Source organism: Heptranchias perlo, unplaced genomic scaffold, assembly GCF_035084215.1.
Source record: "Heptranchias perlo isolate sHepPer1 unplaced genomic scaffold, sHepPer1.hap1 HAP1_SCAFFOLD_73, whole genome shotgun sequence".
In the NCBI taxonomy this organism is placed as follows: Eukaryota; Metazoa; Chordata; class Chondrichthyes; order Hexanchiformes; family Hexanchidae; genus Heptranchias; species Heptranchias perlo.
The window spans coordinates 253000-324324 of record NW_027139761.1 but is presented as its reverse complement, the minus strand read 5'-3'; the positions used below and the strand labels follow the sequence as shown (position 1 = coordinate 324324).

Here is a 71325-nt window from a genome sequence, read left to right as displayed (position 1 = left end):
AGCAATGTTTATTTTGACGTATTCACAGAAAATCGTGGTGCAGTGTCGTCCAGCGGAGAATGCAAAAGAAGCGAAAAGTACAGCAATGAGGATCATGGAGAGTTGCTGCACAAAGGTGGACCATTCGGCCCATCGTGTCCGTGCCGCTTTCAAATTTTTGCAGCGTTGCGATTCTGTATCATGTCACCGGATTCGTTTCAACAAGGGGATAAGACACGTTTTCATAGGTCAGGGCGGCTCCCGTTTGCATCATTTCCAGCAGAGTTGGGCATGTGAATACGCGGTATTTGTATGTCAGTCAAGGTTCGGGGAATGCCGAGATTGTGAGTTCGATTCCCACTTAGAACAAAGAATCGTTTTGCTTGTGAACAATTCGAACGGAGTTGAAGGAACAATTGGTGTTCTTCAAACTGCATCTCCTTATTGGTGTTGCCATGTGGTTTCTCCGGCATATCGTGTTCCAATACCAGATGAGAAGTTGAAAGCAGCGCTTCAGCATTACTTGTTTACTGCAGGGAGGCTGTGGTTTTGGAGCCATCGGCTTTGATTTTGATCCATCTACAAAATGTGGGATTTATCTGGAGCTTTAAACCAGCGCCTCAGACCATTCAGACACGATACTTTCCATCCTGCACTTCAGCATTTACTGTTACAGGAACAGAATTACTACAAGCAAGAATAGGACCTCTGAAGCACCAATGTTCGTACGGCAGAAGAGTGTTTTTTCCAATTGGAAACCTATATGAAAGAACATGCAGTCTGGCAGAGACCGGCGTCCAGCAGATTGAATTTTGCGCGAAGCAGATGATGCGGTTCCTTCTTGAGAGTTCTCTGGACTTTAGTGTAACAGCTCCAGGGGTCAAAATGGCCTAACGGGTGTAAGGTGCTGGGTTCAGGTCGCAATCTTTCCTGGAGGCGTGGGCTCCAATCCGAATAATTTAATGATTCTAATAAAGTTGCTTGAGTCGCTTGTTCAGGGACTTGCTCTGATTGAAATGCGATAAGTCAATGGTCCAAGTCCCGGATAAAGCGGGCATCTTCAGTCAAAAATCTCCAATTCATATAAACGTTGAAGAAAACAGAAATATTTTTAATTAATAACTGCCACAACATCTGATTTACGCTGAAATATTATTCATGATTCCAACTAACAGCAACAAGCGTTGCATCAAAATAAAATTAGAGATTTTTATGAAACGAAGTAAAATGAATTCCAGCCGTTTTTTGTCGACTGTTCTTCACAGGGAGAGGAATCAAATTCACAGGAGTCACTTAGATTGTTGAGAGAATGCGCTGCAAACAAGACGGGAACCTGAGCGGGGAAAACCGCAGTGAGTGTCGCGTCCAACGGTGGAACCTCCCGCCCAAGGTTTCTGCAGTCGGCGGGAAGGAAGTTGAGGCCGAGGCTGATCAGCGTCACGTGGGAGCAGACCACCAAATAATATTCATCGAATTACATCGAAACTACAGCACGGAAACAGGCCATTCGGCCCAACTGGTCTCTGCCGGCGTTTAAGCTCCACCCGAGCATCCAGCCTCCCTACTTTATCTCACCCTGTCAGGATACCCTTCTATTACTTTCTCCCTCATGGGCTTATCTGGCTTCCTCTTCAATGTACCTCGACTATTTGCCTCAACTATTCCTTGTGGTAGCGCGTTCCACATTCTAACCAGTCTATTAGCGACTATTCCTTCTGTTTATATTCATTATCATGCAGAATATTCGATACTGTTCTCAGCATCTTCTATTACCGTTAATATTGGAGGGGTTTATACCATTGTAATGGTCGCTGCGATTATTTCCGATTTCATGCAAATTGAATAATACTAAACTAGTGAAACATTTCCTGCCGAGACACACCTTGAGGTGCAATCGGAAAGTGTCTGGCAACAACTTATAAAACGATGTGTTTGAAACACGTTGTGGTCACAGTTTCTTTTTGAACAGAACTGAACCTAAATCATTCAAGATGGAAGCTTTATAATGCTTAAAAATAAATAATATCTTGCCATTAAGTTTGGCTGCTTGGTTCCCCAGTGTCAAGGGGAGAATTGTCTGATTTCCTCATCTATATCACGTAAGAAACAAACACAAACACAAGGACATGCATTAAATCAGAATCAACTCACAGATGGACAAACAAAGAAAAACACAGCGAGAGACACAGACAGTATCGGGAAACACAGAGAAACAGACAAAAGAAATGGATGAGTACAAAATGGCCCCACACTCCTCAAACTCACCTTCTCTGATCAAAGGAAGCTGACGGATATCAGTGAGATGTGGTATTTTAGTATTGTGATTTGGCGCCGTGGTTTAGCTCTTCAAAGCACACTATCTACACTATCTAGTAAATAGGTAGAACTTGGGGTCGATTTCCAGCAGTGCCTTTTTGCTTCCCTCGTGATATTTGGTACTTTGTGAATTTAACCAACACAATATCACAGGGCGGAGTTGAGGTCCAGATCACCCATGATCAAATTGAACAGCTCAGCAGGTTCGGAGGGGCTGAATGTATTTCTCCTGTGGCGATGTTCCCGTACTGCTCAACGCGGGGCTGTATGACAGGTGAAAAAACACAGACAGTCTCCAGATTGAAAAATCGGGTGTTCAGAAGGAACACTCCTGGAATTGTTGGACAAATTGACCCAATGAAGCAATACCAATTGCTCCCTTCCTGCCAGAAGAGGCAACAAATGTTGCCAGTGGGCCCAGCGATTTCGCGCGTTGGACTCTTAATTTCAGGGTCGTGGGTTCGAGCCCCACGTTGGGTGGTTCACATTTTATTGCTCACAAAGAGTTCCAGGTGCAACCTCTTATCTTCAATTAATGAAATCCAGTTTTTGAAACGGAACAACAAAGAGCTGTGTGAAAGAAAACCATGAGCACTGGCAAATATCCAGTGCCGTCACGATTCTACCTTTTCATTCCCTGCACGTGGGACACGGCAGATTATCTGTTCAATTCGGCTTCATTTTTTGCTGTTATTAAATATTAAGAAATGTAATGTTTAGAAGATGACAACTCTGGATCCATGAGCTTCTCTGATACCTCCTGAACGCCCGTTTCCCTATTTAATTCAATCTGAGCTCATTGTCTTCTCTGATACGCTCTGTCTCTTACCTTCTCCGATCCCCTCAGAGAGTCCATGATCCTTTTTGATACCTTGTCAGCGCCCTTTACGTTCTCTGATACCCTGAATGCCCCCACCACACTGATATGCCCGGAGACCCCTTACATTTTCTGACACCCTCTGACAATCCGTTCCCCTATCTCAGATCCCCTTGCCCTACGGGATCACCACGAAGAAGCCATTAAACTCCCTGATACCTTCTCAGAAGATTTACAGGTTTATAGTCCAATCTCGGGTTTCGGCAGCTTTCTCTGTTGGGAGAATCCAGAATGAGGGGGCTTAATCTGAAAAGCAGAGCAAGACCATTCAGCTGATGAATCACGAAGCACTTTATCACAGAAAGTATCGTAGAAATCTGGAACTCTTTTCAACAAAAGGCTGTAGATGCTGGGTCATTTCACATTTTGAAGACTGAGATCGATGGAATTTTCCCCGAAAGTGTATCAAGGGATATGTGTCACAGTCGGGGAAATAGATTTGATGCACAGATCACCCCTGATCGAATTAAATGGCGCAGCAGGTTCGAGGGGCTGAATAGTCTTCTCCTGTCCCCAATTTTCGACATTTATCAACGTCGGGCTCGATGACAAGTTTTTTGATCAAGTGTTAAATGCAGGAAGGGCTCAGAAAGCCCTTTAAATTCCTTCTTGCACAATTCAAAAGCACTGGACCCAGAAGACAAAGAGCAAGAAAGCCGGATTTCAATCACTAGCCTCATGTTTCATTAATGATCGGCTTATTTCGTGACAGCATGGCCGAGCGGTCTAAGGCGCTGGATTTAGGCTCCAGTCTCTGCGGGGACGTGGGTTCGAATCCCACTTCTGTCAGGGTTAGTAGCAATGTTTATTTTGACGAATTCACAGAAAATCCTGGTGCAGTGTCGTCCAGCGGAGAATGCAAAAGAAGCGAAAAGTACAGCAATGAGGATCATGGAGAGTTCCTGCACAAAGGTGGACCATTCGGCCCATTGTGTCCGTGCCGCTATCAATTTTTTGCAGCGGTGCGATGCCATACCATATACCCAGAGAGACTTTTGGGCTTAATCCAGGATTCGTTTCAACAAAGGGACAAGACACGTTTTCATTGGGAAGTGCGGCTCATGTCCGTATCTTTTCCAGCTGAGTGGGACAGGTAAATAGGCGGTATTCGGATACCAAAAAAGGCTCGGGGAATGCCGAGATTGTGATTTCGATTCCCACTTGGAACAAACAATCGTTTTGCTTGTGAACAATTCGAACGGAGTTGAAGGAACAATTGGTGTTCTTCAAACGGCATCTCCTAATTGGTGTTGCCAAGTGGTTCCTCCGGCCTATCGTGTTCCAATACCAGATGAGAGGTTGAAAGCAGCGCTTCAGCATTACTTGTTCACTGGAGGGAGGCTGCGGTTTTGGAGCCATCGGCTTTGATTTTGATCCATCTACAAAATGTGGGATTTATCGCGAGCTTTAAACCAGCGCCTTGGACCACTCAGACACGATACTTTCCATCCTGCACTTCAGGATCTACTGTTACAGGAATAGAATCACTACAAGCAAGAATAGTACCTCTGAAGCACCAATGTTCGCACGGCAGAAGAGTGTTTTGTCCAATTGGAAAGCTATATGAAAGAACATGCAGTCTGGCAGAGCTAGGCGTCCAGCAGATTGAATTTTGTGCGAGGCAGATGATGAGTCTCCTTCTTGAGAGTTCTCTGGACTTTCTTGTAACAGCTCCAGGGGTCAGAATGGCAGAACCGGTGTAAGGTGCTGAGTTCAGGTCGCAATCTTCCCTGGAGGCGTGGGCTCCAATCCGAATAATTTAATGATTCTAATAAAGTTGCTTGAGTCGCTTGTTCAGGGACTTGCACTGATTGAAATGCGATAAGTCAATGGTCCAAGTCCCGGATAAAGCGGGCATCTTCAGTCAAAAATCTCCAATTCATATAAACGTTGAAGAAAACAGAAATATTTGTAATTAATAACTGCCACAACATCTGATTTACGCTGAAATATTATTCGTGATTCCAACAAACAGCAACAAGCGTTGCATCAAAATATAAATGAGAGATTTTTACAAAACGAAGTAAAATGAATTCTAGCCGTTTTTTGTCTCCTGTTCTTCACAGGGAGAGGATTCAAATTCACAGGAGACACTCAGATTGTTGAGAGAATGCGCTGCAAACAAGACGGGAACCTGAGCGGGGAAAACCGCAGTGAGTGTCGAGTCCAACGGTGGAACCTCCCGCCCAAGGTTTCTGCAGTCGGTGGGAAGGAAGTTGAGGCTGAGGCTGATCAGCGTCACGTGGGAGCAGACCACCAAATAATATTCATCGAATTACATCGAAACTACAGCACGGAAACAGGCCATTCGGCCCAACTAGCCTGTGCCGGCGTTTAAGCTCCACCCGAGCATCCACCCTCCCTACTTTATCTCACCCTGTCAGGATACCCTTCTATTACTTTCTCCCTCATGGGCTTATCTGGCTTCCTCTTCAATGCATCTCGACTATTTGCCTCAACTATTCCTTGTGGTAGCGCGTTCCACATTCTAACCAGTCTATCAGCGACTATTCCTTCTGTTTATATTCATTATCCTGCAGAATATTCGAGACTGTTCTCAGCATCTTCAATTACCGTTAATGTTGGAGGGTTTATACTATTGTAATGGTCGCAGCGATTATTTCCGATTCATTAATTTCATGCAAATTGAATAATACTAAACTAGCGAATCATTTCCTGCCGAGACACACCTTGAGGTGCAATCGGAACGTGTCTGGCAACAACTTATAAAACGATGTGTTTGAAACACGTTGTGGTCACAGTTTCTTTTTGAACAGAACTGAAACTAAATCATTCAAGATGGCAGCTTTATAATGCTTAAAAATAAACAATATCTTGCCAATAAGTTTGGCTGCTTAGTTCCCCAGTGTCAAAGGGAGAATTGTCTGATTTCCTCATTTATTTCACGTAAGAAACAAACACAAACACAAGGACATGCATTAAATCAGAATCAACTCACAGATGGACAAACAAAGAAAAACACAGCGAGAGACAAAGACAGTATCGGGAAACACAGATAAACAGACAAAAGAAATGGATGAGTTCAAAATGGCCCAACACTCCTCAAACTCACCTTCTCTGCTCAAAGGAAGCTGACAGATATCAGTGAGATGTGGTATTTTAGTATTGTGATTTGGCGCCGTGGTTTAGCTCTTCAAAGCACACTATCTACACTATCTAGTAAATAGGTAGATATTGGAGTCGATTTCCAGCGGTGCCTTTTTGTTTCCTTCGTGATATTTGGTACTTTGTGAATGCAACCAACACAATATCACAGGGCGGAGTTGAGGTACAGATCACCCATGATCAAATTGAATAGCGCAGCAGGTTCGAGGGGCTGAATGGTCTTCTCCTGTCCCGATGTTCCCATATTGCTCAACGCGGGGCTGTATGACAAGTAAAAAAATACAGACAGACTCCAGATTGAAAAATCGGGTCTTCAGAAGGAACTCTCCTCGGACTGTGAGACAAATTGACCCAATGAAGCAAAACCAATTGCTCCCTTCCTGCCAGAATGCTGCCAGTGGGCCCGGCTATCTCGAATCGTTAGCGCACGAGACTCTGATTTTCAGGGTCGTGGGTTCGAGCCCCACGTTGGGTGGTTTACATTTTATTTCTCACAAAGGGTTCCAGGTGCAACCTCTTATCTTCAATTAATGAAATCCAGTTATATTAACGGAACAACAATGAGCTGTGTGAAACAAAACCGTGAGCACTGGCAAACATCCAGTCCCGTCCCGATTCTATCTTTTCATTCCCTGTACGTGGGACACAGCAGATTATCTGTTCAATTCGGATTCATTTTTTGCTGTTATTAAATATTAAGAAAGGTAATGTTTAGAAGATGACAACTCTGGATCCATGAGACTCTCTGATACCTCCTGAACGCCCCTTATCCTCTTTAATTCTCCCTGAGCTCATTGCCTTCTCTGATACGCTCTGTCTCTTAACTTCTCCGATACCCTCAGAGAGTCCATGATCCTCTTTGATACCTTGTCAGCGCCCTTTACGTTCTCTGATACCCTGAGTGCCCCTTACACACTGATAAGCCCGGAGACCCCTTACATTCTCTGACACCCTCTGACAATCCGTTCCCCTATCTCAGATCCCCTTGCCAGAACCGGATCACCACGAAGAAGCCATTCGACTCACTGATACCTTCACAGAAGATTTACAGGTTTATAGTTCAATCTCGGGTTTCGGCAGCTTTCTCTGTTGCGAGAATCCAGAATGAGGCGGCTTAATCTGAAACCGAGAGCAAAACCATTCAGCTGATCAATCAGGAAGCACTTTATCACAGAAAGTGTCTTAGAAATCTGGAACTCTTTTCAACAAAAGGCTTTAGATGTTGGGTCAATTCATATTTTGAAGACTGACATCGATGGATTTTTCCCCGAAAGTGTATCAAGGGATATGTGTCACAGTCGGGTAAATAGAGTTGATACACAGATAACCCTGATCGAATTAAATGGCGCAGCAGGTTCGAGGGGCTGAATAGTCTTCTCCTGTCCCCAATTTTCGACATTTATCAACGTGGAGCTCGATGACAAGTTTTTTCATCAAGTGTTAAATGCAGGATGGGCTCAGAAAGCCCTTTAATTTCCTTCCTGCACATTTCAAAAGCACTGGACCCAGATGATAAAGAGCAAGAAAGCCGGATTTCAATCACTAGCCTCATGTTTCAGTAATGCTGCACTTCTTTTGTATTGCATGGCCGAGCGGTCTAAGGCGCTGAGTTTAGGTTCCAGTCTCTTCGGGGACCTGGGTTCAAATCCCACTGTTGTCAGGATTAGGAGTAATGTTTGTTTTGACGTATTCACAGAAAATCTTGGTGGAGTGTGGTCCAGCGAAGAATGCAAAAGAAGCGAAAAGTGCAGCAATGAGAATCATGCACAGTTGCTGCGCAAAGGTGGACCAATCGGCCCATCGTGTCCATGCCGCTTTCAAATTTTTGCAGCGTTGCGATTCTATATCATGTACCCGGAGAGACTGGAGCTCGAATCCAGGATTCGTTTCAACAAGGGGATAAGACACGTTTTCATCGGTAAGGGCGGCTCATGTTTGTATCCTTTCCAGCAGTATTTGGAGATCAGTAAAGGTTCGGGGATTGCCGAGATTGTGAGTTCGATTCCCACTTGGAACAAACAATCGTTTTGCTTGTGAACAATTCGAACGGTGTTGAAGCTACAATTGGTCTTGTTCCAACGACATCTCCTCATTGGTGTTGCCATGTGGTTCCTCCGGCCTATCGTGTTCCAATAGCAGATGAGAGGTTAAAAGCAGCGCTTCAGCATTACTTATTTCCAGGAGCGAGGCTGTGGTTTTGCAGCCACAGGCTATGATTTTGATCCATCTAAAAAATGTGGGATTTAACTGCAGCTTTAAAACAGCGCCTTAGACGACTCAGACACGATACTTTCCACCCTGCACTTCAGGATCTACTGTTACAGGAATAGAATTACTACAAGCAAGAATAGTACCTCTGAAGCACCAATGCTCGCACGGCAGAAGAGTGTTTTGTCCAGTTGGAAACCTGTATGAAAGAACATGCAGTCTGGCAGAACTGGACGTCCAGCAGATTGAATTTTGTGTGAAGCAGATGATGAGGCACCTTCTTGAGAGTTCTCTGGGCTTCAGTGTAACAGCTCCAGGTGTCAGAATGGCCTCCAGGGTGTAAGGTGCTGAGCTCATGTCGCAATCTTCCCTGTAGGCGTGGGTTCCAATCCCAACAATTTAATGCTTCTAATAAAGTTGCATGAGTCGCCAGCATAGGGACTTGCACTGATTGAAATACGAGAAGCCCAGTGTCCAAGTCCCGCATGAAGCGGACAGTTTTAATCAAAAATCTCCAATTCATAAAAAAAACATTGAAGAAGATAGAAATATTTCTAATTAATAACTGCCACGAAATCCGATTTACGCTGAAATATTATTCATGTTTCCAATTAACTGCAACAAGCTTTGCATCAAAATATAAACAGGATTTTTTAACCAAACGCAGCCGAACGAATTCTAGCCGTTTTTTGAATCCTGTTCTTCACAGGGAGAGGATTCAAATTCAAAGCAGAAACTTAGATTGTTGAGAGAATGCTCTGCAATCAAGGCGAGAACCTGAGCGGGGAATAACCGCAGTGAGTGTCGAGTCCAACGGCCTAACCTCCCGCCCAAGGTTTCTGCACTGGGCGGGAAGGAAGTAGAGACTGTGGCTCTCAGCGTCACGTGGGAGCAGAACACCAAAAAATATTCATCGAGTTTCATCGAAACAAGAACACAGAAGCAGGCCATTCGGCCCAACTGGTGTCTGCCGGCGTTTATGCTCCACACGAGCCTCCTCCCTCCCTACTTCATCTAAACATATCAGGATACCCTTCTATTCATGTCTCCCTCATGGGCTTATAAAGCTTCCTCTTCAATGCATCGATATTATTTTCTTCATCTATTCCTTGTGGTAGCGCGTCCCACATTCTAACCACTCCCTATTGGAATTATTGGCGACTATTCCTTCTGTTTATATTCATTATCCTGCAGAATATTCGATACTGTTCTCAACATCTTCTGTTACCGTTAATATTAGAATGGTTTAGACTGTTGTAATGGTCGCTGCGATTATTTCAGATTTCATTAATTTAACGCAAATTATATAATACGAAACTAGCGAAACATTCCCTGTCGAAATTAAACACACCTTGAGGTGCAAACGTAACGTTTCTGACAACAACTTACAAGGCGACGTGTTCGAAATATCTTCGGGTCACAGTTTCAGGTTTTTTGCACATAACTGAACCGAAATCATTCAAGGTGTCATATTTTATTTACTGTATCAAAACAAACAATATCTTGCGATTAAGTTTGGTTCCTTAGTTCCCCAGTGTCAAAGGGAGCACTGTTTCATCTCCTCATTTATTTCACGTAAGAAATAAACACAAACACAAACACAGGCAATAAATCAAAATTAACTCACAGATGGACTCAAAAAGAAAAACACAGCGAGAGACACAGACAGTATCGGAAAACACAGAGAAATCGACAAAAGAAATCGATGACTTCAAAATGGCCCCGCATTCCTCAAATTAACCTTCTCTGCTCTTCGGCAGCTCACAGGTGTCAGTGCGAAGATGTGTTGGCTTCGCAACGTGATTTTGCACCGTGGTTCAGCTGGTCAAAGCGCTTGTTTCATAAACAGGCGATTCTGCGTTCGACTCCCAGCGGTGTATTTTTGTTTCCATAGTGGTATTTAGCACTTTGTGAATTTAAGCAACAAAAGATCACTGGTCGGTATTTGTATCGGTTGAGAAGCCAACAAGGAAAGGATTCCAGAATTACAGTGCGGAAGTCCTCTTTCGTTCTGCAGACAGGCCTCTCACAGAAAGTGTCCTGAATACATTTCGCGGTTACTGCTCTGGACGGCTGATTTTACAAGCATCTTTACTTTCAAACAGCAACCCACCTCCCACTCAAAGATGCGATGCGAAGCTGGTATGAGAGCAAGTTTCGGTGGTCAGCTTTTGTCCGCAATGTGCAATTCGGAGAAACTCATTTATAGCACATCTTAGTAGCAATGAGAATGTCAGGCACATGACAGTTGGGTTGGACCCGTCTCTTACAAGAATTACAAAGGATAATAGATTACAAAGTAAAAAGCCAATGCAATCTCTCAATCTCTCCGTCACATTCTCGGTGAGTGGACGTAAACCAGGAGAAGAAGCGATAACAAAGAACTGAGCAGTTTAGTTTGTTTCATTTTCCTTCAGGCAAGTACAGATGAAGAGAATGATCGCTGTTTCCTGCCAAACAAGTAACTGGAATGAGCAGTGTATCTGGTTCCCACGGTACCATCCACGTGTATATCTGATATTTACACAGATACCTTCCTTCCTTACTAATTGTAGGAAACTTCTGGTACGGTTCGATCACACTTCAGAAGGACAGAAACACGTAAAATATAGCCACCGCCTGGTGACATCTTCTAGATGAGAGAAGTTTTAGGTTTGTGGAACCATAGAATCATAGAATTTTACAGCACGGCAGGAGGCCATTCGGCACGTCGTGCCTGTGCCGGCTCTTCGAAAGTTCAGTCCAATTTAGTCCCACTTTACCCCGATAGCTCTGCAATTTAGTCCTCTTCACATAAATGTTCAATTCCCGTTTGAAAGATCATGTGCAATCTGCTTCCACCACCCTATCAGGTTGTGCGTTCCATCTCTTAAGAACCCTCTGTGTGGAAAGAAATTCTCCTCAATTCCCCTCTGGTTCTTTTGACAACTATTTTCAATCTAAGACCTCTGGTTACCGACCCGCTTGCCAGAGGAAACAGGCTCGTCCTCCTTGCTCTATCAAAACCCCTCATGATATTGAATGCCTCTATTAGGTCTCCACTTAACCTTCTCTGCTCTAAGGAGAACAATCACAGCTTCTCCGATCTCTCCACATAACTGAAGTCCCTCATCCCTGGTATCTTCCTGGTAAACTGCCTTTGTACCGTCTCCAAAGCATTTTCATCCTTCCTCAATGGTGGTGCCCAGAATTGAACAACGTACTCCAGCTGAGGCCTAACGAGTAATTGGTAAAGGTTTAGCCTTGACTTTCTTTGTTGGACTATAACCGGGTGTTGTGCATCTCCTTACATTTGTCCACCCCAGTCCATCACCGGCATCTCCACATCGTGGCCACTATCGACACCACAAACTGCCGGCTAAAAGTGGAGAGAATCTCCAAGAAGATCACGCATATCGACACAGACATCAAGTTTCTACAGAGCTGAAAGAAAGCAGACAAGATCCCGAAAGGACAAGAGATCACGAACCCACTCAAGTCGATATACAACACAGACTACGCTGAGAGACTCTGCCTTCGTACCTCTCGCACACTCCGCAACCATCTCATACACCAGCTCTCCAACAGACGCCGCAACCTCGAAACCAAAATAGAGTCCAAACTGTCAACCTGTACTCAGGACACAGCAGACCAGCTACGAGACACCGCCAAACAGACGAGGCAATAGAACTACGCTTCCTGCATGCAAACCAAGAGCAGGATGCTTGAGAAACTCGGCATCACCACCAGCATCGACCAAGCTTCCCCTGGTACCACGGTTGCAACCATAGGGAAGTCTGTCGTCAATTTGTCCGACCACACCCTTCAACCAGACGAAATCGAAGTTCTCAGCCGAGGGCTCAATTTCTGCCCCACGACAAAAATGGACCCCACTAGTCTCGCGCCGAACACAGAGGAATTAATCAGGAGAATGAGGCTCCGGGAATACTTCCACAAACCCCAAGATTTCAGCAGCGAACCCAATGAGACAATCAACGATCCGGAACAGCAGACAGAGCGATCCGCGGTACAGCAACCGAAGAGGAAAGAGTCTCACTGGACTCCTCCAGAGGGTCGCTGCCCTCAGCTTTACATGTATGCTCAAGCTGTCAGGAAATGCGTCAATGACAGATTCATCAGCCGCACTCAGAAGACAGTCCAGAATGGAACCCGAGCACAACGCAACGCCATCAACGCTCTCAAGACCAACCGCAACATCTTCATCAAACCAGCGGACAAAGGAGAAGCCATTGTCATAGAGAACAGAACGGACTATTGCAAAGAAGCATACCGACAACTGGACAACCAGGAACACTACAGACGGTTACCCGCAGATCCAACCAAAGAACACACACACCAGCTCAACAAACTGATCAAGACCTTCGATCCAGACCTTCAAAGCATCCTACGCGCTCTCATCGCACGTTCTCCCCGCTTGGGAGACTTCCACTGCCTCCCAAAGATACACAAAGCCAACACACCCGGACGTCATATCGTATCAGGCAACGGAACCCTGTGTGAGAACCTCTCTGGATACATCGAGGGCATCCTGAAACCCATCGTACAGGGAACCCCCAGCTTCTGTCGCGACACTACAGACTTCCTACAAAAACTCAGCACCCACGGACCAGTTGAACCAGGAACACTTCTCACCACGATGGACTTCTCGGCACTCGACACCAGTATCCCCCACGATGACGGCATCGCTGCGACAGCATCAATACTCAACACCAACAGCAGCCAATCTCCAGACGCCATCCTACAACTCATCCGCTTCATCCTGGATCACAATGTCTTCACCTTCGATAACCAGTTCTTTACCCCAACACACGGAACAGCCATGGGGACCAAATTCGCACCCCAATACGCCAACATTTTCATGCACAAGTTCAAGCAGGACTTCTTCACTGCACAAGACCTCCAACCAACACTATACACCAGATACATCGACGACATTTTCTTTATATGGACCCACGGCGAAGAATCACGAAAGAGACTACACAATAATATTAACAAGTTCCATCCCACCATCAAGCTCACCATGGACTACTCCTTGGAATCAGTTGCTTTCTTGGACACACGAATGTCCATCAAAGACGGGGACCTCAGCACCCCACTCTACTGCAAGCCCACGGACAACCTCACGATGCTCCACTTTTCCAGCTTCCACCCTAACCACGTCAAAGAGGCCATCCCCTATGGACAGGCCCTGCGAATACACATGGTCTGCTCAGACGAGGAGGAACGCGAAGGACACCTACAGATGCTTAAAGACGCCCGAGTAAGAACGGGATATGACGCTCGACTCATCGATCGACAGTTCCGACGGGCCACAGCGAAAAATCGCATAGACCTCCTCAGAAGACTAACACGGGACGCAACCAACAGAGCACCCTTCGTCTTCCAGTACTTCCCCGGAGCGGAGAAACTACGCCATCTTCTCCGCAGCCTTCAACATGTCATCAATGATGATGAACACCTCGCTATGGCCATTCCCACACCTCCACTACTCGCCATTAAACAGCCACCTAACCTCAAACAGACCATCGTTCGCAGCAAGTTACCCAGCTTTCAGGAGAACAGCGTCCACGACGCCACACAACCCTACCACGGAAACCTCTGCAAGACATGCCAGATCATCGACACAGATACCACCATCACACGAGAGGACACCACCCACCAGGTACATGGTTCATACTCCTGTGACTCGGCCAACGTTTTCTACCTCTTACGTTGCAGGAAAGGATGCCCCAAAGCATGGTACATTGGCGAGACCATGCAGATGCTGCGACAACGGATGAACGGACACCGCGCAACAATCGCCAGACTGGAGGGTTCCCTCCCAGTCGGGGAACACTTCAGCAGTCAAGGACATTCAGCCACCGACCTTCGGGTAAGCGTTCTCCAAGGCGGCCTTCGAGACACACGACAACGCAAAATCGTCGAGCAGAAATTGATAGCCAAGTTCCGCACGCATGAGGACGGCCTCAACCGGGATCTTGGGTTCATGTCACGCTACACGTTACCCCACCAGTGAACAAAAGTTATCTATTTTTAATATAACGGGTCAATTGCTGTCTTTTCCTTTCGGATGTTTCGGCCTCTCTCTCTGTTTTTTTTTGTTCTGGCCGTTTGTATATTCGGTGGCCCTGTCGGTAACACCTATCTGTCTGAACACTTTGGTTGCCTTGGCAACGGGCAGTTGAAAAGACTGTCTGTCATCACCAGGTATTGTTCTGTGATTTATAAATGCGAGAGGTTCGAGGATTTCTTGACATTCACCTGAGGAAGGAGGAAGCCTCCGAAAGCTTGTGAATTTTAACATAAAATTGTTGGACTATAACTTGGTGTTGGAAAATTGTTTACAATTGTCAACCCCAGTCCATCACCGGCATCTCCACATCATGCTACTATCGACACTTTTTCTTAACATCATAGTTACTTGTTTGAGAGTGAAAACTGCCGTCCGCTTCACTGTAAGTGCACGGGACAACTTTGTAAACACCGAGTCGTGTCACAGACCTGCTCGTCGGACCTGCTCATTTCATCTCATCTCATTTTCAGCAAACCTGAATATTACTGGAATAGAGAATGGCGAATCACAGCTCGAGAAATCAATCCTCTCGACCACGAGGGGACTGAGTCCTCCAACATACAGTGTTTAATGGCAAAGTGAGTTTAATGTTCAGGAATGATAGAGCACAGATTTTCACTCGTGCAAACTTCACACACTTTATTTTGGAAAAGTAAACTGATCGAAGAGAGAGAGGTCAGAGTGATCGCTGCAACCTGGATTTTTAGCTCGTTGAATCAGTGGTTCACGATCAAACGTGTGCTGTCTCTGTGGCGCAATCGGTTAGCGCGCTCGGCTGTTAACCGAAAGGTTGGTGGTTCGAGCCCACCCAGGGACGCTAGGGAAACTTTTATCTTCATGGTCTCGCATTTCCTGGTTTTTGATGTTTGTTTTGGCTGCAAAACAAACGCCCGGTTTCGATGGCCAGCTGAGCACGGCCGACCTTCCACCATTTAACCTGTGATTGGCTTCGCGGAAATCTGAATTCTTCTTGACAGACAAGGTCCGAAGGTTGCAGGAGAGCCGCTTCACTCTGACATGGATATTTCTGCAGTGAGTGACGCCAGACTGTTTCCACAATGAATGTCACTTCCTTTTATTTTGGAAACGCAAAATTGTATTCATATTCCGATGGGTTTCAGTTGATTTATGAGAGATCATGAAAGGATCCTGCAGCGCTGCCTCTGATAATAACAACAGTTCTAAGCCGCATTTCAGTCGTGGCAACAAATCCTTACATCCGAGTGTCTGCACCCTTACACCGGAGTATCTGCACCCTCACACCGGAGGATCTGCACCCTCAAACCGGAGGATCTGCACCCTCACACCGGAGTATCTGCGCCCTTACAACCATTAACTCATCAACTGTCCCCAATCATCTTTATCAGCGTCAGGAGCCCGAAACAAAACCCAACAGAGCAGAAATTGGCTTTATGATTCTTCACTCATGTACGGACACATTTTTATTTACGGTGCTTCAAGGGATATGTGGGGAAAGTGGCCGCTGATACTCAGAAACTACTGCTTGTTGCGTTTTTTATTCCAGCGGGCTCGTTGGTCGAGGGGTATGATTCTCGCTTCGGGTGTGTTGTTTGAAATATGTGAGAGATCCCGGACGAGCCCTCATTTTTCCCCCCGACCTGTGATCTTGAGCTGCTATTCAAACTGGCAAGGTGTTTGGAGGTATCTCAATGATCTCACGTCTTCTGAATGCATTCTGCTCGCAATTGCAATTGACCTTGAAACCGTTCTCGGATTTAATCTCACTCAAGCAGAATGTGGCCGCTTTTTATCTGTCAGCGTGGAAGTGACGAGGTTGTGGTTGATAACCGTGGGCACACCTGTCCGGATATTGGTATTCAGAATGTACAAAATGTTGTCGCAAATACTCTGTTGTCATCCAGGGAGCTCTAGTTTTGCATGCCCAACCTTTCCCCGAGCAATAATGTGTCCAGTCTGTACCCGAACTATCTCCTCACTCAAAGCCTCCCATTGCTCATTCACTGTTTAACCTGCCAATCTTTGATTCCAATCCACCTGGACCCGATCCCTTTTCAACTCGCTGAAATTCGCTCTTCCCAGTTGAGTATTTTCATACTTGATTTTTCCTTGCATTGTCCATAACTACACTAAACCTGCTGCAAATGCTCGCCCACTGAATCATGCTCCACTTGCCCCATTTCTTTCCCCTAAATAAATCCAACACTGCTTCCTTCCTCGTTGGGCTGAAAACATACGGATTAAAAAATTTCTCTTGTACACATTTCAGGAATTGCTCGCCCTCTTTGACTTTTACACTGCTATATCCCAGTCTATATTCGGATAAATGAAGTTCCCTTTTATCACTACTCTAAAATTATTGCATCTTTCTGCAATTTACCTGCCAATTTGCTCCTCTATCTCCTTCCCACTATTTGGTCGCCTGTAGAATGCATCCAGCAGCGTAATAGCTCCTCAATTGTTCCTTAATTCTAACCAAAAATATTCTGCCTTTGAACCCTTAAGCATGGCGACCCTTTCTACCGCTGTAACAGTATTTTTGATCAATAGTGGCTGCTCCCCTCTACCACCTCCCCCCATTTTTTTCCCTGCCTTTCCTGAATACGTTGTAGCCAGGAATATTTAAGTGGCCATTCCTCCGCTTATTTGAGCCAGGTCTCCATTACTGACACTAAAACATAATCCGATGTTACCACTTGTGTCTGCAGCTCACCAACATTATTTACCAAGTGTGTTAAACACAACATCAGGGCATAAGGGTATTACAAGTTCTATTGCCCAATTAAATGTTCTATGCATTAATGTACGTAGCATAAGAAATAAAACAAGTGAATTAGAAGCGTAAATTCAGCTTAAAGTGCATGACGTAGTGCTCATCACTGAGACCTGACTACAAACTTGGCATGACTGGCAGATAAATATTTCAATTTATATGCCGTTTAGAAAGGATAGGGACATTGGAAATGGCGGTGGAGCAGCGATATTGAGGAGTGATACTATTACTGCATTAGAAAGAAGACATATCAGTAAAGGTGAGCACGCAGTGGAAAGGCTTTGCGTAGAAATTAGCAACAGAATAGAATGCAAGACTTTGGTGGGAGTTGTTCATAGACTTCCGGACAGCAGTGAAAAAGTAACAGGATACACAGAAGCGGAGAGAGTGTTCGGGGTCTGGAACTCACTGTCTGAAAGGGTGGTCGAGGCAGAAAACCTCAACTCATTTAAAAAGAACTTGGATGTGGATCTGAAGTGCCGTATTCTACAGGGCAATGGACCAAGTGTTGGAAAGTGTGATTATGTTGGATAGCTCTTTTTCGGTCGGTACAGACACGATGGGCTGAATGGCTTCCTTCTGTTCTGTAACTTTCTATCATTCTGTGATCCGTGTGTGGAGGGATTCGCTCAATCATCAGACGTGCTGAGACACCAGCGAGTTCACAACTGATTGCAGGGCTTGGATTCTGCTGTTAATCGCATGCAGGACTGCTGATATTAATAACCCCTATAACTGAGCTGGAGTTTAATATTCTGGATATGTGTTAAATAAATCAGCTTTGTTTTAAACACCTTGTTGTAGATTTAGTTTTTTTCCCACCTGAGTGTTTAGCATCACCTGGCGAGAGCTCAGAAAGGATAATCTGGGGGGAGGATCATCCGGTGGGAACAGGATTTCTGCCTGGACACAGTCCTTCACGGCCACAGTGAGAGGGGCAAACGGCACTTTGGTCTTTCCCGTCTCTCTTCACTGACAGCAAAGTCGCCGTCCGGCGTCCAGTCTAAAAATGACTGTGGTCATTATTCTATGAAGATTTAACCTGTTTGTGAGACAGTCCTGAGTCTGCTATTTAAGGCAGGCGTTAACTGATTTAAAATAAACCCGATTAAAAGAAATGGGTTCTGAATTGTGATTTCCGTGAAGCAACTGTTCCATTCCTTTATATGTTTCATGTGCCTGCTCTCCGACCACAGGGTAAATGGTGGAATATCAGCCCTGCGCAGCCGGCTATGATCACGATACATTTTCTTGCAGACCAAACACACATTGAAACCCTGGAAATGTGAGGCGATGAATCCTTCGGGAAAATGAAATAAGGGTTCGAACCATCAAACTTTCTCGCTAAGTGATAGCACCACCGAAACAGACGAAGAGATCACCTGCTAAACCAATAATTCACTGAGCTAAACTTTATGATTGCAGCCACCAATAAAACAGCTGACTACTGTTAGTTTACTTCTCCAAAATGAATGCGTGAAGCTTGCAGGAGTGAAAATCCAACGAGCTGGTCTTCACACTTAAACCAGCAACTGTGAAGTTAAGAGAAACGTGCCGGAGAAATACTCGATTTCAGCACGGTGACACAAGGCCAGTGTAAAGGTCAGTTAATATGATCGCTGAGTGGCGAGAGGGTGGATTTGAAATTCCTGAGCGACCGCACTGTGCATTTTCCAGATCTGCTTGACGCAACAATCCCTTCAATTCTTCACTTGCAGGGACAATTCGATTCTCGGTTTCTTTTCCCTGAGGCTTGGTGAAATTTTTAAAATTGAAAGAGACCAATATCAATGCAGACCTGGTCAGTGACATGCTCACAGATACAAAGCGGCCAGACTCTGCTTCAGTGAGATGAAAGCCCAGAGCGGTTTCAAGGTCGAATGCAATTGAAAGCAAAGCTCGTTCAATGAAAGTTTAGGTTATTGACGTGCCTTGAAAGGTAGTGATTGTTTGAACTGAACTTCTTCCGAAAGCGTTTGAGATAGAGGTGGAGTGATTTGGGGACTTCTTTTCCCTCTTTGCAAAAGTCTGAACCGCAGCTCAAGATAAAAATTCTAAGGCTAAATTGGGGATTCTCCGGAATATGAACCTCGAATCGTAAATTATACCCCGACCTCAACGAGCCCAGAAACAAGAACGTGTCCTTATATTAAGATGTTACTCTCACATTCTATGAGAGGTCAGTCTGTAAAATAAAAGGGCATTTTGAAGAGATATTCTGAGAAGTTCCGTATTGGACCGTGAACAAAATACAAACACCGAACGATGTTTTTGCTGGTCAAATTCACGACACATCATAAATTCCACAAAAGCACCACGGGGAGTTGAATCTCGGACCGGAGTTCTTTAACCAACTGAGCCACGGAGCCAATCCACGGGAACGCTTCTCACTTCCTCTCATTAATATATATGCTACAAGTCATATTCTGTTGGGGGTTCAGACTGTTTTATCTTTATCAATTTCATAGAAAGATAGAAAATAAGAGCAAGAGTCGATCATTCGGCCCTTCGGGCCTGCTCCGCCATTCAAAATGATCATGGCTGATGTCTAACTCAATACCCCGTTCCCACTTTTTCCCCCATATCCCTTGAGCATTAAGAAATATATCTATCTCCTTCTTGAATACATCTAATGACTTGGCCTCCACTGTCTTCTGTGGTAGAGAATTCCACAGGTTCACCAACCTCAGTGAAGAAATTTCTCCTCATCTCGGTTCTAAATGACATAGCCCCTATCTTGTGACTGTGAGCCCTGGTTCTGGACTCCCCAGCCAACGGGAACATCCTCCCTGCATCTAGTCTGTCTCGTCCTGTTGGAATTTTATATGTTTCGATGAGATCACCCCTCATTCTTCTAAACGCTCGTGAATACAGGCCTAGTCATACATCATCCTGCCATCCCAGGAATCAGTCTGGTAAAACCTTCGTTGCACTCCCTCCATGGCAAGCACATCCTTCCTCAGATATGGAGACCAAAACTGCACACAATACTCCAGATGTGGTCTCACCAAGGCCCTGTACAACTGCAGTAAGACATTGCTGCTCCTGTACTCAAATCCTCTTGCAATGAACGCCATAATACCATTCGCCTTCCTAACTGTTTGCTGCATCTGAATGCTCGCTTTCAGCGACTGGTGTACAATGACACCCAGGTCTCGTTGCACCGCTCCATTTTCCCAATCTATCACCATTCAGATAATAATCTGCATTTCTGTTTTTACAACCAAAGTGGATAACCTCATTTATCCACGTTATACTGCATCTGCCATGTTCTTGCCCACTCACCCAACTTGTCGAAATCACATTGGCCCCTCTCTGCATCCTCCTCACAGCTCACATCCCACCCCAGCTTTGTGTCATCTGCAAACTTGGAAATGTTACATTCCGTTCCTTCATCCAAATCATTGACATATATTGTGAATAGCTGGGGCCCAAGCACTGATCCCTGCGGTACCCCACGAGTCACTGCCTGCCACCCGGAAAAAGACCCATTTATTCCTACTCTTTCCTGTCTGTCAACCAATTCTCAATCCATGCCAGTATATTCCCCCAATCCCATGTGCTTTGATTTTTCACACTAACCTCTTGTGTGGGAACTTATCAGCAGCCTTCTGAAAATCCAAGTACACCACATCTACTGGTTCACCCCAATCTATTCGACAAGTTAGCGCCTCAAAAAACTCCAGTAGATTTGTTGAGCATAATTTCCCTTTCATAAACCTATGCTGACTTTGTCCAATCCCGTTAATGCCTTCCAAGCGTTCTGTTATCGCATCTTTTAAAATAGACTCGAGCATTTACCCCACGACTGATGTTAGGCTAACTGGTCTTTAATTCCCTGTTTTTTCAATAGTGGGGTTACATTTGCCACCCTCCAATCTGTAGGAACTGTTCGAGTCTGTAGAATTTTGGAAGATGATCACCAATGCATGCACTATTTCCAGGGGCATTTCGTTTCGTACTCTGGGATGTCGATTATCAGGATCTGGGGATTTGTCAGCCTTTCGCCCCATTAGTTTTCCGAGCACTTTTTCTTTAAAACTAATCCTGGTTTGCTTCAGTTTCTCCTCAGTCGACCCTTGCTTCCCTAACATTTCTGGAAGGTTGTTTGTGTCCTCCTTTGAAGACAGAACCAAAGTATTTGTTTAATTGTTCTCCCATTTCTTTGTTCCGCATTTGACTGTAAGGGACCTACATTTGTCTTCACTCATCTTTTTCTCATGACATTTATAGAAACTTTTACAGTCAGTTTTTGTGTTGCCAGCTACTTTACTCATACTCTACTTGTCCCCCTCTTCGTCCTCCTTTGCTGAATTCTAAACTGCTCCCAATCCTCAGGCCTGCAGCTTTTTCTGGCAATTTTATATGTCTCCTCTTTGGAACTAATACTAATTTCTTTTGTAAGCCACGGTTGAGCCACCTTTCCTGTTTTATTTTTGTGCCAGACAGGAATTAATAATGGTTATAATTTCTCCACATGTTCTTTATATATTAGCCATTCCCTATCCACCGTCATCCCTTTTAGTAAAGTTCTCCAATCTATCCTAGCCAACTCACTTTCGTAATTTCCTTTATTTAGATTCAGCACCCTAGTTTCGGATTCAACTACTTCACTCTCCATCTTAATGAGGAATTCTATTACGTAATGGTCGCTCTTCCCTAAGGGACCCGCACAAGATTGTTAATCAATCTTTTCTCATTGCACAATACCCAATCTAGGATCGCCTGTTCTCTAGTTGGTTCCTCAATGTATTGGTCTGGAAATAAATCATGTACACTCCAGGAATTCCTCCCCCACTGTATTATTGCTAATTTGGTTTGACCAAGCTGTATATAAATTTAAGTCCGATTATGGTTGTAACTTTCTGGCTCTAATTTCCTGTTCAATGCGCTCCCCTACTGTTTGGGGCCAATAGACAACCCCAACCAACGTTTTCTGCCCCTTGGTGTTTAACTCCAGCCATACAGATTCCACATCGTGATTTTCCGAGCCAATATCCTTACTCACTATTGCATTGATTGCCTCCTTTACTAACAACGCTACCCCACCTCCTTTCCATTTTTGCCTGTCCTTCCTAAATATTGAATACCCCGGGATGTTCAGTTCCCAGCCTTGGTCATCCTGCAGCAATGTCTCTATGATCGCAACTATATCATACCCGTTAATATCTATCTGCGCTGTCAATTCATCGACCTTATTGCAAATGATCCGCACATTAACACCTTTAGACTGTTCAAGATTGCTAGTCATCTTAGTATTATTTTGCACTACGGCCCTCTGTTTAGCGCCCTTGTTTTCTCTGCCTGCCACTATTGCTTCATCCCGTTCTGTCTTGTTTCTATCATTGTTTCCCCCTCCTCCGTCTCCCTGCTCAGGTTCCCATCCCCCTGCCATTCTAGTTTTAACCTTCCAACAGCACCAGCAAACTCCCCCATGAGGACATCGGCCCTGGTCCGGCTCCGGTGTAACCCGTCCCATCTTCCGCAGAACCGGTCCCAAAGTCCCAGGAATTTAAATCTCTCCCACACCATCCCTGTAGCCACGCAGTCATCTCGTCTATTCTCCTGTTCCTGTAGCGGGAGACACCAGCAGCCAGTGGTCGTGCAAGGAGCGAGCCCAACATTCTCCCGGCTTGGCAAACTGTTCAATCGATGCCCTCAGGGAAGAAGCAATTCCAGAAATATGGGCCCAGGACCAACCCACAGGATCAGAGTTAGAGGCAAGGGAACGAGTCATTCCTTCTCGACACCATTTCACGACAAACCCACCACAACTTTGACCCGGATCTCATTCCGAATTGGGGAAGGTTGCAATTGTTGGCTGCAGCAAAAACAATTCTCAAACCAGACACCAAGTTAACTCACTGCAAAGAGTACAATCCAGCGAGCATTTGGAAGATAACACGAGACCAGCAATCATCTGTAACAGGATTTTATTATCCAACAGACATCTACAGTTCCATGGAGCTGCACTCGGAGCCCACCCTGCGGCCCTGCTCCATTTTCCATATAGCAACAGTCCCGACCAACAGGGCCACGGAGAGCAGCGCTACCCCAACAGCTAATCCAGGAACACGGAAGGGGGAATCAACAGCAGTATCTGTGGGGAGAAGCCAGGGTTAGATGGGCACCAGTTACTCCATCACGAGACACGGTTGGAGCTCCCTGCTTTACCTTTCTCATCCTGGTGGATCAGAGCAGCCAATCTCGCCTCACCTTCCAGGAAAAGGATGGGTCCATCAGCGGTCACCAATACCCCAGACTGGTCATCGGCACTTCTTCGCCTCTCTGGGGCGAAGGAGAGAAAGAGACAAGAGTTCATGGTGAATGATTAAATCTTCATCTGTCTGGAAATCCTGAATCAGATGGCCTCATGGAAAACACATCAGGGCCCTGGGTACCGGACAGAGATTGCAGTTCCGGCTATAATTCCATCCGGTCCTCACCAAACGGATTCTCAGAAGGACGTGCAAACTGAGCAGAGTTCGCAATTACTGCTGCCGCCACAATGGTCAGTCTGGTCTCCTGGTGAAAGACACTGATGCACTACTTTGACCCGCAGTTTTATAAGACACTCACAATTGGCCAGGTGTCCGGCCCCGGGACATCCGTTCGGTTCCACCCTGAATTCCCAGTGTCAGAATGATGATAGTTAGATGCTGGTTTAATGTTCTCCAAGGAGAAGGGTGGACTATTCGGAACCGGATGTGGAACACACCCGTGCCAACAATGGGAGGATTCTGCTCCTCAGGGGGTCGGCAGGTAGGGCAGCTCAGCATCCGGGCAAGTAGCAAGGAGCCAAAAGTACCTCATTCATCCCAGCTCAAGGATCAGAGCATCCTTCACAATTACTGACCTGGTGCAAGATGTGCGCAGACCCGCTGCCCGATATTGCTATTCGAATGGAAACCTGCACCGAATGGAACGGGACAAGTTCCCAGAACCGCCAGATTCGGGACATTCACCCTGTGCCCAGTGTTCGGCCCCTTGCTGAGAGAGCCCCGTGTCCAGATGTCCCACACCCACCCCTCCCCGTCAGGGTTTAGTTTCTAGTCAGATCACAGGTACTTACTGGGGCTGCAGGGAGCCGTGCAGTTCTCTCGAGTGGAAGGGTAGCAAACCTCAGCACTGCAGTGGAAATAAACCTGCAAAGGGACAGTGCGGTATGGTCAATCCCACAGCTCCCAGTTAGGAGATTAATGCTTCTACAGTCAACCGATCAACAGGGGCCTGCTCACTTAAGACCCAGGGATCATGTAATACCAAGTGACCGGGAAAGAAGCACTGAAGGAAACTCACCTCCCCGGACAGAGCCCGGCCCGAAACTCGGTCCCAGAAAGCGAACGTGCTGACTACAAAACGATTATGGTGAGTTGGGAACAGCAAATGGGAAGCAGCGTTTACCGGGAGGAGGCGGGTTTTGTAGTTATCACCAGCAAAGGGGCACCTGGAACAGAGACAGAGGGGGAGTCACACGGTGACAGGTTTACATCAAACAAATTATACCAAAGTCTGGAACAAAATATCAACTTCGAAGGACTATTTCCCCCTGTCATTAACTCGGACTCCAGGAATGATTTTTGTATTAATCCTCGCCCATGTCGCCCCCTCCCCAATCCCCACACTGCCACAAGCCCCCTCACTCGCTCCCTTACCTCTCCACCAGGAGGTCCCATCGGAGCCCCGAATACGGCTCTGGGGTGGGGGTCGCCCAGCAGTCATTGAGCAGCAGCACAAGGGACGGATCGTTCCGGTTCAGAACACGAACCTCCACAAACACGGGGTCCCGGAGCACACTCAGGATCGGGTAGTCACTGGCCACATACCAGCTCCGGTAACCACCATCTGAAAAGAGAAAGATGAAGGGTGGGCACTATTTGGAGAGCCTGAAGTTGGACACTACTATCAGCGAGCACTCGTTACCTCTCGCTATTCTCAGCTCCAGAAGCAGGATCCCGGCCTCAGTGGCAGGCAGTGGTGGAGAAAGTGTGTAAACTCTGGGCTTCACCTGCAGATCAGACTCCTGGCTTCCCCTGTAACTGCACTGGACATGGAGCCTGAAAGAAAACGGACACGGCTGAAGAATTCAGGTCCTCACGGTCTCTACCCGCTGAATGTGCTCCTATTCTCACCTGAAAGGGCTGTCCCGGGTCACCGATCCCAAAGCGCCATCCAAGATCTCAAACTCACCCAACACATCCGTTTCATACAGGATGTTCATGCCGTCCAGCTGCAAGAGACAGAAGATCATCATTCCCGAACTGAGCTATTGATGGGACACCCAGCCCACAATACCTACCCGCTGAGTAGCGCCACATTCAGTGACTGCGAACTGAAAGAGCACAGTGTCTGCAGAGGCCACGATCGGATTGCACTCCGCTCCTTCTCCATCCTTCAGATGTACCGTTGTCAGGTTTACAGGAGGCAGCGTCAAATCCTTGGAGATAGCGATGAGGACCTGCCCATCCTTGGTGCAGACTGCAAGAGAGTCAATGAAAGGCGGTTAGTTGACCCACGGGGAGGGTCAAGGGAACCGTTACAGGGAAGGGGACAAACCCCATCCATGTTTCAGTTTCTATCCCGTCCCCTTATCTGTCTAATGGAAACCAGTTGACCAATTACAGCTCGTCACCACGCTGCTTGGATTAAAATTGCTCGCATCGCCGATAGAAATTAAATATCAAATTCAAATGGTCAGTGGCAGCAGGGGCCGGGGCTCATTCACTCTGCCCCTCCCCCCCAACTAGCTGGACAATTACACGTGGCAGAATTCAACCAGTGTGAGTCCCAAGTCACCGAGCAACGGTGGAATGATTTTAACTGCAGCTATTGTGTCAAAGGCCGATTAACTATTTCCCTTTCCGTTTGATTACCAGCCCCCAATCCCACAATCAATTATACTCTGCGGGATTTGAGACTCTCAATCACACCACCATTTCCACTCTCCGGACTGGAAAGGTTTGAAATTCAAACTGACGTTGTATGACAGGAAGGAGAAAGAGGAAACTGTCCAGGGAAACCCCGAGTACAGCGAGATTGCGGGTGAACCTGGAAAGTCCTGGCCCAGAACATAAACGGACTGAGAATACACGCACCTGGAAGACTGTCCAGTGAATAGAAACACGGCGGTGCATCCCGGTTCCCCGCATCAAAGCAGCAGCCTCTCGGCACACACTCACTGGCTTCAATTCCGGGAAATCCGCAGTCTTTGCGGTTTTTGGGAGACAGCCAACATTTATCGGCGGGGAAAAGGAGAGAGGGCGGCTGAGCTGAACAGATTACAACAAGTAACAAACCAAGAATCCCCAAACCCTCCATTATAACAAACAAACCCTCCCAGGTAAGTGAGAGTAGAAAACCGACTCCCTCTTTTTATCGCAGCGCTGTTAACTGGCAGTAATTGTCTGTTCCAATCAGCCTGAGGCACAGTCCGAGGCCCACGGGCTCCGGAACATAAACCAGCATTCGCACGGCTCACACGGAGATGGGCCTGTTTTTAATGGAAGAAAAAAGGTGAGACTGGGTCAAACGACAAAAAAAGAAGAAAAAAAAAAGGTGAGACTGGGTCCAACGACAGCTCCACAATTCGCCCCCGGACTTCTTGTTTGGTTGCATTGAAATTGTTGCTTTTTTCCCCCTTGACACCTTTATTTCTTCATCACAAAATTAAAAGAAACTGGAACCACATCACATTATCAGTTCCTATTTTGCTTTTTTAGTCACTTTTATTTCTTGGACCCAACGTCAACTTTAATAGTTGATAAAAAATAGGCCCCATCTCAGTGTGACCCGTGGGAATGCGGTTTTTTTAAATACTAATTAATAAACAGAGTCAAATCAATATGTTATTGTCCAGATACAGTACGGTAGCATTAGTGGTTATGTTACTGAACTTGTAATCCAGCAGGCCTGGACGAATAATCTACGTGTCATAAGTTCAAATTCTGCCACGGCAGCTGGGGAATTTAAATTCAATTAATTAATTAAAATCTGGAATTAAAATACTACTATCAGTAATGCTGGCGATGAAACGACCGGATTGTCATAAATAAAACCCATCTGGTTCACTAATGTCCTTCAGAGAAGGAAACCTGCCGTACTTACCCGGTTGGCCTATGATGTGACTTCAGGCCCACAGCAATGTGGTTGATGCGTAATTGCCCTCTGAAATGGCCTAGCAAGCCATTCAGTTGTAAAAACTCGTTTAAAAAAAGTCATACTCAGAATAAAACTGGACATGAAAAAGGCACCCAAGCCCAGTTGACCCTGCAAAGTCCTCCTCACTAAAATCTGGGGACCAGTGCGAAAATTGGAGAGCAGTCAAGCAACAGCCTGACATAGCCATACTCACAGAATCATACCTTTCAGCAGAGGTCCGTGACTCTTCCATCACAATCCCTGGGTATGTGCTGTCCCACTGGCAGGACAGACAAACCAGAGGTGGCGGTGCAGTGATATACAGTCAGGAGGGAATGGCCCTGACAGTCCTCAACATTGACTCTGGACCAAATGCAAATCTCATGGCATCAGGTCAAACATGAGCAAGGAAACCTCCTGCTGATTACCACCAACCGCCCTCCCTCAGCTGATGAATCAGTCCTCCTCCATGTTGAGCACCACTTGGAGAAAGCGCTGAGGGTAGCAAGGGCCACAGAAGGTACTCTGAGTGGGGGACTTCAATGTCCATCACCAAGAGTGGCTCGGTAGCACGACTACTGGCCGAGTCCTGAAGGACAAAGCTGCCAGACTGGGCCTGCAGCAGATGGCGAGCGAACCAACACGAGGGGGAAAATTACTTGACTTCGTCCTCACAAATCTACCTGTCGGAAATGCATCTGTACATGACAGTATTGGTGGGAGTGACCACCGCACAGTTCTCGTGGAGACCAAGTCCCGTCTTCGCACTGAGAACACCAATCAGCGTGTTGTGCGAACAGATCTGGAAGCTCAAAACTGGACCTCAAATGCCTGTTATCCGGCCGCAGATTAAATGGTGGAAGATCAGCCGCGCTCAACTGGCAATGTTTACGGTGCATTTTCATACAAACAGAACACACATTCGAAACCGGGAAATGCGAAACAACGAATGTTAAGATGAAAGCTCTCTGTCATCCGCGGGTGGGCTCAAACCACCAACTTTTCAGTTAATAGCCAGACGCGCTAACCAATTGCGCCACAGAGACACGACGTTTGCCCTTCTGAACGACTAATTCACCGAGCTAATTCAGCTTGCAACGATCAATGAAACAGCTGTCTTGCCATCAGTTTACTTTTCCAAAATAAAGGGTGTGCAGCTTGCACGAGTGAAAATCGTTGCCGTCTTATTTCTGAACATCAAACTCCCCTTGTCCCTAAATGCCTGTATGTTGGAAGACTCGGTCACCCAGTAGTAGAGAGGATTGATTTTTCGAGCTGTGATTCACCATTCTCTATTCCAGTAATGTTTCGCTTTGCAGGTAATGAGATGAGATTAAATGAGCAGGTCCAACGAGCAGGTCTGTGACACTACACGGTGTCGACAAGTTGTCTCTTCCACTTACAGTGAAGCGGACGGCAGTTTTCACTCTTAAACCAGTAACTATGATGTTAGGAAAATATGTGGCCGAGAAAGACTTGATTTCAGCGCGGTGCCACTGGGCCAGAGTAAAGCTAAGTTTCTCTGATTGCCGAGTGGTGCGAGGGTGGATTTGGAACTCCCGTGCGGCTGCACTGCACATTGTCCAGATCTGCTGCGAGCGATATTCACTTCAATTCATCACTGACAGGGACAGTTTGATTCTAAGTTTCTTTTTTCTGGTGCTTGGTGAGATTTCAAAATTGAACGCGACCCAGACCGACCCCAAACTCGTCACTTACACGCTGACAGATACAAGGCGGCCACACTCTTCACTTCAGTTAGATGAAAGCCGAGGCCGATTTCACGGTTGAATGTAATGTCGAAGAAAACTCACCCAAAGAAAGTGCAGGTCATTGAGGTGCCTTTAAATTCCTGATTGTTCGCACTGAACTTCTTCCCAAAGCGTTTGAGATTCAGCTCAAGCGATTTGGGGACTTCTCCCTCTTTGCGAAAGTTTCAACCGCAGTTCAAGATCAAAAGTCGAGTGCAGAATGAGACACCTCCCTGAAACCGGGGAACAAAGAAATCAAACTTTAGAGCAAGGTTCTGTTTGTTGAGAAAAAGCAAAAAAACATTTATTTTGGAAAGATCCAGAATCCTATCAGCTCAAAAAGCAACTGTTACCCCGGCGGAATTTGAACACGCAGCCTTCTGGGGGAGCAATAAGTAATGGAGATAGAAGCAAGAAGTTGAAAAGTGTGAATTGACAGATTCAGTGAGTGGCAAAAACTGCGGCAAATAGAGTTCAATGTGGGGGAGAGCGAGGTCATTCATTTAAATCTAAGAAAGATAAATGAGAGTATTTTCTCAATGGTGAGAAGCTGGGAACTGTGGAGGTTCAGAGAGATTTCGGGGTCCGTGTTCAGAAACCGCTACCAACCACTATAGGTACAAAAACGATTGAAAATCGTTAATGGGATATAAGCAACGGTTCGTTAGCTTGCTTAGACCTGCCATAATATCACGATCGCGGTTTGATTCCTGTATGAGCTGATAAGGGGCTTTGATTCGGGTTTATATGATTTTAAAACCAAGCTTCACAAATGGGGCCTCAGACGAAGTGACGGGGACAGTTTTTTGAATAACATCCATTGTAACTTTACCCCTGGGCCGGAGAAACACGTCTTTCTTTTTATTTGTCATTCTCAGGTTTGCAGAGAAACGTTTAACTCGCGGCCTGTTCGCATCAATGATCATCAGCAGCAACAGACAGACAGAGCGGGTCTGACCGCCCCGAGATGTGGAAAAGGCATCGGGTTTGGACACGTGAATCAAATCAAATAATCACCCGCCACCGAGAGAGACAAAACCAAGAGAAAAAGATGGAGGGGAATAGAGAAATAAAAACTATATCAAGTCGATAGAAATATTTTCCATCCTTGATGTCTCTCTATTCCGTTCCAAATCCTTCAGTGGCGGGAATCAAACTTCACTGTAAATAAATGCGAGAATCGACGCAAAGAAGATGAAACCAAATAACCAAAAACTGCCGAAACCCGGGATTGAATGAACAACCTTTCGATCTTCAGTTTAACGCAATTCCAACTCAGCGATTTTGACCCCACAGCAAATGCAACTTTGCCTCATTGTCCTGCAAGAAAATATAACCCCCGCGACGCCTTGCTCTTCCTGTTCATTACCGCATTTCATATATAAACATCGCACTCATATATACCCAACCAGAGTTCATATTTGAACATCGCAATCATATATCCCAACCACAGTTCATAATTAAACATCGCAGTCAGTCATATATAAAACCCCACAGTTCATATATAAACACCGCACTCATATACGCACCCACAGTTCACATATATTAACATCGCACTCAGATATACACACCTGCAGTTCATATATAAACATCGCTTTCACATATAAACTCCCACAGTTTATAAATCACCAGCGCACTCATACATCCACACCCAGTTTATAGGAGGAAGATCAGCACCGACCGCCAATCGAGCTCTCAGAGTGGGAGAGGCGGAGGTAGCAGCGACCGAACAAACTCTGGATCTCATCCTTAAGACAGACCGGAAGATCCACCTGTGAAATTACATCGCACGAATGTATCAGGGAGGGTAATGGGATCTGAGAAGGTATCAGGGAGCCTAATGGCTTCATCGTGGCGATCCATTGGGCCAAGGGGATCTCAGAGAGAGGAAGGGACAGTCAGATGGCATCAGAGAGTGCATTAAGATCTGAGAGAGGGGAAGGACTGCCGAGTATGGGAGAGTGTAAGGGGGCTCAGGGCGCATCTGTGTAAGGGGCACTCAGTGGGTATCAGAGCAGGTGAATGGCGCTGGCAAGGTTCAAAGTGGATCATGGACTCTCTGAGGGTATCGGAGAAGGTAAGAGACAGAGCGTATCAGCGATGATAAGGAGCTCAGGGAGAATCAAACAGGGTAAGGGGGGATCAGGAGGTATCAGAGAGGCGAATTGTTCCAGAGTTGGCATTTCCTAAATATTACATTTTCTGACCTTCAACATTTTTAATAACAGCAAAAAATGAAACCGATTGAACCGATAACCTGTCCGTGTCCCATGTGGAGAGAACGAGACGGTCGAAGATATTTGGCAACGCTCACGGTTTCCTTTCACACAGCTCAGGGTTGTGTCTGGTTCGAATCTGGAGATAAGAGATTGCACTTTGAAACTTTCATCACCGAGTGTGAAAAGTAGAACACAAATCGCCCAACGTGGGGCTCGAACCCACGACCCTGAGATTAAGAGTCTCATGCTCTACCGACTGAGCTAGCCGGGCCGACTGCTGAAATTCTTCCCATCTTATTATTGCAGAGAGACAGCTGTTGGCTTTGCTGCAGGAGTTCAGTTCGTTCCACTATCTCAGGGTATCTCCTTCTGAACACCCGTTTTTTCATTCTGGATTTAGTCTGATGTCTTTTACCATTCGTCCCGCTCCGCGCTGAGCAGTATAGGAACATCGGGACAAGAGACGGCCATTCAGCCCCTCGAACTTGCTGCCCCATTCAATTGGATCATGAGTTGATCTGCAATTCATCTCTGTTTCTCCGCCTTGGACTCATATTCCTTGGTACCCGAATCGAAAAACGATCTATCAATATCAGACATCAAATTATGAATTGAGCCACAATCCACATCCTTTGGGATGAGAGAGTTCCAGCTTTCGGCCGTATATTGTTTGCTGAATTGATTCCTGATTTCTTGCATGATTAGTCCAGCTCCAATTTCATTTTGGATTCGGCCAACAGAGAGAGAGAAAAAGGCCGTCTTAACCGGAGATTGATCCTTTAACGATCTCTCACAAATCAACTGTAACCAGTCGTAATGTGAATACCATTTCACTTTTCCAAAATAAATCGAGTGACATTCATTTTGGAAACAGTCTGATGTCGCTCACTGCAGAAATATCCATGTCAGTGTGATTCAGTCTGAAGGAGCTCGCCTGCAACCTTCGAACCTTCTCTGTCAAGAAGTGTTCCGACTTCGTTCAAGCCAACCTCGTTTTTTTGGATATTTTTCATATGCCTGTTATCCAACCGCAGAATAAATGGTGGAAAATCAGACGCACTCAGCTGGCAATGCTTGCGGTACATTTTCTGGCAGACAAGACACACATTCGAACCCAAGAATTTGCGAGACAATGAATGTTAAGGTAAAAGGTTGCCTTCGTGTCCTCTAACGACCAACTTTTCAGTTCGCAGCGAATCGCGCTAACCAATTGCGCCACAGAAACAGAACTTGCAAATGTTCAAGGACTCATTCATCGAGCTGACGCTTCAGGTTGCCGCACTCAATGTAACAGCTTTCTTCCAATCAGTTTACTTTTCCAAAATAAAATGTGTGCAGCTTGCACGAGTGAAAATCTGTGCTGTATTATTTCTGAAAATTAAACTCACCTTGCCATTAAACACCTGTATGTTGAAAGACTCAGTCCGCTCGTGGAAGAGAGGATTGATTTTTGAGCTGTGATTCGCCATTCTCTGTTCCAGTAATATTCAGGTTTGCGGAAAATGAGATGAGATGAAATGAGCAGGACAAACCAGCAGGTCTGTGACACTACACGGTGTCTACAAAGTTGTCTCTTGCACTTACAGTGAAGTGGACGACAATTTTCACTCTTAAACCAGTAATTATTATGTTAAGAAAAAATGTGGCCGATGAAGACTCGATTTCAGCGCGGTGACACTGGACCAGAGTAAAGTTCAGTTAATGCGATTGCCGAGTGGTGAGAGGGTGGATTTGGAACTCCTGTGCGGCTGCGCTGCACATTGTCCAGATCTGTTTGGAGCGATATTCACTTCAATTCATCACTTACAGGGACAGTTTGATTCTAAGTTTCTTTTTCCCGGTGCTTGGTGAGATTTCAGAAATAAACGCGACCCGTGCTTAACCCAAACTCGTCACTAACACATTGACCGATACAAGGCGGCCACACTCTCCACTTCAGTGAGATGAAAGCCGACAGCGATTTCTCGTCGATTCCAATGGCGAAAAAAACTCATTCAATGAAAGTGCAGGTCATTGAGGTGCCTTTAAATTCCTGATTGTTTCCACAGAACTTCTTCCCAAAGCGTTTGAGATACACGTGGGGCGATTTGGGGACTTCTTCTCCCTCTTTGCAAAAGTTTCATCCGCAGCACAAGATCAAAAGTCGAGGGCAAAATGAAACGATTTGCTGAAATTTGAGAACCAGAGAACCAGAATATAGAGCAAGGTTCTGTTTATTGAGAAAAAGCAGATGAAACATTCATTCCGGAACGATACAGAATCCTATCAGCTCTAAAGGCAACGGTTAACCGGTGTTTTGAACACACAGCCTTCTGGTGACGCAGGAAGTAACGCAGATGATAGCGGGAAATTGAAAAGTGGGAATTGATAGATTAAGTGTGTGGTCAAAACTGTGGCACATATAGTTCAATGTGGGGAAGGCCGAGGTCATACACTTTAAATCTAAGAAAGATAAATCAGAGTATTTTCTAAATGGTGAGAAACTCGGTGCTGTGGAGGAGCAGAGAGATTTAGGGGTCCAAGTACAGAAATCGCTGCAGGTACAAAAATTAATTAAACAGCCTAATGTGGCGTTGGTACGGCCGGTTAACTCGTTTGCAAAGAGTATACTGTAACATAATGATCACGGACTCGATTCTTGTAATTTACTTTATTTATTTCGCGTTTTTGTAACTTTTGAAATCGAAGCTTTAAAAAGAAAATCCACAGAAAAATTCACGGGGACCGTTTTTGAATTACATCCGTTGTAACTTTGCCCCTGGGCAGGATAAACACGTCTTTCTTTTTATGTGTCTTTCTCAAATTAGCAGATAAACGTTTGACTCGCGGCCTGTTCCCATTAATGATCATCAGCAGCAACAGACAGACAGAGCGGGTCTGACCGCCCCGAGATGTGGAAAATGGATCAGTTTCGGAGAAATCAAATAGTCACCTGGCACCGAGAGAGACAAAACCAAGAGAAAAAGGCAGAAGGTAACAGTGAAATAACAGCCAAATACAAACGATATAAATAATTCCCATCCTTGATGTCTCTCTATTCAATCCCCAATCCTTCAGTGGCGGGAATTAAATTTCACTGCAAATCAATCCGAGAATCGAAGCAAGGAAGAAGAAAGTAAACAAACAAAAACTGCCGAAACTCGGGATTGAACCAAGGACCTTCAGATCTTCAGTCTAACGCTCTCCCAACTGAGCTATTTCGGCTCTGTACCCAACGATTACTTTGTATTATTGTCGTGGAAGAAAATATAACCCCAGGAGGAATTGCCCCTCCTGTTCATTCCACAATTCATATATAAACATCGTACTCGTAGAGATGCTCCCACAATTCATATATAAACATCGTTGTCATACGTAAACTACCAAAGTTTATAAATCAACAGCGCACTCATACATCCACACCCAGTTTGTGGGAGGAAGATCGGTACCGACCGCCGATAGAGCTCTCAGAGGCGGAAGCAGCAGCGACCGATCAAACTCTTGATCTCATCCTTAACACAGACCGGCAGATCCACCTGTGAAGTTACACCGCACTTTGACACTTTGATAGCAGGGACGGTAATTGCTTCTGAGAAGGCCTCAGGGCGTCTAATCGCTTCTTAGTGGCGATCCATTGTGGCAAGGGCATCTCAGAGAGGGCAAGGTACTATCAGAGGGCATCAGAGAGTGTAAGGGGGCTCAAAGAGGAGAGCGGGAAGTCAGATGGCATCAGAGAGTGTATTAAGATCTGAGAGAGGGGAAGGACTGCCGAGTATGGGAGAGTGTAAGGCGGCTCAGGGCGCATCTGTGTAAGGGGCAATCAATAGGTATCAGAGCAGGTGAATGGCGCTGACAAGGTTCAAAGTGAATCATGGACTCTCTGAGGGTATCGGAGAAGGTAAGAGACAGAGCGTATCAGCGATGATAAGGAGCACAGGGAGAATCAAATAGGGTAAGGGGGGATCAGGAGGTATCAGAGAGGCGAATTGTTCCAGCGTTGGCATCTCCTAAATATTACATTTTCTGACCTTCAACATTTTTAATAACAACAAAAAGTGAATCCAATTGAACCGATAACCTGTCCGTGTCCCATGTGGAGGGAACGAGAAGGTAGAATCGATAGGGAGTGGATATTTGGCAACGCTCACGGTTTCCTTTCACACAGCTCAGGGTTGTGCCTGTTTCGAATTTGGAGACAAGAGGTTGCACTTTAAAAATTTTATCACCGAGTGTGAAAAGTAGAAGAAAATCGCCAAACGTGGGGCTCGAACCCACGACCCTGAGATTAAGAGTCACATGCTCTATCGACTGAGCTAGCCGGGCCGACTGCTGAAATTCTTCCCATCTTATCATTGAAGAGAGACAACTGTTGGCTTTGCTGCAGGAATTCAGTTCGTTCCACAATCTCAGGGTATCGACTTCTGAACACCCGTTTTTTCATTCTGGGGTTAGTCTGATGTATTTTACCATTCGTCCAGCTCCGCGCTGAGCAGTATCGGAACATCGGGACAAGAGAAGGCCATTCAGCACCTCGAACCTGCTGCCCCATTCAATTGGATCATGAGTTGATCTGCAATTCATCTCTGTTTCTCCGTCTTGGACTCATATTCCTTGGTCCCCGAATCGAAAAACGATCTGTCAATATCTGACTTCAAATTATGAATTGAACCACAATCCACATCCTTTGGGATGAGAGAGTTCCAGCTTTCGGCCGTATTTTGTTTGCTTAAGTGATTCCTGATTTCTTGCATGATTAGTCCAGCTCCAATTTCATTTTGGATTCGGCCAACAGAGAGAGAGAAAAAGGCCGTCTTCACCGGAGATTGATCCTTTAGCGATCTCTCACAAATCAACTGAAACCAGTCGGAATGTGAATACCATTTCACTTTTCCAAAATAAAGGAAGTGACATTCATTGTGGAAACAGTCTGATGTCGCTCACTGCAGAAATATCCATGTCAGTGTGAAGGAGCTCGCTTGCAACCTTCGAACCTTCTCTGTCAAGAAGTATTCCGACTTCGTTCAAGCCAACCTCGTTTTTTTGGATATTTTTCATATGCCTGTTATCCAACCGCAGAATAAATGGTGGAAAATCAGACGCACTCAGCTGGCAATGCTTGCGGTACATTTTCTGGCAGACAAGACACACATTCGAACCCAAGAATTTGCGAGACAATGAATGTTAAGGTAAAAGGTTGCCTTCGTGTCCTCTAACGAACAACTTTTCAGTTCGCAGCGAAACGCGCTAACCAATTGCGCCACAGAAACAGAACTTGCAAATGTTCAAGGACTAATTCATCGAGCTGACGCTTCAGGTTGCCGCACTCAATGTAACAGCTTTCTTCCAATCAGTTTACTTTTCCAAAATAAAATGTGTGCAGCTTGCACGAGTCAAAATCTGTGCTGTATTATTTCTGAAAATTAAACTCACCTTGCCATTAAACACCTGTATGTTGAAAGACTCAGTCCGCTCGTGGAAGAGAGGATTGATTTTTGAGCTGTGATTCGCCATTCTCTGTTCCAGTAATATTCAGGTTTGCGGAAAATGAGATGAGATGAAATGAGCAGGACAAACCAGCAGGTCTGTGACACTACACGGTGTCTACAAAGTTGTCTCTTGCACTTACAGTGAAGTGGACGACAATTTTCACTCTTAAACCAGTAATTATTATGTTAAGAAAAAATGTGGCGGTGAAAGACTCGATTTCAGCGCGGTGACACGGGCCAGAGTAAAGTTCAGTTCATGCGATTGCCGAGTGGCGAGAGGGTGGATTTGTAACTCCTGTGCGGCTGCGCTGCACATTGTCCAGATCTGTTTGGAGCGATATTCCCTTCAATTCATCACTTACAGGGACAGTTTGATTCTAAGTTTCTTTTTCCCGGTGCTTGGTGAGATTTCAGAAATAAACGCGACCCTTGCTTAACCCAAACTCGTCACTAACACATTGACCGATACAAGGCGGCCACACTCTGCACTTCAGTGAGATGAAAGCCGACAGCGATTTCTCGTCGATTCCAATGGCGAAAAAAAGTCATTCAATTAAAGTGCAGGTCATTGAGGTGCTTGAAATTCCTGATTGTTTACACAGAACTTCTTCCCAAAGCGTTTGAGATACACGTGGGGCGATTTGGGGACTTCTTCTCCCTCTTTGCAAAAGTTTCAGACGCAGCACAAGATCAAAAGTCGAGGGCAAAATGAAACGATTTGCTGAAATTTGAGAACCAGAAAACCAGAATTTAGAGCAAGGTTCTGTTTATTGAGAAAAAGCAGATGAAACATTCATTCCGGAACGATACAGAATCCTATCAGCTCTAAAGGCAACGGTTACCCCGTGTTTTGAACATGCAGCCTTCTGGTGACGCAGGAAGAAACGCAGATGATCGCAGGAAATTGAAAAGTGGGAATTGATAGATTAAGTGTATGGACAAAATTGTGGCAAATAGTGTTCAATGTGGGGAAGACCGAGGTCATACACTTTAAATCTAAGAAAGATAAATCAGAGTATTTTCTAAATGGTGAGAAACTCGGTGCTGTGGAGGAGCAGAGAAATTTAGGGGTCCAAGTACAGAAATCGCTGCAGGTACAAAAATTAATTAAACAGCCTAATGTGCCGTTGGTACGGCCGGTTAACTCGTTTGCAAAGAGTATACTGTAACATAATGATCACGGACTCGATTCTTGTAATTTACTTTATTTATTTCGCGTTTTTGTAACTTTTGAAATCGAAGCTTTAAAAAGAAAATCAACAGAATAATTCACGGGGACCGTTTTTGAATTACATCCGTTGTAACTTTGCCCCTGAGCAGGATAAACACGTCTTTCTTTTGATTTGTCTTTCTCCAATTTGCAGATAAACGTTTAACTCGCGGCCTGTTCCCATTAATGATCATCAGCAGCAACAGACAGACAGAGCGGGTCTGACCGGCCCGAGATGTGGAAAATGGAACAGTTTCGGACAAATCAAATAGTCACCTGGCACCGAGAGAGACAAAACCAAGAGAAAAAGGCAGAAGGTAACAGTGAAATAACAGCCAAGTACAAACGATATAAATAATTCCCATCCTTGATGTCTCTCTATTCAATCCCCAATCCTTCAGTGGCGGGAATTAAATTTCACTGCAAATAAATCCGAGAATCGAAGCAAGGAAGAAGAAAGTCAACAAACAAAAACTGCCGAAACTCGGGATTGAACCAAGGACCTTCAGATCTTCAGTCTAACGCTCTCCCAACTGAGCTATTTCGGCTCTATATCCAACGATTACTTTGTGTTATTGTCGTGGAAGAAAATATAACCCCAGGAGGAATTGCCCCTCCTGTTCATTCCACAATTCATATATAAACATCGTACTCGTAGAGATACACCCACAGTTCATATATCAACATCGTTGTCATACTTAAACTACCAAAGGTTATAAATCAACAGCGCACTCATACATCCACACCCAGTTTGTGGGAGGAAGATCGGTACCGACCGCCGATAGAGCTCTCAGAGGCGGAAGCAGCAGCGACCGATCAACCTCTTGATCTCATCCTTAACACAGACCGGTAGATCCACCTGTGAAGTTACACCGCACTTTCATAGCAGGGACGGTAATTGCTTCTGAGAAGGCCTCAGGGCGTCTAATCGCTTCTTAGTGGCGATCCATTGTGGCAAGGGCATCTCAGAGAGGGGAAGGTACTATCAGATGGCATCAGAGAGTGCAAGGGGGCTCAAAGAGGAGAGCGGGCAGTCAGATGGCATCAGAGAGTGTTTTAAGATCTGAGAGAGGGGAAGGACTGCCGAGTATGGGAGAGTGTAAGGCGGCTCAGGGCGCATCTGTGTAAGGGGCAATCAATAGGTATCAGAACAGGTGAATGGCGCTGACAAGGTTCAAAGTGAATCATGGACTCTCTGAGGGTATCGGAGAAGGTAAGAGACAGAGCGTATCAGCGATGATAAGGAGCACAGGGAGAATCAAATAGGGTAAGGGGGGATCAGGAGGTATCAGAGAGGCGAATTGTTCCAGCGTTGGCATCTCCTAAATATTACATTTTCTGACCTTCAACATTTTTAATAACAACAAAAAGTGAATCCAATTGAACCGATAACCTGTCCGTGTCCCATGTGGAGGGAACGAGAAGGTAGAATCGATAGGGAGTGGATATTTGGCAACGCTCACGGTTTCCTTTCACACAGCTCAGGGTTGTGCCTGTTTCGAATTTGGAGACAAGAGGTTGCACTTTAAAAATTTTATCACCGAGTGTGAAAAGTAGAAGAAAATCGCCAAACGTGGGGCTCGAACCCACGACCCTGAGATTAAGAGTCACATGCTCTATCGACTGAGCTAGCCGGGCCGACTGCTGAAATTCTTCCCATCTTATCATTGAAGAGAGACAACTGTTGGCTTTGCTGCAGGAATTCAGTTCGTTCCACAATCTCAGGGTATCGACTTCTGAACACCCGTTTTTTCATTCTGGGGTTAGTCTGATGTATTTTACCATTCGTCCAGCTCCGCGCTGAGCAGTATCGGAACATCGGGACAAGAGAAGGCCATTCAGCACCTCGAACCTGCTGCCCCATTCAATTGGATCATGAGTTGATCTGCAATTCATCTCTGTTTCTCCGTCTTGGACTCATATTCCTTGGTCCCCGAATCGAAAAACGATCTGTCAATATCTGACTTCAAATTATGAATTGAACCACAATCCACATCCTTTGGGATGAGAGAGTTCCAGCTTTCGGCCGTATTTTGTTTGCTTAAGTGATTCCTGATTTCTTGCATGATTAGTCCAGCTCCAATTTCATTTTGGATTCGGCCAACAGAGAGAGAGAAAAAGGCCGTCTTCACCGGAGATTGATCCTTTAGCGATCTCTCACAAATCAACTGAAACCAGTCGGAATGTGAATACCATTTCACTTTTCCAAAATAAAGGAAGTGACATTCATTGTGGAAACAGTCTGATGTCGCTCACTGCAGAAATATCCATGTCAGTGTGAAGGAGCTCGCTTGCAACCTTCGAACCTTCTCTGTCAAGAAGTATTCCGACTTCGTTCAAGCCAACCTCGTTTTTTTGGATATTTTTCATATGCCTGTTATCCAACCGCAGAATAAATGGTGGAAAATCAGACGCACTCAGCTGGCAATGCTTGCGGTACATTTTCTGGCAGACAAGACACACATTCGAACCCAAGAATTTGCGAGACAATGAATGTTAAGGTAAAAGGTTGCCTTCGTGTCCTCTAACGAACAACTTTTCAGTTCGCAGCGAAACGCGCTAACCAATTGCGCCACAGAAACAGAACTTGCAAATGTTCAAGGACTAATTCATCGAGCTGACGCTTCAGGTTGTCGCACTCAATGTAACAGCTTTCTTCCAATCAGTTTACTTTTCCAAAATAAAATGTGTGCAGCTTGCACGAGTCAAAATCTGTGCTGTATTATTTCTGAAAATTAAACTCACCTTGCCATTAAACACCTGTATGTTGAAAGACTCAGTCCGCTCGTGGAAGAGAGGATTGATTTTTGAGCTGTGATTCGCCATTCTCTGTTCCAGTAATATTCAGGTTTGCGGAAAATGAGATGAGATGAAATGAGCAGGACAAACCAGCAGGTCTGTGACACTACACGGTGTCTACAAAGTTGTCTCTTGCACTTACAGTGAAGTGGACGACAATTTTCACTCTTAAACCAGTAATTATTATGTTAAGAAAAAATGTGGCGGTGAAAGACTCGATTTCAGCGCGGTGACACGGGCCAGAGTAAAGTTCAGTTCATGCGATTGCCGAGTGGCGAGAGGGTGGATTTGTAACTCCTGTGCGGCTGCGCTGCACATTGTCCAGATCTGTTTGGAGCGATATTCCCTTCAATTCATCACTTACAGGGACAGTTTGATTCTAAGTTTCTTTTTCCCGGTGCTTGGTGAGATTTCAGAAATAAACGCGACCCTTGCTTAACCCAAACTCGTCACTAACACATTGACCGATACAAGGCGGCCACACTCTGCACTTCAGTGAGATGAAAGCCGACAGCGATTTCTCGTCGATTCCAATGGCGAAAAAAAGTCATTCAATTAAAGTGCAGGTCATTGAGGTGCTTGAAATTCCTGATTGTTTACACAGAACTTCTTCCCAAAGCGTTTGAGATACACGTGGGGCGATTTGGGGACTTCTTCTCCGTCTTTGCAAAAGTTTCAGACGCAGCACAAGATCAAAAGTCGAGGGCAAAATGAAACGATTTGCTGAAATTTGAGAACCAGAAAACCAGAATTTAGAGCAAGGTTCTGTTTATTGAGAAAAAGCAGATGAAACATTCATTCCGGAACGATACAGAATCCTATCAGCTCTAAAGGCAACGGTTACCCCGTGTTTTGAACACGCAGCCTTCTGGTGACGCAGGAAGAAACGCAGATGATCGCAGGAAATTGAAAAGTGGGAATTGATAGATTAAGTGTATGGACAAAATTGTGGCAAATAGTGTTCAATGTGGGGAAGACCGAGGTCATACACTTTAAATCTAAGAAAGATAAATCAGAGTATTTTCTAAATGGTGAGAAACTCGGTGCTGTGGAGGAGCAGAGAAATTTAGGGGTCCAAGTACAGAAATCGCTGCAGGTACAAAAATTAATTAAACAGCCTAATGTGCCGTTGGTACGGCCGGTTAACTCGTTTGCAAAGAGTATACTGTAACATAATGATCACGGACTCGATTCTTGTAATTTACTTTATTTATTTCGCGTTTTTGTAACTTTTGAAATCGAAGCTTTAAAAAGAAAATCAACAGAATAATTCACGGGGACCGTTTTTGAATTACATCCGTTGTAACTTTGCCCCTGAGCAGGATAAACACGTCTTTCTTTTGATTTGTCTTTCTCCAATTTGCAGATAAACGTTTAACTCGCGGCCTGTTCCCATTAATGATCATCAGCAGCAACAGACAGACAGAGCGGGTCTGACCGGCCCGAGATGTGGAAAATGGAACAGTTTCGGACAAATCAAATAGTCACCTGGCACCGAGAGAGACAAAACCAAGAGAAAAAGGCAGAAGGTAACAGTGAAATAACAGCCAAGTACAAACGATATAAATAATTCCCATCCTTGATGTCTCTCTATTCAATCCCCAATCCTTCAGTGGCGGGAATTAAATTTCACTGCAAATAAATCCGAGAATCGAAGCAAGGAAGAAGAAAGTCAACAAACAAAAACTGCCGAAACTCGGGATTGAACCAAGGACCTTCAGATCTTCAGTCTAACGCTCTCCCAACTGAGCTATTTCGGCTCTATATCCAACGATTACTTTGTGTTATTGTCGTGGAAGAAAATATAACCCCAGGAGGAATTGCCCCTCCTGTTCATTCCACAATTCATATATAAACATCGTACTCGTAGAGATACACCCACAGTTCATATATCAACGTCGTTGTCATACTTAAACTACCAAAGTTTATAAATCAACAGCGCACTCATACATCCACACCCAGTTTGTGGGAGGAAGATCGGTACCGACCGCCGATAGAGCTCTCAGAGGCGGAAGCAGCAGCGACCGATCAACCTCTTGATCTCATCCTTAACACAGACCGGTAGATCCACCTGTGAAGTTACACCGCACTTTCATAGCAGGGACGGTAATTGCTTCTGAGAAGGCCTCAGGGCGTCTAATCGCTTCTTAGTGGCGATCCATTGTGGCAAGGGCATCTCAGAGAGGGGAAGGTACTATCAGATGGCATCAGAGAGTGCAAGGGGGCTCAAAGAGGAGAGCGGGCAGTCAGATGGCATCAGAGAGTGTTTTAAGATCTGAGAGAGGGGAAGGACTGCCGAGTATGGGAGAGTGTAAGGCGGCTCAGGGCGCATCTGTGTCAGGGGCAATCAATAGGTATCAGAGCAGGTGAATGGCGCTGACAAGGTACAAAGTGGATCATGGACTCTCTGAGGGTATCGGAGAAGGTAAGAGACAGAGCGTATCAGCGATGATAAGGAGCGCAGGGAGAATCAAATAGGGTAAGGGGAGATCAGGAGGTCTCAGAGAGGCGAATTGTTCCAGAGTTGGCATCTCCTAAATATTACATTTTCAGACCATCAACATTTTTAATAACAGCAAAAAGTGAATCCGATTGAACCGATAACATGTCCGTGTCCCATGTGGAGGGAACGAGGAGGTCGAATCGGGAGGGAGTGGATATTTGGCAACGCTCACGGTTTCCTTTCACGCAGCTCAGGGTTGTGTCTGGTTCGAATCTGGAGACAAGAGGTTGCACTTTGAAACTTTTATCACACAGTGTGAAAAGTAGAACACAAATCGCTCAACGTGGGGCTCGAACCCACGACCCTGACATTAAGAGTCTCATGCTCTCCCGACTGCGCTTGCCGTGCCGAGTGCTGAAATTCTTCGCATCCTATTATTGCAGAGAGACAGCTGTTGGCTTTGCTGCAGGAGTTCAGTTCGTTCCACAATCTCAGGGTATCTGCTTCTGAACACCCGTTTTTTCATTCTGGAGCTCGTGTGATGTCTTTTACCATTCGTCCAGCCCCGCGCTGAGCAGTATCGGAACATCGGGACAAGAGAAGGCCATTCAGCCCCTCGAACCTGCTGCCCCATTCAATTAGATCATGAGTTGATCTGCAATTCATCTCTGTTTCTCCGCCTTGGACTCATATTCCTTGGTACCCGAATCGAAAAACGATGTATCAATATCAGATTTCAAATTATGAATTGAGCCACAATCATCATCCTTTGGGATGAGAGAGTTCCAGATTTCGGCCGTATTTTGTTTGCAAAAGTGATTCCTGATTTCTTGCCTGATTAGTCCAGCTCCAATTTCATTTTGGATTCGGCCAACAAAGAGAGAGAAAAAGGCCGTCTTAACCGGAGATTGTCCTTTAACGATCTCTCACAAATCAACTGAAACCAGTCGGAATGTGAATACCATTTCACTTTTCCAAAATAAAGGGAGTGACATTCATTGTGGAAACAGTCTGATGTCGCTCACTGCAGAAATATCCATGTCAGTGTGATTCAGTCTGAAGGAGCTCGCCTGCAACCTTCGAACCTTCTCTGTCAAGAAGTATTCCGACTTCGTTCAAGCCAATCTCGGTTTTTTTGGATTTTTTCAGATGCCTTTTATCCAACTGCAGAATAAATGGTGGAAAATCAGACGCACTCAGCTGGCAATGTTTGCGGTACATTTTCTGCCAGACAAGACACACATTCGAACCCAAGAAATGCGAGACAATGAATGTTAAGGCAAAAGGTTGCTATAGCGTCCTCTCGTTGGTTCGAACGACCAACTTTTCAGTTGGCAGCCGAACGCGCAAACAAATTGCGCCACAGAAACAGAGCTTGTAAATGTTCAAGGACGAATTCATCGAGCTAAAGCTTCAGGTTGCCGCGCTCAATGCAACAGCTTTCTTCCAATCAGTTTACTTTTCCAAAATAGTGTGCAGCTTGCACGAGTGAAAATCTGTGCTGTATTATTTCTGAAAATTAATCTCACCTTGCCATTAAACACCTGTATGTTGAAAGACTCAGTCCGCTCGTGGAAGAGAGGATTGATTTTTGAGCTGTGATTCGCCATTCTCTGTTCCAGTAATATTCAGGTTTGCTGAAAATGAGGTAAGATGAAATGAGCAGGACAAACCAGCAGATCTGTGACACTACACGGTGTCGACAAAGTTGTCTCTTGCCCTTTCAGTTAAGCAGCCGACAATCTTCACTCTTGAACCAGTAATTATTATGTTAACAAAAAATGTGGCCGAGAAAGACTCGATTTCAGCGCGGTGACACGGGCCAGAGTAAAGTTCAGTTAATGCGATTGCCGAGTGGTGAGAGGTTGGATTTGTAACTCCTGTGCGGCTGCGCTGCGCATTGTCCAGATCTGCTTGGATTCTAAGTTTCTTTTCCCCGGTGCTTGGTGAGATTTCAGAAATAAACGCGACCCGTGCTTACCCCAAACTCGTCACTAACACGTTGACCGATACAAGGCGGCCACACTCTGCACTTCAGTGAGATGAAAGCCGACAGCGATCTCACGTCGATTCCAATGGCGAAAAAAACTCATTCAATGAAAGTGCAGGTCATTGAGGTGCCTTTAAATTCCTGATTGTTTACACAGAACTTCTTCCCAAAGCGTTTGAGATACACGTGGGGCGATTTGAGGGCTTCTTCTCCCTCTTTGCAAAAGTTTCATCCGCAGCACAAGATCAAAGGTCGAGGGCAAAATGAAACGATTTTCTGTAATTTGAGAACCAGAGAACCAGAACACGCAGCCTTCTGGTGACGCAGGAAGTAATGCAGATGGTAGCAGGAAATTGAATAGTGGGAATTGATAGATTAATTGTGTGGACAAAACTGTGGGAAATAGAGTTCAATGTGGGGGAGACGGAGGTCAAACACTTTAAATCTAAGAAAGATAAATCAGAGTATTTTATAAATGGTGAGAAACTCGGTGCTGTGGAGGAGCAAAGAGATTTCGGGGTCCAAGTACAGAATTCGCTGCAGGTACAAAAATTAATTAAACAGCCGAATGTGCCGTTAGTAGGGCCGGTTAACTCATTTGCATCGAGTTTCCGGTGATGTCGTGATCATGGATTCGATTCTTGTAATTTACCTTAATTTATTTCATGTTTTTGCAACTTTTAAAATCGAAGCTTTGTAAAAATATCCACAGACAAATTCACGGGCCAGCTTTTTGAATCACATCCATTGTAACTTTACCTCTGGGCCGGAGAAACAAGTCTTTCTTTTTATTTGTTTTTCTGCGATTTGCAGTTAAACGTTCAACTCGCGGCCTGTTCCCATTAATGATCACCAGCAGCAACAGACAGACAGAGCGGGTCTGACCGCCGCGAGATGTGGAAAAGTGATCAGTTTCGGACAAATGCATCAAATCAAATAGTCACCTGGCACCGAGAGAGAAAAAAGCAAGAGAAAAAGGCAGAAGGTAACAGAGAATTAAAAATCAACTGCAGACGATATAAATATGTCCCATCCTTGATGCCTTTCTATTCCATCCCTAATCCTTCAGTGGCGGGTATCAAATTTCACTGTAAATAAATGTGAGAATCGAAGAAGAAACTCAATAACCAAAAACTGCCGAAACTCGGGATTGAAATAAGGACCTTGAGATCCATCAGTCTAACGCTCTCCCAACTGAGCTATTTCGGCCCCATGTATACGTTTCACTTTATGTCATTGTCTTAAAAAAAATAACCCCAGGAGGAATTACCCCTCCTGTTGATTCCGCAATTCAAATAAAAACATCGCATTCAGATATACATAACCACAGTTCATATATATACATCGCACTCATATATACACACACACAGTTCATATATAAACATCACACTCATGTATACACACCCACAGTTCATATATAAACATCGCACTCATATATACACACCCACAGTTCAAATACAAACATCGCACTCATATATACACACCCACAGTTCAAATACAAACATCGCACTCATATATACACACCCACAGTTCAAATACAAACATCGCACTCATATATAGACACCCACAGTTCATATGTAAACATCGCACTCATATTTCCACACCCACAGTTCAAATACAAACATCGCACTCATATATACACACCCACAGTTCAAATATAAACATCACACTCTTGTATAGACACCCACAGTTCAAATGTAAACATCGCACTCATGTATAGACACCCACAGTTCATATATAAACATCGCACTCATAGATACACTCCCACTGTTCAGAGATAAACACCGCACTCATCATAAACAAGAAACTCATATATACCCATCCACAGTTCATATGTGAACATCACACTCATATCTACACTCCCACACTTTATAAAACAACAGCGCACTCCTACTGCACACCCACTTAATATCTACCCAATGTCCTGTTTATATTTCTTACTAAAGTCTGAACACTGAAAGTTTAACTGTTTTCCAGATACTGTCCGCCCTGCTTTGTATTTTCAACGTTAAATTTGCTGAAGTCCGGCAAAGGGGGCGCGATATCGGTCCTGCCGGTGAATGCTGTTTCGACGAATCTGTCGGTGTCCAGGAGATCGGGGATTGGAAAGTTCTTGTGTCACAGGAAGTATCTAAAAGGCCGGTATACACATGAAGATCATCAGTGCGGTGCCTGTACCTCGTGCTGCAATGTTAGCGAGCCTGACATCAACTTAAAAGGCGGCTTGTTGCAAACACGGTTTCTTTTTGTACATAACTGAACCTAAAACATCCAAAATGCAATGTTTTCTTCGCTGCATCACAATAAACAATATCTGATTATAAAGTTTCGCTCATTGGTTCCTCAGTGTCAGAGGGAGAATTGTCTAAAACCCTTCATTTATTTCATTGTTCATTCAGAATCAGCCGACGGATTGACACAGAGAGATAAACACAGCGAGAGATACAGAGTATCGGTGAACACAGCGATAGATACAGAGTATCCCTAAACAGAGCGAGAGATACAGAGTATCGGTAAACACAGCGAGAGATACAGAGTATCGGTAAACACAGCGAGAGATACAGAGTATCGGTAAACACAGCGAGAGATTCAGAGTCTCGCTAAACACAGCGAGAGATACAGAGTATCGGTAAACAAAGCGGGAGATACAGAGTATCGGTAAAAAAAGAGAGAGATACAGAATATCGGGAAACACAACGAGAGATACAGAGTATCCCTGAACAGAGCGAGAGATACAGAGTATCGGTAAACACAGCGAGAGATACAGAGCATCCCTAAACAGAGCGAGAGATACAGAGTATCGGTAAACACAGCGAAATAGACAAGAGAAATGGAAAAATACAAACTGTCTCAAACGCTAACAGACAATGACAGGTCGTTGCTCGGTGTCAGTCAGAGGAGCTGGGACGTTTGCAGCTGAATTTGTCTCCTTGGCGAAGCTGGGCAAATTGCCTCTTTCGTAACAAGTGGTCATCGGTTCGATTCACAGTGGAGCCGTTTTATTCTCCCTGATATTTACCTCATTTGTGGATTAAACGACAAAATAACACAGGGCGGAATTTGTATTAATTCCGGAGCCAACAAGGAAAGGACTGCAGAACTGCAATGCGGAAGTGCTTGTTCTTTGTACAGACGGACCTCTCATTGAAGTAGCAAGCACTTTGAGCTTGACAAATTATTGAATTGTTGGAGCATAGAAGGAGGTCATTCGGCCCGTCGAGTCTGTACCGGCTCTTTGTAAGAGTATTCCAATTAGTCCCATTCCCATGCTCTTTCCCCGTAGCCCTGCAATATTTTCCCTTACACTATTTATCCAATTCCCTTTTGAAAGCCACGATTGAATTTGTTTGCAACACCCTTTCAGGCAGTGCATTCCAGATCAGAACTTCTCGCTGCTTATTCTTTTTTCCTCATGTCGCCTTTGGTTCTTTTGCCAATCACCTTAAATCTGTGTCCGCTGGTTCTTGAGCCTTCCACCAATGGGAACACTTTCTCCATAGTTACTTTATCGAAAGCCGTCATGATTTTGAACACTTCTATCAAATCTCCTCTCAACCTTCTCTGTTCGAAGGAGAACAACCCCAGCTTCTCCAGTCTATTCGTGGAAATGAAGTCCCTCATCCCTGGAACCATTTCTGCACCTTCTTTTCTGCAGCTCTTCTGCACCGTCTCTAATTCCTTCAAATCCTTCCTAAACTGTGGTGCCCAGATGCTCCAGTTGTGGCCGAACCAGTGTTTTATAAAGGTTTAACATAACTTCCTTGTTTTTGTGCGCTACGCCTCTATTTATAAAGCCCAGGATCCAGTCTCCTTTTTAACTTCATTCTCAATCTGTCCTGCCACCTTCAAAGATTTGTGCCCAGATCCCACCAGGTCTCTGTTCCTGCACCCCCTTCAGTATTGTAACATTTCGTTTATTTTGCCTCTCCTCGTTCTTCCTTTCAAAATATATCAGTTCGCACTTCTCTGCATTAAATTTCATTTGCCACGTGTCCACCCATTCCACCAGCCTGTCTATGTCCTCTTGAAGTCTATTACTATCCTCATCACTGTTTACTACACTTCTAACTTTTGAGTTCCCTGCAATTTTTGAAATTGTGCCCTGTGCACCCAAGTCCAAGTCATCATTATATATCAAGAAATCAGAGGTCCTCGTACCGACCACTGGAGAACACCACTGTATATCTTCAAGAAACAACCGTTCAACACTACACTCTGTTTCCTGTCATTTAGCCAATTCGCATCCATGCTGCCACTGCCCCTACTTATTCCAATAGCTTCAATTTTGCTGACAAGCGTATTATATTACCTCAAGACTGGACTAATCCAATGGTCTCCTGGCTGGCCTCCCATCTTCCCCCTTACATCCAATACTCCGCTGACCGTAACCTAACCCCGTTCTCCTATCTCCCCTGTGATCACTGACCGACATTGATTCCCAGTACGGGAAAGTCTCGATTTTAAAATTCTCATCCTTGTTTTCCAATCCCTCCATGGCTTCGCCCCTCCCGATCTCTGTCACCTCCTACAGCCCTACAGTTCTCATCCTCGTTTTCAAATCCCTCCACAGCTTCACCCCTCCCGATCTCTCTAACTTCCACCAGCCGTACATTTCTCCTCCTTGTTTTCAAATCCCTCCATGGCCTCGCCACTCCCTATCTCTGAAACCTCCTACAGCCCACCAATTCCAATCCTTCTTTTCAAATCCCTCCATGGCGTCCCCCTTCCTATCTCTGTAACTTCCACCAGCCGTACATTTCTCCTTCTTGTTTTCAAATGTTTCCATGGCCTCGCCCCTCCCTATCTCTATCACCTCCTCCAGCCCTACAACCCTCCGAGATCTCTGTGCTCCTCCAATTCTTGCTTCTTGTGCATCCCCGATTTTAATCGCTCCACCATTGACGGCCGTGCTTTCAGCTGCCTCGGCCCTAAGCTCTGGAATTCCTGCCCTGAATCTCTCCGCCTCTCTACCTCTCTCTCCTCATTTAAGATGCTCCTTAAAACCTCCATCTTTGACCAAGATTTTATTCACCTATCTTAAAACCTCCTTACGTGGCTCAGTGTGACATTTTGTTTGATTACGCTCCTGTGAGTTGCCTTGATAAGATTTACTACGTTAAAGGCGCTATATAAATGCAAGTTGTTCTTCTTGTTGTGTGGCATTTTATCAACCGCATTGCCGTCATCAACCCTCTCTGTTACCTCATTCAAGTTAGTCAAACATGATTTGCCTTTAACAAATCCATGCTGGCTTTCCTTTATTAATCCACACTTGCCCAAGTGACTATTCATTTTGGCCCAGATCATCGTTTCTAAACGCATCACACCTCCGAGTTTAAATTGACTGGTCTGTAGTTGCCGGGTTTATCCTTACACCCTATTTGAACAAGGATGTTCCATTGGTAATTATCCAGTCCTCTGGCATCACCCCCGCTTCCATGGCGGATTGGAAGATTATGACCAGCACCTCTGAAATTTCCACCCTTACTTCCCTCAGAAATCTTGAAAGCGTCCCATCTGGACCGGGTGACTTATCAACTTTAAGCATAGCCAGCCTTTCAAATGCCTCCTCTGTATCAATTTTCACCCCATCCAGTATCTCAACAACCTCCCTTTTTACTGTGACTTTGGCAGCATCTTCTTCCTTGGTAGAGACAGACGCAAAGTACTCATTTAGTGCCTCAGTCATGCCATCTGCCTCCATGCGTAGATCTCCTTTTTGGTCCCTAATCGGCCTCACCCCTCCTCTTATTCCCATTTCGCTAATTATATGCCTGCAGAAGACTTTTGGATTACCTCTTCTGTTAACCGCCAATCTATGTTCATACTCTCTCTTTACCCCTCTTATTTACTTTTTCACGGTACTTCCTATATTCAGCCTGGTTCTCACTTGTATTGTCAAACTGACATCTGTCATTAACCCCCTTTATCTGCTTCATTTAACCCCCTATCTCTTTCCTCATCCATGGGGCTCTGGCTTTAGTTGCCCTGCCTTCCCCCTCCTGGGAATCTACTTAGAGTGCACCCGAAACATCTTCTCTTAAAATGCCACCCATTGTTCGATTACATTTTAGCCTGCCAATCTTTGATTCCAATTTACACGGGCCTGGTACGTTCTGAACCCACTTGAATTGGCCCTCCTCCTATCAAGTATTTTACTTAAAATAGCTCCTTCTCCTTTTGCATAACTAATCTAAACCTTATGATACTATGATCACCGTTCCCTAAATATTCCCCAAGTGACACTTGCTCCACTTGACCCACCTCATTCCCCAGAACCAGATCCTTCCTCGTTAATATTAACACTTGTGACGTATTTGAATATTTGTTGCATTTAATGTAAGATGTTTGACCTGCAAATGTGTCCAAAACACGTTTTGAGGATACTGTTCTAGAGGGCTTATTTTACAAACTTCTTTACCTGCAACCAGCAACCCATCTCCATTAAAGGTTGTGAAGTGAAGCTGGTTTCAGAGCAGTTTTCGGCGTTCAGCTTTTCTCCACAATGTGCAATTAGTAGAAACTCATTTAGAGCACATCTTAAAATCAATGAGAATGTCAGGCACAGGATAGTTGGGATGGAATCGTCTCTTACAATAATTACAAAGTGTAATAGATTACAAAGTGAAAAAGCGAATCCAATCTCTCAGTCTCTCTCTCTGACACTTTCTCGGTGAGTGATCATAAACCAGCAGAAGAAGCTAAAACAAAGAACTGAGCAGTTTTGTTTGTTTCCTTTTCCTTCGGACGAGTACAGTTGAAGAGAATGATTTCTGTTTCCTGTTGGACAAATAACTGGAATGAGCAATGTATCTGATTCCCATGGTTACCCAGTGAAACATCCACGTGTATATCTCAGATTTACACTGAAACCTTCCTTCCTCACTAATTATAGAAAACTTTTGGTAAGGTTCAATCAGACTTCAGAATTCCAGAAGCACAAAGAAAGGTGGACATTTCATGGTGACCTAACCGACAGGCGAGAGAGGTTTGCAGGTTTACCTGGAGCTGTAAATGTATAAACTCCTTCTAATGTACAAACTCCCCTCACCAACAGTAATTCAATTCTCACTGATCTGAGACTTTGGTCATTATTGGTGATTATACTTTGTGGATTTAAAGCAGCAGTAAATATGTTCAGTGTTGTGTATATCGCAGTTCAGTCAATATAAAGCATTGTCATCCGACCTACCATGAGCAATGCCACAGGGGGAATGTTACTTACGGACAGTTCTGCCTCCTGCAGTTGGTCTCTCGGTCACACATCCGGCATCACCTCTCGGTCTCACACTTCAGAGTCACGCCTAAATATGAACACATTTCTGTTTCAGACTTTTACCTGAAGGTCAACAATTCACAAGTCAAGATGAAGAGAGCAAACAAATCAAATATTTACGAACGTTAACAGATCGAAAATTCACCATAAATGACTGAGGAAAAAATGAAGCAAACGGATCAAGATGAACAATTAGCAAAAGGTAACAATTGAAGAAAGGAGAAGTGGGAACCGATCAAATCGTTTTTGAAAAATCCTTTCGGTTTTCATCTTAGTTTCTCCATTAACTTGGGGACGGACATCGAGAAATATTTTTCGTACCATCATAAAGACAATTAGAATAAACATTTCACAAAGTCGGCCTTAATCTTATTATACGATAGCATGCTATGTGTTTGTAAAATCTGCAATTGTTTTACCATTCTTTAAGTTTAGAGGGATGCTCTGAATATGTGTTTTACATTGAAACGTAAGTGGATTAATAAAATAAAATGAGGAAATCTGTTTAAAAATATGAAGAGCTGATTTTCCATGTTGAATATCGCGATATATTTATATACACAACTGTAATTTGTGAAATGATGGTATGTATTTATTTCTATATCTGTACGGGTAAGGAAATCCCCATTGGATCATTTCCAGGAACCAGCCAAGTAATAAATTAGTTTGTCAAACCCAAAACACCCTTTGGGATTTGCTGATTGAACATTTGTATGGAAATCGCGACCATCACAAAGCATTGGAACAAATATACCCGCTGAGGCTTCGGGGTTGTAACTGATTTATTTCTATCACTGAGTAACCTATTTTAAACAGGGTGAAGCTACAAATCTAATGATAAGAGTCTGTGTTGGAGAAGGAACAGATGAAAGTATCAAATTTAATTACACTGATTCCACAAACACTGTACACCACATCCTTTAAACATTGTTAACTGTTTCGACATAAAACGGGTGAGGGTGTAAAAAGAAAGTAACAGAAAAAAAGCTCATTAATGTCTCCAATTTAATTTTGATATTGTTGCACAAACACTGAACATCCCATCCCTAAAACACTGACCCGATCTAAAATCTTTCGGCAGGAACCTGAGCCACAGTGAAAATGCTGTGATTTCAACCTGGTTCAAAACACGCAGCCATCTGATTTGGAGTCAGACGCGACTGTTCTTGGACCAGGCCAACAACAAGCGGCTGGAGCCGGATCCATTGGAGGGTGATCCGTGCAGACCGCCACCGCGGCTCTCGGAATGTGAGAGGCGGAAGCAGGAGCAGCCTGACCGCCTCAACCACAGCACAGGATCCCCGCTCTCCCGCCCATTGCGTAACTGACTCTGTGGCGCAATGGATACCGTGTTGGACTTCTACCTAATCAATTGGAGAAGATATTCAAAGGTTGTGGGTTCGAGTCCCACCAGAGTTGGATTTTAGTTCGGGAGCTGGGAAGTGAAATTTTGCAGCAAAACCGCAACAGGATCAGAAATGTCCGTCAAGGATGTGAAACTGCCCCCTGCACTTCATCTTACACAAGTGGCTCCAGTCACACCCGAATTTATGATTCTAAATCCACTCTGAGCTGGATTGACGAAACACTCTCAAGGAGGAGACTCATCCTTTGCTCAGACCGAAAGTCAATCTGCTGAACTTCCGGCTCTGTCAGACTGTATGTTCCTTCAGACAGGTTTCGAACTGGACACATGCATCCTGCTGCCGTGCGAGCATTGGTGCTTGAGGGGTAGAATTCTTGTTTGCTGTAATTCTATTCCTGTAAAACTCCTCCTGCAGTGCAGGATGGAAAGTATCCTGGCTGAGCGGTCAAAGGTGCTGGTTTGAAGCTCCAGTTAAATCCCACGATTTATAGATGGATCAAAATCATAGTTTGCGTCTCCAAAACCGCAACCTCCCTCCTGTAAACAAGTTACTTGACCTCGTCCTCACCAATCTACCTGTCGCAAATGCATCTGTCCATGACAGTATTGGTAGGAGTGACCACCGCACAGTCCTTGTGGAGACCAAGTCCCGCCTTCGAACTGAGGAGACCATCCAACGTGTTGTGTGGCACTACCACCGTGCGAAATGGGACAGATTCCGAACAGATCTGGCAGCTCAAAACTGAGCATCAGCAGCAGCAGATTTGTATTCCAGCACAATCTGTAACCTCATGGCCCGGCATATTCCTCACTCTATCATTACCAACATGCCAGGAGATCAACCTTGGTTCAATGAGGAGTGCAGAAGAGCATGCCAAGAGCAGCACCAGGCGTACCTAAAAATGAGGTGCCAACTTGGTGAAGCTACAACTCAGGACGACATATGTGCTAAACAGCGGAAGCAACATGCTATAGACAGAGCTAAGCGATTCCACAACCAGCGGATCAGATCAAAGCTCTGCAGTCCTGCCACATCCAGTCGTGAATGGTGGTGGACAATTAAACAACTAACGGGAGGAGGAGGCTCTGCAAACATCCCCATCCTCAATGATGGCGGAGTCCAGCACGTGAGTGCAAAAGGCAAGGCTGAAGCATTAGCAACCATCTTCAGCCAGAAGTGTCAAGTGGATGATCCATCTCGGCCTCCTCCCGATATCCAAACCATCACGGAAGCCAGTCTTCAGCCAATTCGATTCACTCCACGTGATATCAAGAAACGGCTGAGTGCACTGGATACAGCAAAGGCTGTGGGCCCCGACAACATCCCAGCTGTAATGCTGAAGATTTGTGCTCCAGAACAAGCTGCGCCTCGAGCCAAGCTGTTCCAGTACAGCTACAACACTGGCATCTACCCGACAATGTGGAAAATTGCCCAGGTATGTCCTGTCCACAAAAAGCAGGACAAATCCAATCCGGTCAATTACCGCCCCATCAGTCTACTCTCAATCATCAGCAAAGTGATGGAAGGTGTCGTCGACAGTGCTATCAAGCAGCACTTACTCACCAATAACCTGCTCACCGATGCTCAGTTTGGGTTCCGCCAGGACCACTCGGCTCCAGACCTCATTACAGCCTTGGCCCAAACATGGACAAAAGAGCTGAATTCCAGAGGTGAGGTGAGAGTGACTGCCCTTGACATCAAGGCGGCATTTGACCGAGTTTGGCACCAAGGAGCCCGAGTAAAATTGAAGTCAATGGGAATCAAGGGGAAAACTCTGCAGTGGCTGGAGTCATACCTAACGCAAAGGAAGATGGTAGTGGTTGTTGGAGGCCAATCATCTCAGACCACAGGACATTGCTGCAGGAGTTCCTCAAGGCAGTGTCCTAGGGCCAACCATCTTCAGCTGCAACATCAATGACCTTCCCGCCATCATAAGGTCAGAAATGGGGATGTTCGCTGATGATTGCACAGTGTTAACTTCCATTTGCAACCCCTCAAATAATGAAGCAGTCCGTTCCCGCATGCAGCAAGACCTGGACAACATCCAGGCTTGGGCTCAAAACTGGCAAGTAACATTCGCGCCAGACAAATGCCAGGCAATGACCATCTCCAACAAGAGAGAGTCTAAGCACCTCCCCTTGACATTCAACGTCATTACCATCGCCGAATCCCCCACCATCAACATTCTGGGGGTCACCATTGACCAGAAACTTAACTGGACCAGCCATATAAATACTGTGGCTACGAGAGCAGGTCAGAGGCTGGTTATTCTGTGGTGGGTGACTCACCTCCTGACTTCCCAAAGCCTTTCCACCATCTCCAAGGCACAAGTCAGGAGTGTGATGGACTACTCTCCACTTGCTTGGATGAGTGCAGCTCCAACAACACTCAAGAAGCTCTACACCATCCAAGATAAAGCAGCCCGTTTGATTGGCACCCCATCCACCACACTTAACATTCACTGCCTTCACCACCGGCGCACTGTGGCTGTAGTGTGTTCCATCCACAGGATGCACTGCATCAACTCGCCAAGGCTTCTTCGACAGCACCTCCCAAACCCGCGACCTCTACCACCTCGAAGGACTACAGCAGGCACATGGGAACAACACCACCTGCACGTTCTCCTCCAAGTCACACACCATCCCGACTTGGAACTATATCGCCGTTCCTTCATCGTCGCTGGGTCAAAATCCTGGAACTCCCTTCCTAACAGCACTGTGGAAGAACCGTCACCACACGGACTGCAGCGGTTCAAGAAGGCGGCTCACCACCGCCTTCTCAAGGGCAATTAGGAATTGGCAATAAATGCCGGCCTCGCCAGCGACGCCCACATCCCATGAACGAATAAAAAAATACTAAACTTTGCAACAGAGTGGTCCGGAGGAACCACATGTCAATTCAAATAAGTAGATGCATTTTGGAGCACACCAATTGTACCTTCAACTCTGGTCGAAATGTTCACAAGCAAAAGGATTGTTTGACTTAGCTGAGACTCGAATTAACAATCTCGCCATTTCCCGATCATGTAATGTCATTTCAGGACCGCGCACTGACTGATTGCGCCGCTCGAGTCCGGTCACTTTGATCACCTGTCCCACTCTGCTGGAAAGAATCTTCAGTGTTTGAGGCCCTTCCCTGTGGAAACCTGTCCAGTCACTGTGATCAAACTAATATCCGCACTTTCACTTTCAGCTTCTTTCACATCATCTGCTCCATCGCACTATAAGCGGGTTTTCTGCGAACAGGTCAAAATGAACATTGCCAGAAATTCTATCATTCGTCGGATTTGAACCCAGCGCCCACACAGCGATTAGATTTATTGTCTTAAAGCAACGAGCTTTGTTCGCAAATCGCCTTGCCAGTCTTTCACGTTTTGTTTAATGCCCAAATAAATACATTGGAGCAAATTGACCGCATTTACACCGTGCTGGGGTTGTTCTGCTTAGAACAGAGAAGGTTCAGAGGAGATTTGATAGAAGTGTTCAAAGTCATGAAGGGTTTAGATAAAGTTAATAAAGAGTAGCTGTTCCCATTGACGGAAGTGTCGGGAACAAGAGGACACAGATTTGAGGTGATTGGCAAACGAACCAAAGGCGACATGAGGAAAATCTTTTTTACGCAGCGAATAGTTATGATCTGAAATGCGCTGCCTGTAAAGGTGGTGGAAGCTGATTCAATCGTGGCTTTCAAAAATAATTTGATAAATACTTGAAGGGGAAAATGCAGGGCCACGGGGAAAGCGACGGGGAATGGGACCAATGGGATTGTTCTGACAAAAGGCAGGTCAGGAATTGATGGGTCGAATGGCCTCTTTCTGTGGTGTGTTCATTCTGTGATCAATATTATTTTACATGCAGTGAACAGACCATCCCGAAAAGACTGCCCCGCGATAAAACAGAGTGACACTGAAGCGTTGCGAAAATGCGATGACCCCGACGTGATTCGAACACGCATCCTTCTGATCTGGAGTCAAACGCGCTGCCGTTGCGCCACGAGGTCCACAGCAAGTAGCTGGATCCGGATCCATAGGAGGGAGATCGGTACCAACCGCCACAGGGACTCGAAGAGGCGGAAGCAGCAACAGCAACAGCGCAGGAGCCCCGCTCTCGAATCCAGCCGTTCCCAGCGGAGAGCTGCCAGTCCCGGCCTGAGCCCTATCTGGGAGCCGCCTGGCATTCTTTCTTCACAGAACGGGACCGATCCAGTTTCAGCTCACACACAAGCTCAGGAATCCCACTCCTGACAGATTCACTTAGAAAAACCTTGTTTAGATTCAGTGAATTGGGATTTAATTCAATCCTCATCTGCCCTCCGCTCTGTCAGTTCAGGACTTTATTTAAACCGACACTTGGAGCTCTGTTTCACAGGGTGCCGACTGTTTAAGCATTTCTCAGTCCCACTACAAACACCTTTTGCTGCTAACTTCTGCTTCATACAAAGTTCCCAGGAACGAGGGAATTTCTCCTGGGTACTGAGTTCGAGTTAAGGAACATTAGAGGTGCGATTACACTGCTTGGTGTATTCTATAGGCCACCAGCTAGTGGGACGGATATAGATGAGCACATTTTCAGGGAAATTACAGAGAGGTACAAAAGGCATAGAGCAGTAATAACTGGGGATTTCAACTACCCTAATATAAACAATTTTACAACACCAAGTTATAGTCCAGCAATTTTATTTTAAATTCACAAGCTTTCGGAGGCTTCCTCCTTCCTCAGGTAAATGTTTTAAAATAAAATTGCTGGACTATAACTTGGTGTTGTAAAATTGTTTACAATTGTCAACCCCAGTCCATCACCGGCATCTCCACATCATGACTACCCTAATATAGACTGGGATAACTATAATATAAGGCGCATAGAAGGGGAAGAATTTTTGAAATGTGTTCAGGATAACTTTCTCGACCAGTACGTTTCTGGCCCACTGAGGAAGGAGGCATTGCTGGAATTGGTTCAAGATAATGAGGCGGGCCAAGTGGAGCAAGTGTCATTGGGGGAGCATTTAGGAAGCAGCGATCAGTATCATAAGGATTAGAATAGCTATGGAAATGGACTCTGTCCACTCTAAAATAAAAATACTCAACTGGAGGAGGGTCAATTTCAGTGGGATGAGAACAGATCTGGCCCCGGTAAATTGGAATTAAAGATTGTCAGGCAAAACTATAATTGGACAGTGGGCGGCTTTTAGAAAGATGATTCGGGTATGGAGAAGGTACATTCCAACGAGGTAGAAAGGTAGGGCAACTAAAGCCAGATCTCCCTGGATAATAAAAGAGATAGAGAATAAGATGAAGCGGGGAAAAGTGGCGTATGACAGGTGTCAGATTGATAACACAAGTGCCAACCAGAGAGAATATAGAAAGATCAGAGGGGAAGTGAAAAAGGAAATAAGAGGGGCAAAGAGAAAGCATAAGAATAGCGGAAAACATAAAATTGAATCAAAAAGTATTCTACAGACATGTTAACAGTAAACGGGTAGTAAGAGGAGGGGTGGGGACGATTAGGGACCATAAAGGAGATCTACTCATGGAGGCAGTGGGCATGGCAGAGGTACTAAATTAGTACTTCGCATTGATCATTACCAAGGAAGAAGATGCTGCCAGATTCTCGATAAAGGAAGATATAGTTAAGATACTGGATGGGCTATAAAATGAGAAAGAAGAGGTACTAGAAAGGCTTGTTGTACTTAAAATAGATAAGTCAACTAGTCTGGATGGGATGCACCCGAGGATGCTGAGGGAAGTAAAGGGGGAAATTGCAGAGGTACTGGCCATTATCTTCCAGACATCCTTAGTTATGGGGATGGTGCCAGAGGAGTGGAGAATTGCAAAGGTTACAACCTTGTTCAAAAAAAGGGTGTAAAGATAAACCCAGCAACTATAGGCCAGTAAGTTTATCCTCGGTGATGGGGAAAGTTTTCGAAATGATAATCCGGGACAGAATTAACAGTCACTTGGACGAGTGTGGATTGATTAGGGAATGCCAGCACGGATTTGGTAAAGGCAAATGGTGTTTAACCAACTTGATAGAGTTGTTTGATGAGGTAACAGAGAGGGTAGATGAGGTCAATGCAGTTGACGTGGTGTATATGGACTTTCAAAAAGCGTTTGATAAAGTGCCACGTGGTAGGCTTGCGATCAAGATTGCAGCCCATGGAACACATGGGACAATAGCAACATGGATGCAACACCAGCTAAATGACAGGAAACGGAAAACTGTTGTTTTTTTGGACTGGAGGGAGGTGGGCAATGGTGTACCAGAGGGGTCGGTGCTGGGACCACTGCTTTTCTTGATATATATTAATGACTTGGGCTTTGGAGTAAAGAGTACAATATCAAAATTTGCAGATTACACAAAACTTGGAAGAGTAGAGAACAGTGAGGTGGATAGACTTGAAGAGGATATGGACACGCCGGTGGCATGGACGGACATGTGGCAGATGAAGTTTAACGCGGAACAATGCGAGGTGATGGATTTCAGTGGGAAAAACGAGGAGAGGCAATATAAACTAAAGGGCACAATTCTAAAAGGGTTAGAGGAACAGAGGGACCTGGGGGTATATGTGCACACATCGTTGAAAGTGGCAGGGCAGGTTGAGAAAGCGGTTTAAAAAGCAGACGGGGTCCTGGGCTTTATAAAGAGGGGCATAGAGTACAAAAACAAGCAAGTCATGATGAACCTTCATAACACACTATTTCGGCCACAAATGGAATATTGTGTCCAGTTCTGGGCAGTGCACTTTTGGAAGGATGTGACGGCCTTGAGAGGGTGCAGAGGAGATTTACTACAATTATTCCAGGGATGAGGGACTTAAGTTACATGGATAGATTGAAGAAGCTGGGAATGTTCACCTTGGAACTGAGAAGGCTGAGAGGAGAATTGATAGAGATATTCAAAATCATGAAGGGTCCAGATTGGGTAGATAGAGTGAAACTGTTCCCATTGGCGGAAGGGACATGAAACAAAAGGCATAGATTTAAGGTGATTGGCAAAAGAACCAAAGGTGACATGAGGAAAAACTTCTTCACACAGCGAGTGGTTGGAATCTTTGCTTTTTGTGCTTTGCATGTGAAGAAATGTCATCATTTTACCGACTGTATCTTAAGAGTGGGATTAAAAGTTCAGTGTTTATGACACCAGGAATCTTGTGCAGCCGTTGTTAAATTTATCAAAGCAGGCAATTGTCGCCGTTTATCACAAGAACGCCCGAACCGGATATGCGGTCAAGTTGAAAGTAACGCAACGAGAAGCATCTGATACAACACGAAAGGCATCGGGCTCTGACAAAAATCCCCACCGTTTTTCTTTTCCAACATAAAGGGTGTGACATTTATTCTCTGAACATCGAAACAGTCTGGTATCGTTCACGACAGAAATCTCCACGTCACAACGAATTCGCCTTTCGGGACCTTGTCTCTCAAGATGAATTGTGATTTGCGTGAAACCAACGTTCCATTCCTTTATAAGTTTCATGTGCCTGCTCTCCGATCACAAGGTTTTTTTTAGTCCACAGGGTAAATGTTGGACTAACAGCTCTGCTCAGCCGGCAATGATCACTGTACATTTTCTTGCAGACAAAACACACATTGAAACCGTGGAACTTTGAGGCGATGAATCCTCAGGAAAAATAAAATAAGGGCTCGAATCAATCGTACCAATAGCACCAACGAGAAAGGTGAAGAGGTCACCTTCTAAACCAGTAATTCACTCAACTAAACCTTGAGATTGTAGCGACCAAAAAAACAACTGTCTCCTGTCAGTTTACTTTTCCAAAATGAATGGTTGAAGCTTGCAGGAGTTAAAATCCAACGAGCCGGTCTTCACTCTTAAACCAGCAACTATGAAGTTAAGAGAAACGTGCCGGAGAAATACTCGATTTCAGCACGGTGACACTGGGCCAGAGTAAAGTTCAGTTAATATGATCGCCGAGTGGCGAGAGGGTGGATTTGGAATTCCTGATCGACCGCACTGCGCATTTTCCAGATCTGCTTGGAGCACCAATCCCTTCAATTCATCACTTACAGGGACAATTCGATTCTCGGTTTCTTTTCGCTAAACTTGACGAGATCTTCAAAATTGAAAGAGACCCATATCAAAGCTAACCTCTTCACCGACATGCTCACAGATACAAAGCGGCCAAACTCTGCTTCAGTGAGATGAAAGCCCAGAGCGGTTTCAAGGTGGAAGGCAATTGCAAAGAAAGCTCGTTCAATGAAAGTACAGATCACTGAGGTGCCTTGAAAGTCCAAATTGTTTGAACTGAACTTCTGCTGAAAGCGCTTGAGATTCAGGGGAGTAATTTGGTGACTTTTTTTCCCTCTTTACAAAAGTTTGAATCGCACGTCAAGATCAAAAGCCGAGGGCTAAATTTGGGCTGCTCCGGGGTATGAACCTCGAATAGACCTCAACCATCCCCGAAATAAATCAAGGGGATTCAGTCTAAGTAAAATAATGGTATTGGAGCAAATAATTAGATTAAAGGTAGGCAAATCACCAGGACCTGATGGTGACCATCCCAGGGGATTAAAAGGAGTAGGTGAGGAAATTGGACATGCTTCAGTCATGATCGTTCAAACTGTCTTGAATCAGGAATTGTTCCATGGATTGAAAATTGCCAATGTCATTCCATTATTTAGGAATGGGAGCAGAGATAAAGTAGGAAATTACAGACCTATTAATCTGACGTCTTTTGTGGGGCAGTTACCAGTATCTGTTATCAGGGAAGAGAGACTGACCTCTTGGATAAATATGAATTGATCAGAGAAGCCAGCATGGATTTGTAAAGGGTAAGTCAAGTCTACAGAAACTAGTTGAACTTCTTGAAGATGTAATAACGTGGTAGATAATGCAGTGTCTATGGGTGTTATATGTGTATTGACTTCCAGAGGCATTCGATAAGGTACCACATAAGAGACTGTTAACAGAAATGAGATCACATGGAAATTAAAGCAACCTATTGAAATGGGTCGTGAGTTGGTTAGGAGGTAGGAGACAGAGAGTAGGGATAACGGATCTGTGCTCAAATTGAAAGGATGTGATTAGTGGGTGTCCCCCAGGGATCTGTACCGGGGCATCGGCTTTTTACTATGTGTATAAATGAGGCAAATGAAGAATTAGAGAGCTGTATATCCAAGTTTGTCGACTACACCAAGTTTGGTGGCACAGTGAGTAATGTAGATGGGAGCATAAAGTTGCAAAGGGAAATTGATAGATTAAGTGAGTTGGTAAAACTGTGGCAGATGGAGCTTACATAGAATTACATAAAATGTACATCACAGAAACAGACAATTCGGCCCAACTAGCCTATGCCGGTGTTTATGCTGCAGACGAGCCTCCTCCAACCCCTCTTCATCTAACCCGATGAGCAAACCCGTATATTCCTTTCTCCTCCCTGTGTTTATCTCTCTTCCCCGGAAATGCATCCATGCTTTTCGCCTTAACGACTCCTTGTGGTAGCAAGTTGCACATTCTAGCGAGCCTCTTTGTAAATATGGTTCTTTTGAGTGCCATGTTGCATTAAATGTGACTATCTTATATTTATGGCCCAAATTTTGGACTCCTCCCCACAAAATTGCAAACACCTCTGACCTATCAAACCCTTGCATAATCTTGAAGTACTATTTCCGGTCACCCTCAGCCTTCTATTTTCCATGGAAAACAGCCGAAGACTGTTCAATCTTTCAATATGGGGAAGTGTGAGGTCACCCACTTTGGACCTAAGCAAGATAGATGAGAATATGTTCTAAATGGTGAGAAGCGAGGAACTGTGGAGGAGGAAAGATATTTACGGATCCAAGTGCAGAAATCATTAAAAGTCAGTGGACAGTTACAAAAATAATTAAAAAGGCTCATGGAACTATGGCCTTTATCTTAAGGGAGTTGGAATTCAAAGGGGTGGAAGTTATGTTACAGTTATATAAACTCTGCTCAGACCACATTTCGAGTACTGCATTCAGTTCTGAGCACCACGCTTCAGGGAGGATATATTGGCCTTGGAGGGGGTGCAGCGCAGATTCACCAGAATTATACCGGAGCTAAAATGGTTAAATTATGCGGACAAGTTGCATAGAAAAAGTTTGTATTTCCTTGTGTACAGAAGATTAAGTGATGATGTAATCGAGTTGTTGAAGGTGATTAAATGAGCCAATGGTGTGTGTGTGAGCTGTGAGACACCTTGAAATCCCAATCCTCTCCACCACTGGGGACTGAGTCTTCCAACATACAGGGATTTTCACTCGTGCAAGTTTCATCCACATTTTCTGCTCTTCATTTCTCCGACCTGCTTGTTGCGCCTTTCCCTTCAATTCAGGACTTACAGGAAAAACTCGATTCTGCCATCAATCTTCGGGTCACATGGTGAGATTTCAAATAATTGAAATCGACCCTTATCAACCCCAATATCGTCACCTACACGTTTGACGAATGCAAAGCGGCTTCTATCGCGGTTTGGCTGCACAACTCGTTCAAAGATACTGTCGGTAATTGGAGGGTCTTTCAAGTCATGACACGAACATAACAGTTCGCACTGCCGTTTTCCGCAAGACGCTTAAGATTCATGTGGAATGATTTCGATCTGGCGGTTAAATCAGTTCCCTCTTCACAAATCCGCCTTTGAACCCGGGACTTTTAGTATTTTTGATAACCTATACCAAACTGGTTTGTCCTGTGTTTAACATTACTTTTTAAATATTACAGGTAAGCAAAGCACTTGAGCTATCACAGCTGTGACTTTGACTTTTCTCCCTCTCCAATGGATTTCCCCGACAACTGCCACGAACCACAATCTTCTGTCACTCTTCTCCATCAGAAAGTTCCGAGCCTCGGTTTTCAAATGAAATAACGCCCATCTCTTCAATCATCGACAGCTCAGAGAGAGTTTCTCAGTTTCAGCTCCCGATTTCCCCAAATCCTCAAAGTAGCATGAAAATAATTGTCCTTAAGTTAATAATAATATAATTAAAAGTTCTTATCGTCTGAGGTTTTGTTTCAGATGCCACGGCTTTTAAAGGTCACTGCGGATGTTTAACGATTCGCCTCTTGTTTGGAGGCTTCTGTGTGGGAAAGATCACGAAGCGATAATTGAGAGACCGAGGATGAAGCTGTTTGATGGGAGCGCTGGTGACACAGACCGTGCGCGGCTCCAGTGGCGCAATCGCCCAGCGCGCGTTATTTCTACAATAATTATACGCTCGAGAAATGCTGGGGTTGTGAGCTCCAGCGCCATCTAAAGTAGTTGAACCTTTTAAACATTTTGACTGGAGTTCAAGGTACAACCGGTTCCATAACACATCGACTTCTTCATGTCCCCATGTGGGCACTGAGGCTCCTCTGGCCCACCGTCTTGCAATAGCAGGTGAGAGTTTATTTGTTAAAAGGAGGGAGAGGGGGCAATTGGCGACAACTGAAATGGTAAAGCGGCAGGCACGAGATGTTCAAATCGAAACAACCAAAAACACAATTCTTCTTTCCGTGAAGCAGGTATTCATCGGTTTGAAGTGTCGTGTAGGGAAAATTCGGGAGGCAAATCTGCTGCCTGGTGTCACGGTGTAACGGGTGAAATTATTCAGCTTTCAATTGTTGATCGGCTGAAATGTCGAGAGGCCTTTTCCAGCTCCCGTGTGGAACAAGTTTAGCTTTTGAGCCATTGGGTGAAGCGTTTTTTTATTGCTGCTAACGAATGACAAGACATTTTGTTAAAACGAGAAGAATTGCAAAATCACAAGTTCGCTGTCCATGTTTCTGACATCATGTTCAACAGAAACAAAGATTCTCCTCAACACGTTGCTGAAAATTGTATAAAAGGGATCCTCACCCGAATTCGACATCGACAGGGATAATTCAGAGTCCCACCATGAATCGGTATGATGGAAGCTAACCCAACAGCGAGCCTGGATAGCTCAGTCGGTAGAGCATCAGACTGTTAAACTAGGTTAGTCATCTGAGGGTCCAGGTTTAAGTCCCTGTTCAGGCTAAAACTTTTAAAACAGCTGGCAAGTTCTGCTTTTCCAGCGGACCAAAATCAGCGAAAGGAGCAAGAGTTGGCCATCCAGTCCTTCGAGCCTGCTTCGCCAATTTGATCAGGTCATTGCTGATCTTCGACCTCGACTCCACCTGTCTCCATAACCCTTGAGTTCCTTCGTGTCCAAAAATCTATCCATCTCTGTTTTGGATCTGTTCAATGGCTCAGCATCCACAGCCCTCTGGGGTAGAGAATTCCAATGGTTCACAACCCCCTCAGTGAAGAAATTATTCCTCATCTCTGTACGAAATGGCCGGTCCCTTATCTTGAGATTGTGACCATTAGTTCGAGACTCTCCAGCGAGGGGAAACAGCGTCCTAGCATCTACCCTGTCAAGCCCTCGAAGAATTTTATATGACTCAATGAGATCACCTCATTATTGTAAACTGCAGAGAATATAGTTCCATTCTACTCAATCTCTCCTCACAGGACAACCATCTTATCCCAGGAATCAATCCAGTGAACCTTTGTTGCACCCACTCGAAGGCAAGTGTATCGTTCTGCAGGTGAGGAGATCAAAACTGTACACAGTACTCCAGATGCGGTCTCACCAAAGCCCTACCTAATTACAGCAAGGCTTCCTTATCTTTGTAGTCAAACCACCTCGCAATAAAGGGCAACATACCATTTGCTTTCCGAATTGCTGGCCGCACCTGCAGGTTAACTTTCTGTGATCCGTGTACAAGGACACACAAATCCCTTTGAATATCAACACTTCGTAGTCTCTCACCTTTGAAAAGATATTCTGCTTTTGTATTCTTCCTACCAAAGTGAATAACCTCACATTTCCCCAACTTATACTTCATTTGCCACCTTCTAGCCCACTCACTTAACCTGTCCGCATCACTTTGCATCCTCTTTGCATCCTCCTCACAGCTTACTTTCCCACCTGGTTTTGTATCGTCAACAAACTTGGATACATTACACTCGGTCCCCTCATCTAAGTCATCAATATAGATTGTAAATAGCTGAGGCCTAAGCACTGATCTTCACGGCATCCCAATAGTTACAACCTGCCAATCCGAAAATGACCTCTTTATTCCGACTTTCTGTTTTCTGTACGTCAACAAATCCCCAATCCATGTTAATATATTACCCACAAACCCATGAGCCCTAATCTTGGTAAACAAACTTTTGTGTGGCACCTTATCGATTACCTTTTGAAAATCCACATATTCTACATCCACCGGTTCTCCCTTATCTACCCTGCTATCTACACCCTCAAAACCTCTAATAGAGTTGTCAAACACGATTTCCCTTTCTTAGAACCGTGTTGCATGTGCCTAACCATATTATGATTTTCGAAGTGCCCTTTTACCACGTCCCGAGTTATAGATTCTAGCATTTTCCATCCTACTATTGTCAGGCTAATCGCTTGTCGTTCCCTGTTTTCTCTCTCCCTCCTTTCTTGAATAGCGGAGTTACATTTGGTACCTTCCATTCCATAGGGACCTTTCTAGAATCTGTAAGATACATAAAAAGGCTGATGATAACAGTGACTGTTCGGACACTATGAGCTACAGTTAAAGATTGGTAACATTTAAAGTGTCAGGCAGCAGATCTTTTCCAAATCATGACAGAAATGGCAAGAAAACCACACGCAGACTTTGAGGAGCGACACGACTTTCGAACAGGAGACATTTTACAGAAGGCAAGAAAGTGCATTGTGTATCGCTCTTATGGGTTGTAAAATTGAAGAATGATGGGCTGCTGGCTGTTCAGGCAGGAGCGGTGAAATTGCTCATGTTGATCAGGAGCGAGCTTCATGCTCAGTCGGGGGAATTTGGTTGGTGCTGTTTTGAACAACACCAGGAAAGTCAAGTTCCCTGATCGGGAATCAAACATGCTGCCGCGGCGGCGAGAGCGCCGAATCCTCAGCACTGGACCACCAGCGAATCTGCTGCAATTTTTATTCAAGCAAACAGACCAACGCTGCCTTTCCGACTTGTCCCCACGAAACTCACGTCACTTTCGCCCCAGACAAGTTGCTCGCACAAAATGGAATTTACTGTTCGAACATGAAAGACTTGTTCAGACAACGACAGCACCAAGTGCGGGTAGGCAGGTACATGAAATAGACAGTGAGGGGAAATATTACCACAAGCTGCTGGTGTAACTGTTTCCATTTCCAAAACACACGCACCGAATCAGTGCAGCTCCTTGGAAAGGTGCAAGGCAACGCAGGACTGTCATGTCTCACTTGTAGCAATTGACACACACAAGATTCTGCCATCACGAGCCATCTCCTTCTGTTTCTGTCACTACTTTATCTCCAGCTTCTTCTGCTCCTCCAGATGCCGGTGAAATAGATGTTCAAAGTAAACACAGAGACTTAACGAGAAAAAAACCTTAACTGGAAAGCAGGAGAGGGGAAGAATGATGCTGGGCATTGAGAGACGATGGATTTTGCAGATACCTGGATAAATAGACACAACGACCTCATCTCCCTGCATCTTCGGATACTGAATATCTTAATGCTCAAGAGATGTTCTCACTGCCCCAGGCCCATTATCTCCAGTCGCATCTCCCACCAATCTTGCATATGTTGCTTCGCTCTGAAATTGTGCATTTTTTCACACTGCGATTCCATTTGAAGAAAACATTGCTGTGATCAGCTCGTGTTGTTACGGAGATGGAGCACAAGAAGATATATAAAAGGCCAATGATAACAGTAACTTTTCAGACACTGTGAGCTACAGTTAAAGGTCGGCAACATTTAAAGAGTCAGGTAACAGATCTTTTCCAAATCCTGACAGAAATGGCAAGAAAACGGAACGCAGACTTTGATCAATGTTACGACTTTCAAATAGCAGACATTTTATACAAGGCAAGAAAGATTTACAAGGATGTTGCCTGGACTGTCGAATTTTAGCCAAGAGGAAAGATTGGATAGGCTGGGGATGTTTTCTTTGGAACAGAAGAGGCTGAATGGAGATTTAATTGAGGTGAACAAAATTATGAGGGGCCTAGTGTGGATTGAAAGGACCCATATCCCTTCACAGAGAGGATAGTAACCAGGGGCATAGATTTAAAGTGATTGGTCGGAGGATTATTGGGGAGCTGAGGAGAAATTCTTTCGCCCAAGGGTTGTGGGGTCTGCAACTCACTGCCTGAAAGGATGGTAGAGGCGGACACCCTCATCGCATTTAAAGAGTACGTGGGTATGTACTTGAAGTGCTGTCAACTATGAGGCCACAGACCAAGAGCTGGAAAGTGGGATTAAGCTGGATATTTCTTTTTCGGCTGGCACAGACACGATGGGCCGAACGGTCTCTTTCTGTGCCGTAAATTCTTTTGATTCCATGATTCTAATTAACAGTAAGCAGGGTAGTTCAGGGGTCATGAGAATGCTACTGAAGAAAAATAACTGCTAGGAACCAAGCAATGTGTCCTTGTAAACCACAGACTGGGGAAGTTCCAGCTCCACTGACAGGGATGGGTCACAACAGTGTATAAAAGTGAGGGGATACTGATGTAAGGGGCAGTCGTGACTGGAGACACAGAGATCAAGCTCAGGGTGCCTAAGGTTCTATCCAAAGGGATCACCTCGCGTGCACGGGGGACTTGCATGTTTACTCTGGTGCGGTAGAGGAAAGAGAATTTGCTCATATATTTCTTAATAAGGTATTAAAGTTACGGACTCTCAGACTTGTTAATTAATAAGACAATGCATTAGTTAGGACCTTCTTCCCCTAAGTCTCTCTGCTCCTCTACTTTAAAACTTTGACCATTTAGTTTACATTTCATCTCATTTTTTTTCCCCTCAAAATGTATCACGTCACATTTCTCTGCATTAAACTTCACCTGCCTGTTTACGAACCTGTGGACGTCACAATGAAGTCACTGACTCCTCTTCACAGTTCCCCACGCTGCCAATTTTGGCGTCATCTAGAGATTTTCACCTTGTGTCCCACATACCCAAGCTCAGATCATTCTCTATAATGAGAAGAGCAATGGTCTCAACACTGACCCTGGGGGATACCACTGTTTACATCTGTCCTGTCTGAAGAACATCCATTAACCACTACTCTCTGTTTTCTGCCCTTTACACAACTTCCTATCCACACTGCCCCATTCATTTTAATACCGTGGGTATTAATTTTATCAACAAGCCTCCAGTCCGGCATCTTATCAAACACCTTTTCACAATCCAACTACACAACCTCCGCTACATTCCCTTTATCAGTGGACTTGAGTTATCTCAAATAATCCATGTTGGTTGTTCTCAATTAATGTGTTTTTCCAACAAATGTTGAAATGTTTGCTCCACCTCATCTGGGTTCATTTACTTCAAGCAACAAAAGAAAAGTCGAGTTTTCTCCTGGAGCTTAAGATAAATTAATTTTTAAAAATGATGCTTCAGACAATGACGAACAACTGGGCTTAGACCCGCCCATTCAGTGCCGCAACTCCCACCCCTCACACACTCCGATTGGTTGGAGGATCAACTGTCCGCTCATCCCTCCAGTCAATTTACCATAAGATCATAAGAGACAGGAGCAGGAATAGGTCATTCGGCCCCTCGAGCCTGCTCAGCCTTTCAATGAGATCATGGCTGATCTGATTTTTACCTCAACTCCACTTTCCCGCCCTTTCCCCATATCCTTTAGCTCCCTTGCTGATCAAAAATATGTCTAACTCAGCCTTGAATGTATTCAATGACTCAGCCTCTGCAGCTTTTTGGGGTAAAGAATTCCAAAGATTCACGGCCCTCTGGGAAAAGAAATTCCTCCTAATTTCCGTCTAAAACGGGCGACCCCTTATTCTTATATTATGCCCCCTAGTTTTAGATTTCCCCATGAGGGGTAACATCCTCTCAGCAACTACCCTATCAAGTCCCATCAGAATCTTGCATGTTTCAATAAGATCTCCTCTCATTCTTCTAAATTCCAATGAGTATAGACCAAACCTGTTCAATCTTTCCACATAACACAAACCTTCCATACCTGGAATCAACAGACAGAACTTTCTCTGAACTGTCTCCGATGCAAGTATGTGATTCCTTAAATAAGGGTAGCAGAACTGTATGCTGTACACCAGATGTGGTCACGCCAGCATCCTGTACAGTTGTAGCATGACTTCCCTGCTTTTACACTTCATCCCCCTAGAAATAAAGGCCAATATTCCGTTTGCCTTCCGGGCTACCTGCTGCAACTGTATGTTCACTTTTGGTGTTTCATGTACGAGGACACCCAGATCCCTCTGTTCTACAGCATTTTTTTTAGTATTTCTCCATTCAAATAATGTTTTGCTTTTTTATTTTTCCTCCCAATGTGGATGACTTCACATTTTCCCATATAAGATTCCATCTGCCAAATT

At 44.9% G+C, this 71325-nt stretch overlaps 1 protein-coding gene and 12 non-coding genes across 13 annotated transcripts; 4 read left to right on the top strand and 9 right to left on the bottom strand.

Moving 5' to 3' along the window:
• The first annotated feature begins 3879 nt into the window (after positions 1–3879).
• Positions 3880–3961, top strand: trnal-uag (transfer RNA leucine (anticodon UAG)). Its single transcript has one exon. It is a non-coding gene; the product is annotated as a tRNA-Leu (tRNA).
• An 11361-nt stretch (positions 3962–15322) lies between these two features.
• trnan-guu (transfer RNA asparagine (anticodon GUU)) lies at positions 15323–15396 on the top strand. The gene has a single exon. It is a non-coding gene; the product is annotated as a tRNA-Asn (tRNA).
• A 7853-nt stretch (positions 15397–23249) lies between these two features.
• Positions 23250–26658, bottom strand: LOC137318774 (zona pellucida sperm-binding protein 4-like). Its single transcript, XM_067981425.1, has 9 exons — positions 26427–26658; positions 25631–25809; positions 25464–25561; positions 25255–25388; positions 24987–25176; positions 24631–24778; positions 24404–24476; positions 23506–23619; positions 23250–23431 (listed from the first exon to the last, which is right to left on the bottom strand). Exons 1-9 carry the CDS (start codon positions 26647–26649, stop codon positions 23283–23285), a joined length of 1308 nt encoding a protein of 435 aa, XP_067837526.1. The 5' UTR covers positions 26650–26658; the 3' UTR covers positions 23250–23282.
• Positions 26659–31636: 4978 nt separating this feature from the next.
• On the bottom strand, positions 31637–31709 carry trnak-cuu (transfer RNA lysine (anticodon CUU)). Its single transcript has one exon. It is a non-coding gene; the product is annotated as a tRNA-Lys (tRNA).
• Positions 31710–34569: 2860 nt separating this feature from the next.
• On the bottom strand, positions 34570–34642 carry trnaf-gaa (transfer RNA phenylalanine (anticodon GAA)). The gene has a single exon. It is a non-coding gene; the product is annotated as a tRNA-Phe (tRNA).
• A 1025-nt stretch (positions 34643–35667) lies between these two features.
• trnak-cuu (transfer RNA lysine (anticodon CUU)) lies at positions 35668–35740 on the bottom strand. Its single transcript has one exon. It is a non-coding gene; the product is annotated as a tRNA-Lys (tRNA).
• A 2848-nt stretch (positions 35741–38588) lies between these two features.
• Positions 38589–38661, bottom strand: trnaf-gaa (transfer RNA phenylalanine (anticodon GAA)). Its single transcript has one exon. It is a non-coding gene; the product is annotated as a tRNA-Phe (tRNA).
• A 1017-nt stretch (positions 38662–39678) lies between these two features.
• Positions 39679–39751, bottom strand: trnak-cuu (transfer RNA lysine (anticodon CUU)). Its single transcript has one exon. It is a non-coding gene; the product is annotated as a tRNA-Lys (tRNA).
• Positions 39752–42599: 2848 nt separating this feature from the next.
• trnaf-gaa (transfer RNA phenylalanine (anticodon GAA)) lies at positions 42600–42672 on the bottom strand. Its single transcript has one exon. It is a non-coding gene; the product is annotated as a tRNA-Phe (tRNA).
• A 3808-nt stretch (positions 42673–46480) lies between these two features.
• On the bottom strand, positions 46481–46554 carry trnai-gau (transfer RNA isoleucine (anticodon GAU)). The gene has a single exon. It is a non-coding gene; the product is annotated as a tRNA-Ile (tRNA).
• A 7393-nt stretch (positions 46555–53947) lies between these two features.
• trnar-ucu (transfer RNA arginine (anticodon UCU)) lies at positions 53948–54040 on the top strand. The gene is made up of 2 exons: positions 53948–53984; positions 54005–54040. It is a non-coding gene; the product is annotated as a tRNA-Arg (tRNA).
• A 3875-nt stretch (positions 54041–57915) lies between these two features.
• Positions 57916–57987, bottom strand: trnaw-cca (transfer RNA tryptophan (anticodon CCA)). Its single transcript has one exon. It is a non-coding gene; the product is annotated as a tRNA-Trp (tRNA).
• A 7886-nt stretch (positions 57988–65873) lies between these two features.
• trnan-guu (transfer RNA asparagine (anticodon GUU)) lies at positions 65874–65958 on the top strand. Its single transcript is given in 2 exon segments — positions 65874–65910; positions 65924–65958. It is a non-coding gene; the product is annotated as a tRNA-Asn (tRNA).
• The last annotated feature ends 5367 nt before the right edge of the window (positions 65959–71325 follow it).

Coding starts and splice junctions, on each gene's coding strand:
- LOC137318774 (XM_067981425.1), bottom strand. CDS start 26,649: ATGGAGGGTTTGGGGATTCTTGGTTTGTTACTTGTTGTAATCTGTTCA. Junction 24,779..24,986: donor TGGGACCTCCTGGTGGAGAG/GTAAGGGAGCGA, acceptor TCTCTGTTCCAG/GTGCCCCTTTGCTGGTGATA. Junction 24,477..24,630: donor GCCGGGCTCTGTCCGGGGAG/GTGAGTTTCCTT, acceptor GTCCCTTTGCAG/GTTTATTTCCACTGCAGTGC.